The 65,088-nt window shown below is 46.0% G+C and overlaps 1 protein-coding gene across 1 annotated transcript; it reads left to right on the forward strand.

Moving 5' to 3' along the window:
* Positions 1-17,395: 17,395 nt before the first annotated feature.
* On the forward strand, positions 17,396-56,433 carry LOC113126094 (glutamate receptor ionotropic, kainate 5-like). The gene is made up of 19 exons (XM_026299907.1): positions 17,396-17,504; positions 26,247-26,411; positions 26,788-26,885; positions 28,042-28,207; positions 30,321-30,499; positions 32,669-32,722; positions 35,660-35,821; positions 38,139-38,291; positions 39,599-39,703; positions 41,143-41,250; positions 41,343-41,546; positions 45,026-45,139; positions 49,597-49,706; positions 50,045-50,218; positions 51,864-52,029; positions 52,407-52,632; positions 53,309-53,437; positions 54,501-54,622; positions 55,654-56,433. The coding sequence occupies exons 1-19, from the start codon at positions 17,396-17,398 to the stop codon at positions 56,431-56,433; spliced, it is 3,324 nt and encodes a 1,107-aa protein (XP_026155692.1).
* The last annotated feature ends 8,655 nt before the right edge of the window (positions 56,434-65,088 follow it).

A 65,088-nucleotide genomic window follows, 5' to 3' on the forward strand; every position in this document is an offset into this window, starting at 1 on the left:
TTCTTGCCATCCGTCTTGTCTCTCCTACACTCTCTTTATCCCCTTTTCTCCATCTTTATCTTCCTCGTTCTCCGTCATCCTCTGTGATCCCTCCATCTGTGCTCTGTACTTCCACCCACCCTCCGCTCGGTGCCAGCGGTCAGACCAGCTGATACCCCGTCAATCCGCTGATCCTGCCCGCCACGGAGAAGTCCCACCGGGCTGCGACACAAACATAGCTCAGAGTCATATCCCAGAGTCTTATTCACATACCGTCCTTATGTCTTTCCCTCCCTCTGTTTCTGTCACTGCTGCTGAGGGTAAAACTCACATCCTCACAAGTCAGTGTCAGACATCTTCGTGTTGGATTTTCATTCAGTTGAAGGCAGATTATATAGTGTTCTGCACACATACATTAGTTGCTCATTTCAAAGTAAAACCAGGTGTGAATGTTGCTTCAGTATATAATGAGTCCAGATATTGGATGTGAATGGGTTTGCAGGTCTTGTGAGTATTTTCAGTGCAGCACATAGGATGTGACGTTACTGAGTGCAGGTAGAGCAGCTCCTGCTCTGGATGGACTCAATTTAGAGATATGGGGCTGAGCTCAGACCTATGGAGGGAGCTCATGTAGCTGCTCCCACCATGACCTGTCTCTGGGTAAGTGGCAGAAAATGGATGGAAGGATGAATCACTAGTTAAAGGTACTGATCCTATATTTACCAACAACATGGACAATGTTTCAAAGAAAAGCATCAGGTGGAGTTGACACACAAAGAGATGGAGAGAGAAGACACAGTGGAAATATGGCAGGAACTTAAAATGGAGAGAGTGGTAGCAAGAAAGAATGACATGACGGTAAAAAGCCGAGAAGGAGAAATGACAGGAGGAGAATAGAGAAGACCGTGTCTGCCTCTGTGTTCGGGTTTCAGACCTTGTTGTAATCCAGCTTTATGTCTGCCATGCTGTCACTGCACCTGTAATCTGCTTCCTGCACTCCTGTAATCTCACTTTAACTCTGCTTATCTTCTGCGTCACGTCCTGGGAGATGTTGGCTTCCCTCACAAGTGCAGAGGCAGCGATGCCGCTCTCTCCCTCTCTATCGAGTACAGATGGTGTGAAACGTGTTTCTCAGTTGTAACCACGACAGGCGTGGATGAGCTGTGTAAACGTTGAAAACAGGTAATTATGAACTCAATCACGGCGCCAACATCAGAATTTCAAGCTGTGTGATTAAAGGTTTCGTTCACAGTTGTAATTATAGCTTCTCTCCTCTGGTTTTAGTGTCTTTTATCAATCAGCAACATCAGTTTTAAAACAGTTTTTTATCTTTGAGACTGAAGGTTCAGTGCCAAACCAAAACCAGTAGATGTTCTTCACCTCAAATAGTTTCTTTGCATTTTCTTAAGTTTCCGATTCTCACAAAGACCAGGGGGTGAAGTTGGCAGCTCCAGAAAAAAGTGGACTGAGAGTTGAGAGTTTAATCATTAAGTCATTTTATTTTGAATCAGGCTGAAATCACGAGGCTTTGTCAGCAGGTCAGACATGTCTGTTAGGAGAAATAAATGCTGCTATAATCTTCAAATCCAGCCCGTCTCAGGCAGAACATCCAGACATCTGCTTTTATCTTGCCTTTGCATTTTATCTCTGTCTGGCTTCCCTTCGCTCAGTCCAACAGGTCGTTCCTCCTTCACAACCGCAATAAATCTCCCTCCTCTCTCTGTCCTGAACTCTCATCTTCTTTATTCAGATGATTTTTTTCTTTCATTACCTGCTGCTGCTTCTTACGACATGCTGAGGAGCTGCTACATAACTTTTCTCTGTATGAAGAAAAGACAGGAAGACACAGGAGAGGCAAGTTGGTAATTTATGCAGTTTTCTTTCAAGGAGCTCCTTCCTGTTTGTCGAGTCACCAGAAACACAGGAGGAGAAGAAGGAGGATGTTTTTACAAGTGAACATTTTATACAACACTGCAAAAACCCACAGAGAGGTGGGTAGGCGATAAAAATAAATATGAGAGAAGAAGTACAGTATTTTGTGGAAAACAGAGGTCAGCGAAAGGTCTTCAGGTAGTGAAGTAAACCTTATAGCAGCTCTCTGGTAACAACAGTGATATATACCCCGACTCTAACCCAAACCAGTCCTAAAATAAGTATTTGTCCCAGTTAAAGCTGCAGACTGGGAGCAGAAGCACAGGAGTCCTTACTCACACTCTGTGACTTATAGAGACTCTAATTTTATTAAACCAGTGCTGGACCTGGTGAATATGTACGGCGGTTTTCCTCCAGTGAAAGCAGATGTGTGCTGGAATTGCTCCAAAGAGATTCAGTTGAGGGGTTCCTGTACTTTGGCAGTCATAGTCCGGCCAAGGTTTTATTGGTTGTTGGAACAGTGTTTTGCCCAGTGCCACTTCAGTGTTTGAGTGGGAGATGGAGACGCAGCTCTATCTGCTGAAGCTTCCACTTCGCACCGTGGGGAGACTCGTGTTGTTGCTGTGTTGTGTTTGTCAGTCTGTGCGACGACAACAATTGTGCTTTATTAGAAACTGATCCCTGCAGCTGCGTCTTTGTCCACGAGTCCCATCCTGCAGTCAGTGTCCATCGCACTGTGTCATCAGCGTGGTGTTGAAGTGGTGACGCCTCAGGGACCGTCCGCTCCGTCATTATGGCTCTTTGAGTGTTGCGGCACAGTCTCATGTCGTACCTATAATCCCTTTAATGACCGTCCTCGCAGGTGTTACTGCTCGGCTGATGTCTGAGCTGCGTGATGAGGCAAACAGCATCAAGGCAATTGATTCCTGCTAATGGGTCATTTCATAATGGAGGGAAATGGAGTGGGCGAGTCACACTGGAGTGGACAGGGAGAGAGAGAGAGAGAGAGGAAGAGGGAAGAAGAAACCGGGACAGACTGGAAATATGGTGTTTTCTGTGAGGATGAGTCCTTGTAAAGTGGATTTGGTTGTTTTTTGTCACCGCAGGAATGAAAACATTCATGTGCAGCAGTTTGAGCTGAAGGCAGAGAAACAGGGAGGGGATGGAGGGAAGAGAGCGATCTGCAGCCATCATGAGTGATGTGTGTGCATGAGAGATTCATAAAAGAGTTGGCATTTAGTGGTGTGATATCTGACTGCTTTGGATAATTATTTCAGGAGACAAAGCCTTTATTAGCATGTGTGGGAGTCGGAGCATTTGGGGCTTTTATTTCTTTTCCTTCCTTTCATTAAGTCTCTCCACTTAAGTGTTTGCCTGTTCACCTCTAAATTCTTTATTCCGAAGTTATTCACGTGTGAGCTGCAGAGATCAACAGCAGTGAGGAGAGCGGAACAACAGATGCAGATCAGCTTGGAGAGTAAATGTATAGATGGAGAGGAGAACACAATGTGATTGTGAATATGAATAACCAGCGAAATACATGACTCTGCTCAAAGTGTATATTTATTTCCACTGTAAACAAACTAAATATTTGGTTTACGTTAAACTTTAAAATCATAAGGGATTCTCAGACTTTAATACTGTTTAAACTTCTCGTAGTCAGAGTCTCTCCGGCTTCTTTCCACCTGAGCACAGGAAGAAAACCTGTCAGCGTCGCAGGATCCAGGTCCTCCCTGCACAAACACTTTATCCATGAGAGCGAACGTTTACTGGTGTGTCAAAGCTGCATTGCTGTGCACGGTGCATTAAAATAGGACAAGTGTATCAAGCACTGTGAGGAAAGTTTGTAGATCAAATCCCAGGTGTTTTTTTTAAAGCAGAACAGACGTGAGTGATGGTTGAAGAGAATGTCTGGACTTAGCTGAAGTTTGTTTAGGTGCATCAGGTTAGATTTTACTTTCAAATACTCAGAAACATGACTCCCTTCTTAGCAGTGCAGGTTTATGCTGTGTGTGTGTGTGTGTGTGTGTGTATATGTATATATGTATATACACACACACACAGTATATATATGATTTATATAGTTCTGCCTTTGCCGTAGAAAATCAATCCTTGATCCACAGTTTGAGAACCAGAACATGTGCCTACTTGCTGAAAATCAAATGGAGATGAATGGGTTCTGGACTCTGTGAATTGAAATGAAATCAGGAGATCAGCAGGTTTCCATCCCTGCTCCCTCAAAGTTTGACGTCAGTAGCTGACAGTCGCTTTAGCTGCAGCACAGAAAGCTGCAGCTCCACTTTATGGCTCAAAATGCAGATGGTTGACAGTTTTCACAGTGAGCAGTTTCTCCATAGAGAGACTGTCTTGTTTCATCCGCACTGAGTTTAAGGTTCAGCAGCAGTTCAGCAACACAATACTGTTATTTCCACAACTGTCACATCTGGATGAATCATTCCCACTGTTTGTAATTTAAGGTTTTATTCATTAAGACTTAATTAAAGGCCTATTTTGGTAGTAGATAAGAGTTGAACTTTCCATTACCAGGCTCCGAGCGAGTGGCAATCAAACAGAGAACAGTAATCATCATGTTCCCATTGGAGCTGCTGCTTCTGGAGACAATTTACCCACTGCAGTGCAGTCTGGGAAAACAGCGGCTTCTCTCTTTACTGATACATGTGATTAATGGAAGACGCCTCCTGATTGACACGTCTGTTTTTTCTGCTTCTTTCCCGTCTCCGAGCGTTAACGTTAGCTCCACCACGTTTAGCTGACATGTCCCCCCCCTTCCTGCCTCTCATTTTCTCTGCAGATGTGCTGACAGCTCAGGGAATTATAACCGCTGAGCACATAATGACTGTACCCCTGTCTATATGCTACACCCGCTGCACACAGTATATTGCAAAGCTCTTGCTGAAAAGGAGCATAATGGCACCTCTTTTTTCCATGTTTTGGCCCATTGTTCGGGGCTGCACTCTGGCCACTCAGGCCGATCAATGGAAGTAAAAGTGATTCACAATAAGTTCAGAGTGAACAGAGAAGGAAATTTAGAGGCAGAACAATTACTGGATATAAAAAAATCAATGGGATGTTTTTGCAAGTGGATGCAAAAACTAAAAGCAAAGTAATGTCGGCTGGAGTGAAAAACGCTGCGATAGAGAAGATAAATGTGCAGTACTAAGGCTGCAGGAGGAAACATCAGCAGCAGTTTTGATTTACATGCACAACAGTCTGAGCTGTCGTATGTGTCGACATGTCCGACAACCAAAAACTCTTTTCTGCTTTGAACAAAGACGTAAATTTGCTTCCTGCTGAATATTTTCTGTTCTCTGCTGCATCAGAAACCAGGAGGATACGTCAGTGCAAATGTAACCCTGTAATAATTATTACATTAGATCTGTTACATATGCAAATGAGATATATTAATGTCAATTAGACGTGTTGCATATGTAAATGAGATGATTAAATTAGATGTGTTGTGTAAAAGGCTGCTTAATGTTTCTTTGGTATTTCTACATTTTAGGGGAAGGATTTTATTTTATCGTGTCTTTAGATTTGACTCTGCAACATGAAGTAGCTGCTGACAGGAAGTGTGTGTTTTTCTGTCTCTAGTAAATGAAGAGACTTTAATACACTTTGCTATTACTGTGTGTGTGTGAGTAATTAAAAGGATTTTCATCCTCCAAAGGTCGGTACAAAGGAGATGTGTGTGTATATAAAAGCAGAGATTTACACTTGATTGAAGGGCTTCAGTTTTCTTTACATCAGTGTGTGTGTGTGTGTGTGTTTCCTTAAATTAGAGCTGCTTGTAAATATTCTGTGTCAGACAGCGTCACATGGCTCAGTCTGGTCTTTGAACCTTTGTTTTTTTCACCCGTCAGCGTTTGTCTTTAAGGTTTCCAAAGGTTTAAGAAGCAGAATGAGTTTCAGCTCAGCTCAGGCTCCTTCTGCCCGTAGCAGCACTTTGATTTCATTAAGTCCTTTTCATGAAGAGTCGTCTTCATCGAGAGTCATCCTCATCACCACTGATGCATCACTGGACAGTAGCTGATTCTTCACTTCTCATCTTTGATTGGTAAAGAAATCCATCATGCGCGGACACCAGTTACCTGCTGCATCTCAAACAACCGTCATTTGTTTCCAGCTTTGTGTCATTTGTCATTCAGTCAATCTGCATCTTGCTTCTCTCCTTCACTGCTCTTCGCTTCCTGTTCTTCCTCCTCCTTGGATCCACTGCTTTCTGTCTGGCTCCTCCATCTGTCTTCATATTCCTCCACCAGCTGACCGGACAGAAGAGAGCAGCAGGAGGAAGGCGTCTGCTGTTGTGACCACATTTCCTGTGTCTTAATATTAAAGCCTGAACCTTAATGACCTGACGTCTCACTGTATTCAAGCAGTTCACTAAGGTTGGTCTGTGAAGATCCCAGTCATGGCTGCAGCTTGTTAGCAAACCAGAAATCCCTGCGTGTCCCTCGGCGGCGGCCACCGGTCCACACAGCGAGTGTCGATGATGTGTTGCCGTGGAAACCAGAGCTTCCTGAAAGCAGAGTGGAAACTCAAATGAACCATCACACAGTTAAATCTGTGTTCGACATGGAGAAACGTCTTGGTCACCCATGAGCAGATGGACGAAGGAAAGGAGGAGCAGAGCCGACAGCCCGATCGGATCAATGGAAAGAGCATAAAGACGGAAACAAACATGCTCATGGGCAGAGAAACAGAAGCTCAGATTGATGGAGAGCGACAGCGACAGACAGGAAAGAAAGGTTCAGGCCGCTCGGCTCCCCGCCGGCGTTCAACACCTCCCACAGAGACGGGGAAGATCCTGTCATCGGTGGAGTCGGGTTTTAATTTTAGAACAAGTCTGATTAACGCTGTGCCCGGATCGTTGGCCTTTTTTTCTGACTCTGAGCTTCATCCTGGCGACAGGCTGGCAGAGGTCAGACGGGCCGGAGGGCAAAGGAAGGCAAAGTGCCAATCACTTCATCATTTCTGGGTTAAAAAAGGCAGATGGAGGGTGAGGAAGGAGGGATGACGGTGCTGCAGGGGGAGAGTCACAGGGAGGGGTGGATGGAGAGAATACGATGCATGCTGATATAGTGTCGTTTCTAACCTTACTTTAATTCAATATTTATTTGGGGTTTATACATATTTAATAGACAGTAAATCAATATTTATGAGACAGCTAATGAATCTGCTAGGACACAATTAGCATTTTAATGCTACAGAGAGAAAAATCTGAAACACAGACCAAATGATTCCTTCATCCATCTGTTTCCTGCAGTTTGCCAGAGTCCAGGTCACAGTGGCAGCTCACCAAGCCAGGTTAGTCCAGACCTGCTTATTTTCTACAAGCTGCCTCTTCAGACTCGGTCCAGCAGTCGTAACGGTTCAGTAGAACTTTACTCCCCCTCACTGATGTGATGGGGCTGAACAGCACTTTATGGTTTTGTGACGATCACTGTGCCAGATCAGGATATCCTGGAAGTCTAGTTGCTCCTGACAACAGCATGCCTCGTCTGCTGCACCAAGTTTCAGATGTGAGAAGAAGCGTGCTGCGCCCACCCCGACGGGATGAGTCCAGGCTTTAGAGCTGGCTATACCTGCTGCCACCTGAGGGAACTGGTGGATGATCAGGTGGATCCTTGGCAGAGTAGAAACAATCAGTTCGACAGTGCAGCAGTACTTTCCCTCAGTCAGCTGATCCACCACAACAGTGAACAGTGACTCTTATCAGAGTCTTTTAGTTCAAGTGATGAATTTTAAATAATTCATTTGAATCTAAATTAAAATTCAGTGAAACCAGGACTTTAATCATCTGTAGTCCTTCAGCACTGAACCACAGTTCTTTAGACTTATGTCTAATTCTCATGATTAACTGAAACTTCCAAACAGAGACAAATGGTTCTGCTGTACGACGACGTTATTTCATCAAAGCCTCCAAAGACGTAGTGATGAATCTTTTCAGTTTCAGGCGCCGTGACTTGGCGTCGCCAGCGAGTCTGTTGGCAGTCGCATCATCTGCAGGACGAGAAGCCTCGTCGGTTCTTCTGGAACATATGTCCTAACAGCTTCTCTTTCTAATTTCACTCAGTTAACTGACTCATCGCAGTTTATATATTATAGAAAACCTGATGAGAGTGACAGGGTTGTTGGACGTTAGAAGAACTTGAACTCATGTGTTATCTCAGCCTCTTCTCTGATCACGGACCTGCAGGAAATCCTCACATTTTCCAGCCTGAACCAATAAACACAGAAATAAATGTGTGGGTGCGGCACAGAGCAGCCTCGGCAGCGTGAGGCCAGTCAGGGAGTCCCGTGTTTGATCTCTGCTGGTGTTGGCCTGCAGAGGAGCTGAACCTCAGACTGGTGGATGTTCCCACAGGAGACAAACCTTCTGTTCATCACTCGGTTCTTCCTCTTCTCATCTTCCTCCTCTTCGCTCTCTGTCCGTCTGTGCTTCTGTTTCTCTTTCATTGTGTGTGTCCTCAGCCGACTGTGCTCTGCTGCAGTGGTGGAAACGTACCAACTGTATTCATCCAAATCCTGTACCGGCGCCATAATCGGGCCAAATGGTGCTTTTATTTTCAGTCATTTTTCCGTGTGACGTCGTGGTTCTGCTCCTGGTTGTTTGACAACCCGGACAGCTGCAAACATCTCGTCTAGTGTTTCTGCATCTGCCACAGGAAACAATAATTAGTCTTAATCTGATTGGCTGATTGTTTTTTTGAACCTGAGTCTATAAAAACACTGGGTGTGATGTTCAGAGGTCTGTCTCTGAGATGTTTTTCTGATGTTCCATGTAGTTTCCTGTACTAGTCTGTGCACCGCACAGGATGTGACTCTGCAAAGCTGCTCACCTGTTCGCCCGTTAAAGGTGCGACTCTGGAAATACTTTTATATTGAATGAAACCGACAGGGTGGACAGACGGGAAACAGACGGAGACAGAAAGGTGACAAACGTCTTCAGCTGAAAGCAAACACTTTGCACCATCTTTCCCCACAATGAACCTTTTTAGACTTGGACTGTCCCCGTAGAAACAGGTGTGTGGTTCAGTCACGTTTGTCTTAAGACACACAGCTGCCTGATTTCAGTCCAGATGAGTTTCTAACTCAGGTCTTGTCTCCACCAGCTCCTGAGAAAAGGATTTTCCAACACTGTAGATCTTACGCTGTCTCTTCTTACAAACCCCTTCATTTTACTGTTTGTGTTTGCATCTGATGTCTGTGGTGAAACAATTATCTCTTCAATTCAAACCACTCACTTTCTTTCTCTGGTTCACTGAGCGTCTCCGGAGATAAACACACTGCTGTGGCGATAATACGAGTCTTTGTTCGGAGCTCAGTCACTCTGAGCTCCTTTTTCACGTGTTCTGTTGTTTGCGTCGAGAGGATGAAGTCATCGGGCTCCGTCTGCTCAGCTTTGGATAAAGTCTTTTTTTATCTGTTGTCTTTTCTCTTCCCTCCTAATTATCTCTGTCTCTGTGCATCACTCCGTCAGCCTGTCTCCTTACATTGTTTGGTGAAGGTCAGTCTTTGACATTGGAGCATGTGGTTTTTCTCTCTCACACGGCTCGATAAAGACAGAATTATATAAGACTTCCAAACTGAAATCTGCTCAGAATGAGTCTCTGCTGCATGAGAGAGAAGATCTGGTGGTTCTTTGTCAACAAGTCCGACCCCAAACCTGCTCACTGAGCCCTGTTAATGAATACTGTGTGCCTCACATGTCAGCCTATCGGTGTCCACACTGCCGCTCTGTGGGACATGTTGCTCATCCCAGTCCCAATGTGGATTCATCCGCTGCTGAAAATAGTCCCGAACTAGACTGTGTGTTTATGGGACTAGTCAACTAAACAGCAGAACATCAGCCTGGTCCTCTAATGTCTGAAGCTCATGTCTTATTTCATTTAATGCTCACATTCATTCATGTTCTGTCCTTCCCTCCACACGTCTCTCTCCTCTGCCTCTCTAATTTACCCCTCCCCTCCCTGTTCGTCTTCCATCCCCCTCTTCTTCCTCCACTGCATTTGCTGACAGTGGACTTTGTTGTTTTCCCCTCTGGCTCGCCTCTGGAGCGTCCACCCCACCGCTCCCCCTCTCCCGAGTGCAGAGGACCCAGGGGTCAATCTGTCACCTTCACACTGCAGCAGCTGCCCCTCATTCAGCCATTCATCTACGTCTCCATCCACCCTCTGCACTTCCTCCTTTCATTTCACAATTCCCCTTCTCCCTGTGTTTGTGTGCATCATCTGCAGGAAATGACACCGTGTGCCGAAGGATTTTAAATTTGAAGTAACTTTCTTTTTGGCAAACCACAGAAGTTTAACTGGAGTTCTGCAGGAGGACTCAGAGTCTCCAAATGTGTCAAAAATGTGTCAGGCTGACTTTGGGAAAAGGTGCTTAAACTTATGCACAAGACATTTGGAACAATGAAGCCGGTAAAACCACGGAGCCTGAGGAGGCTGATTATCAAAGGAGCTTCATTAGTGACCAGGTATAATATGATAGAAACCACATCAGGCAGTGAGTTCTGGGTTTGGTGACAAACACATAAAGGAAGTAAAGATAAGACCTGAAAGGAATAAACCACTTTAACAATTAATCTTCAGTTAAAGTCTTACAATCATCCCAGTTCATTAGTTTCAATGCTAATCTCAGAATTTCAACATTAATCCCAGTCTGGGAAAGAAAGTGCAGTTCTGCCTGAACATCCAGGTGGTTTGTTGGTTTGTTTGTTAGACAGAGCTCTCAAACATTAGCTGTGACTCTGTAAACCTGAATCAGCTTCAGCTCTGGTCTCAGATCCTAATCCAGATTTTTAAAATGACAGTATCACTCATTTATCATAGCAGTTCAAATAACCAGCCTTTACATGTGTTTGTACATTAGCAGACCTCTGGTGGTCCTGCAAATCCTTATAAAGGCAGAAGTAGGTGATACAGCCCAACATAACCTCAGGGTGGATGGTTGTGTTAATGAAGTGCGATTGTGTCGTTGTTGTTGTTTACTAGTCTCTTCCAAACCAGGAGGTTTTTGTGGCTAAACCTGAGACCCTAGAGCCCCTTCAATGAAACATCTGGCTTCACCTCTGTTTTATAGCCTCCCTGCTTCATTCATCTCTACATCCGTCATCAGCCAGTCAGACTGACTCACAGTCACTGACAGTTTCTCTCTCAACAGTTCTGGACTGCCTGCTGTGGGTCTTTTACCTTCTGAGGACCCTGACTCCGTCCTGGTCCCGGGGACACTTCGGCTGTTTAGTCTGTGTCCTGTCAGTTTTAAGGTGAATCTCTCAGTGTGTTTGTGCAGGTTATTGGATGTGATGCTGGACAGTGGAGGAGCTTTCACTTCAGGTTAATGTGATGACACACTGTACTCTGCATGTACACGACGTTATGAAACGCTGGGAGAACGTGAAGTCAGCGTTTCTCTCCTGTTGGGTTCAAACTGTCGCCCTTGAGTTATTTTTTCCTCTCACAGACAAAACAGCTCAACTAATGGATGAGACCATAGGTGGAACTTGCAGGTGGGATGGTGGGGTAGTAACACCCACCCCCCAAATAATCAAAACCACCAGCGCTAACAAACACATACACAATGAAAACAGCAGCAGTTAGACAGAAATGACGTCTGCTGCAGTCTCTGCCATTCTGGACTGAAATGACTGAATCTCCTCTCTCACTGTGTTAGCTTGTTGTTAGGTTGTTGTTAGCTCACTGTTAGCTCACTGTTAGCTTGTTGTTAGCTGGCTGTTAGCTGGCTCTTATATTGCTGTTAGCTGGCTGTTAGCTTGTTGTTAGCTCGCTGTTAGCCTACTGTTAGCTGGCTCTTATCTCGCTGTTAGCCTGCTGTTAGCTGGCTGTTAGCTCGCTATGCTAATGACTATTGGAGCTGTGAGCCGCATGTCTTCATGTTCCAGGTAAAACCAGACTTTATGTCTAAGTTGTGTCTTTAATCAGCTCCAGGAGGGTGAAGGTTCCAGTCGCCCTGGTTTTAAACCCAAAGTTATTACTTTTATTACATTGGGTTATTTTAGTAAGACGCCATCCTGTTTTAATTTGCTCTTCTTACAAACATTTGACCTGTTTTCACATCTTGTCTTGATAAATGCAGCATCATGTCTGTGTTAAAACAATCTGAGGAATAAACAACAGTAACTGCTAATGGTCATTTAATGAGGTGATATCATTTGAATTGACTTTGTCACAACAACCACGGGGTGACCAGTCCACTGTTGTGCATAACATTTTGTGCAGCTTCCTGCTTGATGGCGTCTTGTTGCATTGCAGTAAAAGTCGAGCCTGCTTCAGTTTGGCTCTGCCGGGCCTCCTGAGATGACCCCCCACTGCCACGGCAGACCGGCTCTGTTGAATGAGAGGGCTGCTTTGTTTTTATTCGGTGCTGGATGTGGCCTTACAAAGTTGTTGTGACCCGGGGAGGAGAAGAAAGAGGAGCTCTGTAGTACACAAACCAACCGGGCGCCTGCTGCGAGCTCCACTGGGTCCAGTTTGAGGACTGACACGGAGGCTGTGAGCTCAGTGTTTGGAACAAATTGAGGATGATGGATGGGGAAATGGATCGTGCTGGAGTGGTTTGAATGAAAGCTATTAAACCTCAGAGCTATTGTGCACAACGTAAACATGGTGGGAGCGACAGATGTTGTTTGGGAAGGACGGGACATTTTAGGTTTTTTGGCATTTCATTCTTTTGTCACCTCTCAGCTCCACAGGGGGTGAGTGCTCCCCAGGGAAAAGTGGAAAACTCAGGTTTCATCAGCCTTTCCTAACTCTAATCTGGCACCAAACTGTGCAATCCACAGCAAGTGTTTCTGGCGTGGTCAATAATCACTCAGTTCGGCTCACATCTCAAGTGAAATAGAGCAATTCATCACAAAGCAAAGATTTAGTCGCAGCTTAGCATTTGGTTTAAATTGCATTTGGAAGCTGTTTGTTTTTCCCTCAGTACTTTTCTACTGAATGACTCCAAAGTGGTGGAAAATGTTTGTTCAGTGAATCAAATTCGTTTTGATCATGAAGGATAAAGGGAAATACACACTTAATGTGCTGAGTGTACTTCAGGACCTTTGATTACTCAGGCTAGGACCAGTGGGCGTCTGTTGAGGAGGAGGAGGTGATAGTCCTGTGAGCTACCAGCAACAGGTTGGTTTAGGTTTACGCAGCAGAACTACAGGGTTGGGGTTCGTCACAGACCAGGTGTGGCTGTCACACACACACACCTACTATGAATCTGCAGCTCACACTCAGCATTTCAACACATGAAGAGCTGTTAAGAAAGTAAAGACGACAAAGCCTCTGCTTTAAAGTCTCTTTTCCTGGGCCGCACATGCTGTTTTTCTCCTTCGTCTCGTCTGTCGATACCTCCCACTGCTCTTTCTAAATGATCTGATGAATGTGAGATGAAACTCTTCAGGTTGTCAATGAGAGTCTCGGTGTCGGCGACACCAAAACAGATTCCTCCTGCTGCTGACTGATGAGTTTGAGATAATGTTTTGTTGTTTCTCCCAGAAAATAGATAAATATTTTCCCATCAGCCCACATCCCCTCCTTTACTTTCCTCTGTTGCTGCTGCATTTCATCCTTTCCTTACCTCCTCATGTTTTCACTCGTCCATGTCTCCTCCCGCTCCATCATCATCATCATCATCATCATCATCGTCCCTCCATCTTTGACTCCTCAGCCGAGCGCAGGGCGATACAGCTCAGTCAGTTATGACTCAGGACATTTGCATACAGCCTCTGTATTTTGTTTTATTCATGAGTGGGAATGAACAGTGAACGTATGGAGGCACACTGAGGAAGTTTAATGCACATGTAATTACGTATGCTCACTGTAGTCTGATCATCAGAATCAGGCTGAATTAGCTCTGCAGACTGAATGCACAGGTACAGTAAATGCTGCCCCAGGTGACCCAGATGTGGACACATTTTGCAAATTCACATCCATCCTGGCACTGTGCCGGAGCAGCAGGCACACTGTGCATTTCTATAACGGGCGGTTAAAGTTAGGAATATGTTACGCTCTCCCATTGCATCCTGGGAAAGCTTTCGAACATGGCACAAAGCACAAGGATCAACAACATGTCTGGAAACAACGAGGCCTCAGACTGTTAGTTTAACCCTCATACCCCGGTGTCTTCAGAACAGGGAAGACAACACGCTGGGCTATAGTTTCCTCACTATATGGACTGTGGACCTTTGTAAACATATTACAATGATTTGAAGTGCAGGGCACAGCAGCAGGATGCTGCTGGGTGAAAACACACTTCACTAAATACTCAGTGTGAGCTGTCAGCTGCATAAAACTAATGAGAATAGTTTATCTTATTTCACCTCTCAGAAAGAAGGTTCGAAGCACCAAACCTTTGAACCGTCGCAGAAATCTATTAGAAATCAAAATATGAAAAACCTGTTTTCTCTATTGTTGTGCAGGAAGAAGGAAGATGATGTGCAGGAATCGAACCTGCCTCCGTTCCGTCTTTGGGGGCAGAAATGTGTCATGTGTCAGCAGCTGAATGAGAGGATTACTGTGTCGTTATAGTGAGTCGAGTCAGCAACACTGGGCTTCGTGATGCTGCTGCTGCAAAACAAAATCTCCTTATCCCCTGAAGGGAGAGAAAACTAATATCCTAAATTTAGGTGAGCATTAAGGCCCATTACCCCACAGACAAAGTGCTTTATCCAGAGCGCTCCGCTTTTGTTGGGCAGTGGCCTTTCTTTCCTCTTTAGTGCACACAACCTTCACAGCACCGTGGTCAACTGAGCCCTTTTGTTGTGCAGTTTTTCCTGCGACTACGGTGATGCTGCTGGAGCGGCTGTTCAAAGACTCAGGACTGTATTTTGACAGTGTTCTGTGACACGTCATTGAAGTACGTCTGAAAGGTGATTGAACCGTAATAAAACATCCTGATATCTGCAGCTGTGATAGAAAAAATGGTTCAAAAGGAAACGTGTTAGTGTTGGGCTGTGTGGAGTGAGGAAGTCCAATCTGCGATGTAACCTTTAAGGCACCGCTGTGCCGACGAAGGGGAGGGACAGTTTGGGGCGGTGCAGATTAAAAGGTGTGTTTTCTAACCTTTTGTGTTGGAAAATGAATTTTGTCGCCCAAAGCAGCAGCTTTTCAGGCCCCTCGTCCTGCAGAGGTAAATCTCTAAATCTGGATGTCGCTGTTTGTTTGTGAGCGTGAACATGAGTTGGGGGATGAGTCCGTCAGAACTGCTGACCCAGGTTTCATTGTTTTGGTAATTCAACCGTTTGAGTGTCATGTTTTCCTTAACAACACCGTGGGTACATGTTGATACTTAGCAGGTTTGATGTCTGTGCCGTCATAGTCATCGTATGTTTCTGTGCCGTGTTTCACTGTAATTGTGAATCTCTTCGTGTCGTGTCATTTTCCGCCTTTGTAGTCATTTTGTATGTGTCTGTACTTTTTGTCTTGTAGAGTCTTTGTGTTGTGTTTTGTGTCTTTGTCGTCATTCTAGTCAGAACTGAACTGAAAATCAATCAGGATCTGCATTTTTTTTTAAAGGAGCTCTGTGACTTTCACTGAGGATGTGAACATGTGGCCCAGGGCCCCCTGACCCCTCGGCCCCTGGCCCCCTGACCCCTCGGCCCCTGGCCCGGCCCTGTTATATATATATATATAGTCATTAATCTGTCCGTGGTCCTTCATTGTGCAGAAAACCCCATTTTTTGAAGTCCATTATAAACAAGTCTTTACCAGCGGAGCCCTGCTGTGACTCCACTCAGTCTTCTGCTTTTCAGTCTCTTGATCATCCCCAAACATGGTCTCACATGTCCTCAGGAATATTTGTTTGGTGTGCTGCTGCTGTCGCTCTGACCCTCAATGTCTTCACTTGTAAAGCTGATGAACCGGGACTTTAAAGCCTCCTGCTCTGCTGCTCTGGCTGTAAGTCGCCGTGAATGAGTGTCAGCTAAATGCCTCCAACGTGAAACGAGATGGGATTGAAAGCAGTTAATAGAGCTGCGGCTGTGATTAGCCTCAGACCTGCTGCAGTGAAGCGCTGTGGCGCTCGGTAACAGCGGGGTCCCCTCGGCTGTTTGCTCATTGACGTGATGGCACTTCCTTCAGGAAAGACCCTAATTAATTGTTATCATTTATTTATTTCTGCCTGCAGCCTTTTCTCATTTTCTGTCTCAACTCACCATCACGTCTCTAATTTTCTGTCGCTCTGATTGTTGCTTTCATATTCCTGAGTCTTTAGCTTCTCATCAGCTTCTTCCAGTTTAATCTTCACGGCCCTGCAGCTTCACTCTGACTGTGACTGGAGGCTGGTAGAGGAAGCACATGTTGGGGGGGGGACTATGTGTTGGAGTCATTTCTGTATGAGGAGAGTGTATTTAACCATCACTGTGTTACAGTCATTTAGTCATCATCATCATCATCATCATCATCATCACTCCAGCAGAACCAGAATCCCTCGTCCCCTCCCTCGTGTCTTCTTTCATTGCTGCCTTTCACGTTTCACTCTTCATCTCTCGGCGTCTGCGCTTTGCCACCGAGCTCATCCTTGTCGACTCGGCCAATTTAAATTCCATTTGGTGATCTAATTTATATTCATGTGGCACGCCTCATTGGGAAGGGCGGAAATATTTAGCGAGATGCAGGTTAAACAAATCAAGAACGTGTTTTTGCTGCGGGAACATAATCGTCCATGCAGACGTGAAAAGATGAAGCAGATGCATGTTGGGATTGTGCAGTGATAGATGTTTGTGAGTCTTTGTGCTTGGTGTGAAGCTGCTTTGAGAAGTTAATTCAAATGTGCACAACACACACACACACACACACACACACACACACACACACACACACACACACACAGATCCTGATGCTAATGAAAAAAATCTCTTTAGTTGCTTTAATCTACTTTGAAGATTTGGACTCATTTCATCATGCTCCCTCACGCAGCCATTTTAAATCTCTCTCTCTCTCTCTGCAACATGTTATAGTCTCTTGATCTCTCTCTCACTTTTGTTCTCTAATATTTTCATTCAAGTTTCATCCTTTCTGGTTCCTGCTGCCTTTCCTCTTCTCCCTACTCTTCTCTCAGACTCTTGAGCTAATTTAGAAACATACAGCTCCTGTTCAGACAGATAACAGCATGAAACCTGGTTAAACCTTTACTATAACCTGCTGTGTTTTAGAGCAAACAAACTCGTGATGACATGTGTTTTGTTTTCTCGTGTGTGTGAAAAAAGTCTAAAACCCCGACAGGTTTCCAGGTGTCCTGGCAGCTCGTCAGCTTGTATAAGAAGGTGATTAAACACTGAGGGGAGCAGAGGTGACAACAGACAAAAAGCAGAGTTTCTATCGTTACATCTATCGTGACAAATCTAAACTTTCTATTTTTCTGTTGTTGTGCCAGGTTGTGTATCTATAGAGCGGCTTCTGTGTGTGTCGACACTGTGTCGTGTGCCACAGGCCTCGGCAGTAATGTGTCCTCCTGTCCTGCAGGTGGCGGTACTGGCAGCCAGCAGACCATTCTCCATGAGGAGCAGTGGAAGATGCCGGCTCTGCCAGCACTGCTGCTGTCGATTTACGTCGTCGTTCTGCTGCTGACCATGGCACCGCTCTCCTTCAGTCAGGCCAACCCCCTCTCTGCTCTCCGGATGGGTGAGTACCGTCAGCGTCTGCAAACTGCACCGAACATTTCAGACTGGTTTGTCTTTCTGAGAACACTGCAACTAATTCCAGGTCGAGGGTCTTGGTTAAGAGCCGTTGGTCTTGACTTGTGACTAAACTCTTTTTAGCTTGGCACAGGACTGAACTGATGCAGAACTAGAACTTAGGGCCTTTGCACTTGACATGTGACCGGACTCTGGACTCTGGACTTCCCACAGTTGACTCAGAACTAAACGTAATAAAACTAAACATAATAGAGGTTTTAACTCTGGTTGTGTCTCATCTCCACACACCTAAACAGTCACTGTGCAGTGAGTATGATCGTTCATAAATTACATCCACGTTTCCATCATTTGTCTTCTCCTTGAGTCTTAGTCCACCCTCATAAAAAGGAGGAGACAGGAGACGTCTTTTCGTCCGATCCTTAATGTGCAGCGTCCACTCACAAACTGATTCTCCATAAAGGGGCCTGTGAATCTGTAACAGATTTCCATGAAGGATGCAGTCCTGTATCCTGGGTTAGAGCAGCTCCTTGGAGCAGAGATCACAGCTATGGGACATCCCTCATCATGGCAGACTGGGACAACTTCCAGGTCGACTGAGGAACAGTCGCATAAGGAAACTGGGAAATACCTTAAATGTTGCTGGAAATGGAAGTGGGTTCAGGGGTTTCGGACGCCGTTAGATGATCTGACAACCACGTCATTTGAGGTAAACAGATACTTTGCAGCTCCTGCTGCAAAGTATCTGTTTACCCAGAATCCTGCTGGGACACATTCATTGTATTAATCCTGTTAACAGATAAAACATCACCTCTGTTTTTAAAACTCCTCCTCCTCCTCTGTTTTGTCGTGTTTTTGCCTCCGTCTCCTCTTGTCTTGTCTCCCCGCCCACCTCCTCTCTCCTGATTCTTCATGTGCCTTTTTCCTTTGTTTGTCTTTTTACAAGCCCCTCAGAATTTCTCTTCGCTCATTCACTCACTCAGGGTTTCCATTTCTGCTCCTTCCCTGCTGGTTCTGTTTCTGTTCCTGGCCTGATCATTTATACGCACAAATAAACTCCAGTGAAAAATAGATCAGGGAGTTTCTGTCTGACTTTTCTTCATCGTTCAAAGCGAGGCCGAGAGCTGCTTTGCTATCAGCTCCTCTTACTCCCCGTCCTCGTCACACCCCGCAGAGGAAGATTAACTCCAATAAAAGCAGAGACTTAGCACTGGGAGTAAAAGTTCAGCTCCCTCCATTCAGCAGCAGATCAAGGTTTTCTCCCTGTTCGTGTCTGAGCCCCGATGGCCCCACAGCTCAGACCCCTGTTGCTTTTATCATGCGAGGCCTGGACAAAGCCGGCGGGCCCCTGAGAATGCGCTGCCATGGCAACCACACACACACACACACACGTACACACACACACCTTTATATACAGTGAAGCATATACACGTTTCTTGTATGTCAATAGGTAAAAATATCACCTTCACACAACAATTAGCAAGAATACAGGGATCAGACTCACAGTTTGTTTCTGCAGTTCATCTTTAAAGAGTTTGAAATATTTCACCATCACATTAACTGTTTCATCGTTTTCCCTTCTGGTAGTGAATCTGACGGCTGTCAGCTCCAAGCTCGTTGGGTCCCACCTCACAGATGTGTGGTTTCACTTTAAAAAGCAGCTGACTCCCATGTTACATAGCGTCATAGATGTAAATGTTTATGATCTGCCTGTTTGGGGTGTTAATAATCTGTCGTAGGAAAGTTGCTGCTCTCAAACAAGGAAATCGCTTGTTTTTTCACAGTTGGCGAAAGCAACAGTGAGATCGTCTTAAAATTCAGCAGTTTGACTGTTTTCAGGTGCATCCATGTTTCCTGTAGCTGCGTTTCTCTCTTCAGGTGCTTGGAAATTGAATTTAGTTCCACTCCAACACACTTGGCTATAACCAGATTTTCAAGGTTCCTGAATCAGTGGCTGAGAAATAAAACTGCCTGTGTCAAAGCGGTCCAGTCCTTCAGGGACCTTGGTTGTGCTGGAGGACTGTCAGCTGTCTGCTGTGGCAGGTAGTTAAAAAGTCAGATATCTGTTTCCTGTCCTTTAATTCCTAAGACTCCAGTATATATATACTACAGATTTAAACATCCCCCTGTGGACTGGTTTGAATAGCCTTCCAACTATCCTCTTAATGGAGAATGAGTAGATTCCAGGAGACTCTACAGAAATGCCTTCAATTCCTCATTTAACCCTCCTGGGCTCAAAGTGCCCAGTTTTAAAATCCTGAATCTGTTCTTCTTAAGAAAGAGCCATTTCTGCCTTGTTTAACCAGATATTTAGTGTCTACGAGCAGTAACTTTAACCACAGTCATTCTCTCCGCTTCGCTCTGACTCAGTCATGGTCCATCATGTCCACCCTGTGCCTTCACGTAATGAGGCCCCGACAGACCAGCTGTAATGGACGACTACTGGGTTTTCTGCTGATCCTCGTGGTGTCCAGGTTGGAGTTTTTTCCAGTGGCTGAAAATGGGAGCCGGATGATTTTGTCACTCCTGGGGATGATCTGATTTAAATCTGTGTAAATATTAAAAAAAGTAAATAGAGAAATCTTTTGTGTCTTTTCTAGTTTTTGACTAAGTTAATAGGTGATGAGTTTTTTATGTCTAGATCGTTTGTCTCCAGTTTGCCTGATCAATAATGATACCAACCAGTGTCTCTGTTTGCACAGCACAGTGAGCATCTGTGGAACAAAGGAACAAACCAGTGAATCGTCGGTTTATGAACAACAATCAAATCACAGAACAAAACGACTCGGCTCTAATTATCAAACACGCACGAACAGCTTCATCACTGTCACGCTGACAGACGACCCAGATGAGACGCGATGACAGTAATTAGAGGAACTTTGTGTTTGTGTTGCAGGTCTCCAGCTGAGCCACCACATCAGCTCGTAGGTCAATAAATCCCAGTTCCACAGCCAATTAGTGTTCAGAAGGAAGCTGATACCAGAGCAGACATGAGCTGTGGAGCTGGTCTGTGTCTCAGTCGGCTGCTGAAGAAGTTGTCACTGCAGAGAAGCAGGCGGCAGCAACTTACACAAAGATGAAAGTTCGCCACTGACTGGGCAGTGTTGCAGTGAGGTCCCCTAAAATTAACTCAGTTCCAACAGGATTCAGTCTACAGCCGTGCTGGTGGCTCTGAAAAGAAGAACTAATCTGTACGTTCACACATACAGATGCAGAAAGTTGGGGCAGCTGTTCACTGTGAATGAGACCCTGCTTCCCCCGCTGAGCTCCACAGATCCACAAAGTGCCCAGCTACACTACAGGGGAAGTTGAGAAAGGCTCGACTTTATGTAATTATTGTCCGACACAGGTGGAAGCGGAAACCGAAGCACAGAGTCTTTCACCGCTTCACTACATGAAGGAATTTTTAAAGAAAAGTGACGGTCACAGTCTCCACCAACAACTTCCTGGGACATAAAGATGAAGAACAAAATGTGGGAACAAATCACAGACGTTGTGTCTGGCAGACTCAACGACGAGAGCCAGACACTGAGAACCAGAGAAACGCAGCCCCCTTCAGCCCCATCGAGGGCTTTTGTCGGACGTGACGGGTTTCCTCATTCAGCTCCACAGAACTCGTGAAGTCAACCAGACGAGGACACAGCTGGGGACGACGTCACGATGCATTTCAACAAGTTGAACCAGATTAATCTTTGTGCTGCATCATTTTGCCACAGAGCCTGTGGTGCAGTGGACACAGTCCCCCGTAGGAACGAATGAGGTCTGTGGGTTTCACGCCTCACGAGCTCAGTCTGATCAAGGCCATAATATCCACTTCCTGCTGAGTAGCACATGATGTATCCTGGAGCCTGGAGTTCTTTCTAACCCAAACACTGTTTAACCTTTTTAATCTTGTAGTCCCCACATGTCCCTGTGTTCTCCAGCACCTGGGACACAATAGACTGTGTGACATTACACAGCTGTCCATGTTATTGCATCCAGCATGAATAATGCTGTAAAATGGAGACGTACAGGGCCTAAAACCAAAGCAGCGTGAAGAAAATCTTTAAATGACATCATCATGCAGATACTTTCTCCTCCGGCAGGAATAAAAATCAAGTTCATAAATATTGTAGTGAAGGATTTTTATTCAGCAGCATCAGTGTCCTTCAGCTGCAGCTAAAAGCCTTCATGAATTATTGCAGCCTGTGCTATCAGTCACTCTGACGGAGTCATTAACTTATGTTCATCATTAAATATCTCTAAACTACAGAGGAGTCACTGCTTAAAAGGTAGTTTGTCACCGCAGGACGGCAGCTAGAGTTATCCTTTAAACCCAAACCCCATGTCCCAGGTCAGACACACCAAAACAGTACTGCTCGATAAAAAGAGCGAAAGAGAAAATTCAGCAGAGAAATAAAAAGTACACAGACCCTTCGTTGGCCCGGAGCTTTAATCTGAACAAATTTGCCGTTTGAGAAAAGAACCAAAGATGTGCAAACAGCCCTGAAGCTCCAGTTTAACAAAGCAGAGCTGCTAAATTTCCTCTCAAGCTACAGCTGTGTGGTTTCTCTCACACATCTGCAGATCGTTAGAATATATATTCACGTTGTCATGACCTGTTTAACTGCTGTGTTTCAGTTAGCAGCTGGTTAGCTTAGCTTAGAAAGCAGATGAAAGCAGCCTGCCTCTGTTGGTGTTGCTGAAGCTCCCTGATTGACACAGTATGTCTCACATCAGGTGGCAGGACTCTGACCCAGAAACACGACGATGACTAAATAAATAACAACAGATCCCACGTGTCTCAGTTAAACAGCACCTGAATTCTGCAGGGCCCTTCTTTTCCCGCCAACTTGCACCCGGATAACAAAATTGTATATCATCAGGGAGTCCTGCTCAGGAAAACATCAATAGGTCCGGTGAAAACACGGACACCGGTTTACACCCGAGGACGTGTGCACGGAGGCGTCTTGTTTGCCTTTGAAAGCGCAGCAGCCACCAGAGGATTGCAGTGCTGTGATTCCACCCACCAGTCAACAGACTGATTCGCTGTTTTCATTCTGCTTTTTGTCTTGTCTTGTTGAATCTGTCGACCTACCGGCAGCCCCCAGAGTCCAGGCTTCCACACTCATATCAAAGAATGTCAGCTGCATGAAGCTCAGCGGTGGGAAGCGACAAGAAAACCTGTTAGTTGATTGTTAGTGAAGTTACACCACCTCCAGGGGTAGAATAAAATCACTACCTCTGCTTCGATTAAAGGAGTTTTATTGTTGTGTCTCTGGATGAATCCGGAGCAGAACGCACGGCGGCAGCGGTTCGACTCCATCTACAACCTGTTTATAGAAACACAGGATGACGTTTCTGCACCGGCGGGCGGGAAGACGGGAGCAAATGCGTTTTCACCACCGGGGTAAAAAGTGCAGTTGAAAGAACATAATTTTTTATTAAATTTGAGTGCAGCCTTTTTCACTGCTCTGACATGGTAAACAGGCTGTCAGCAGGCAATTCACAGGTAACACAGGGAACAGAGCGAGAAACGATTCATCACAAACTGCGACAAATGAGGTCAGAGCAGGTTCCTCTCATACAGTGGAGGTTCTACCCAAAAAGGCAAAATAGACCAAATAAATCAAAGCTGAGTGCTGTGACTCTCCTACTCAATAAAAACCTTTTCTTCATTGAATTCATTGCATAAAACCTGAAACATGTTCCCGTCCGTAAATGAGCTCATGATTCCAGAAGGGCCAGATTACAGGACAGTGGGCACAGACATGGAGAGAACAGGGGCCTCTGCAGAACCACAACAGGCTCAAACTGACTCCGAGCAGATGTTTAGGTGTCTCTGCAGCCGTTCTGTGTTGCATCTCTTTTCTGTTGTGTCTCTGTGTTTTCAGTCATTCTGCATCCCAGTGGCTCTTTTGGATCATTTTCTGTCGTGGTCTTCTTGCAGTTGCTAGTTAGCAATGCATGTACTGCCTCAGTGTGTGTGTGTGTGTGTGTGTGTGTGTGTGTGTGCGTGCGTGCGTGCGTGTGTGTGTTGTTCATTTTACTTCTGTCCTCTTATATTCATGAACTGGAAGCATGAAGCATAAAAAAATAAGCAGATTTTCTGTTCAGGTTGAAAATTGCAGCCCCATGTGCCGACTTCACTTCCTTTCCCGACATCGTCGTCACATTTAGCCTGAAACCAACACAAATAATGGACGTCAGTCCTGTTGATGTGAAAAAGAAAATGATATTTGAATGTGAGCAGCTTCATTTTTTTGGATTATTTTGGGTTATTTTCACGCTTCAGAATCAGGATTCATCAGGATGCTTTTCTTTTATCTTCTTTTCAAATGGGACCTTTTGTCCCTGCACGACAAAAACACCAACAACAGTTCGGTGTCATCATGCCAACGTTACCGTGCTCCCACTGGGCTTTGGGAAATAACGAGAAAAGATGATCATGTTCAGAGAAATCTTATTCTCAGAGCGATCTCAGTCGCTGTCCTGCTTCATTTCCAGAGGATGTCGATGATTGAAGACGATTCTTGCTTCTGTCTGCTGATTGTGAGACGCTGCTCTACAGAAAACACCAAGAGACGAGTGGCTCCGCTCCAAAAACCTCCAGGACAGAGTTCAGGTGTTTGACCCTGTGTGATTATTTCTCTTCATCTTAGTCTGCTCCTCTGCTGTAGTGTTAGAGTGTGTGTGTGTGTGTGTGCCTGCGTGCGTGCGTGTGTGTGTGTGTGGTCTCTGTGACCCAGAAAGCAGATATCGTGCAAACAGAGATAGTCTCTGAGCACTGCTGAAGAAGAGTCTTTATCTCCTGCCTCATCTTCATCCCCCCACCCCCCCGTCCCTCTGAGCACCGGGCATTCTGGGAAGCTATAGGTTTCTTCGTTTTTTTTGGCACTGACAAACATCATCTGTGTGAAGGAAACTAATTCCACCTGCAGAGGACAAAGAGACGATGAACACAGGAGAAGGCCTGTCCTCAGCAGAGGGTACAAATTAAACTGTGTCCAATTACACAGAGCTAGAAAATACAACAGTGACCTCAAACCAACAGTGAGCGATTGCACACCTGTGTGGAGGGAACCAATCACGCCGAACTTCATCTGTAGTTTCCAAATGGAGGTGGGGAGAGGACAAGAAGAACCAGAGGTTATCAGAGGTGCACAGTAATCATCACAGCAAAGTGTGTTAGTGCGAGTATTGTTACCTGCTGAGCAGGTGTGTGGAATATATCAAACTGGTCTGAGCCAGTTACTTCTCACCAGTGCTTTGGAAAATGGTAAATGTTAGATCCTAAGACCCGGGAGGAGGCAGCGGGGTCAGTCTGTTCTGTCAGTAAACCTGACTGTTGTTTTCATTCATGCAAAGTTTTCAGATAATTACACAGAAGCATTTTAGATTCAGTCACCTGTCGGTCACCTGTCGGTCACCAGCTGCAGACCCTTGTAACCTTGTAGCTGCAGGTCAAGTCTGGCCGCAGGTCTTCACTCCTGTCCATGTTACCTGAGTAAAAGTCCTCGCAGACTGTGGAGTTTACTTACTGCTCCGCATCAGGAAGGATTTCGACACATAAACTCTTCTTCTTCCCAGAACAATGATTCTATAAATGCTCATAACTCGACGGTACCAGTTCTTTGTATTCCAGAGGAGCTTAGCCACCACAGCGATTCATAGAGCATCAGATAACGCAACACCGACCATCTGGCTCCCTTTGTCTTCTCCTAAACTGAAAAAACCCAGAACAGTCTTTTTGAGGGAGGACGCGAGAAATTGCCTCCTCGTGGCCCCGTGAGGCGTTAATTATTTAAGAAACACAAATCAAATCCAGAACAAACCCGGCAGCAGCAGCAACGGCAGCTTTCCGCTCGTTACTGAGTCTCAGCAGCACGTTCTCCTTGATTTCCAGCCTTGTTGTGTGGAGTCTTTGCTCTGTCACTGCAGCTCAGTGCAGTTTCCCCTGCAACAGGGAAAAAAGGAACAATTATCCACCTCCAAACTCTGATCAAGTCCAGAGATTAGTTCTGTGTCTCAACAAGAGGAAAGATGATGCTCTCATGTGCCGTCTCCTCTGATGTCCCCATGTAATGATCACTCCTGTCATCATTTATCTGTGTTGTCTTTGTTTGTAGTCAGCTCAGGCTTCGATCACACCGTCAGATTTTCCAGAGTCAGCAGGGATGGGGCAACGAAAACGCAGGTAGTGGGTGTTGGTGTGCACAGCCAGTGGGTCCTCTTTCTTTACGGTTCCTGGAAATACAAACCAGGGCAGATTTGTGTCGACAGCATTTACAAAGACAAATCAAACCAGGGGTTCATGCAGTTTTCTCTCTGCAGGTGATATAATAAAGAAGAGCAGAGTCTGAGGTGAGACACAGACATTAGTGTAAAACCTTGCTAAGGACTGTGGCACTGAAATGGCTGATGTGCAGCCAGTTCCACAGTATTTAAGCAGGTGTATGAATCTGCACACAGGGCTCAGGGCTGAGGCTGTGAATCTGCAGCCACGTGTGTTTTCACCTAAAACCCTTTAAGTCCCACATTTACAGCATGTGTGTAAATACAAGGCCACTCCTTTCACTTTAACTAATTTTCTGTCCTCAGAAAGCCCTTGGTCCAAAAACCAACAGAGCTGCTGTCGATGCATAAGTCAGTTTGTAAAACCTGAGGACAAATAAGTGTTGCAGCTGCAGGACAATCAAGAACACATCTTTTCTCACCCTCCTTTCTTTTTTCCTCCCACTTCCTCCCCCAGCGGCCATCTTGGACGACCAGTCGGCGTGTGGTCGTGGTGAGCGTCTGGCGCTGGCTCTGGCGAGGGAGAACATCAACAGTCTGATGGAGGGCTCCTCCCAGGCAAGAGTTGAGGTGGACGTCTATGAGCTGCTGAAGGACTCCCAGTATGACACCACTGACACCAGTAAGTGGTCTCGATCTGCCGGGACAGCTCCAGGCTAGAAACCTCACCAGCAGCATCTGTTATTTAACAGCAGCAGCTGCAAATGCTCGTTCCACATTCAGTGACCCTGGTCAGCAGAGCCAGACGCCAGGGAGCAAACAAGTTTATACACTGAGCCAGACCTGATCACAGACCAGTCATAGCAGGAAATGCCGACTCCACCGGATGACTCTTTACTTTCTGTTCCAACCACAGATTAAATCATAGTTTGTAAAGTTCATGGCTTGTATACGTTGTTGTTTTGTTTGCCTGTTCCATAAAATCCATCCAGACACAAACCTGTTGGATCCACTTCAACTTTGACCTCAAACCGTCGTTTCTCTCTTGTTTCCCTCAGTGTGTCAGATCCTGCCGAAGGGCGTGGTCTCCGTGATCGGCCCCGCCTCCAGCCCCGCCTCCGGGTCCACCATCAGTCACATCTGTGGGGAGAAAGAGGTAACGCTGTAAAATGTGCCGTAAATACATCGAACGTGCAGTTTCAGTCACAGCTGCTGTGTTTGCAGATTTTTAAAGGGTTTAACTTGTGTTTGACCATTTTCCTGCTCGAGTGAATCGACATGCCTTTAAGCCTCTAACTGTCCTCATATCCTTTTCCTTTTGCCCGGCAGCTCATATTATTGGATTCAGCTCGGATTTAACATAGACTGTGCAGATCAGAGTGAAGCCCAGCTGAGCTAATTACCGTTTAACCCTCTACAGGTGTGAGCTGAGGTTAGACCACTAAGCGCTCAAACACACACAGGACTTTTGGCCTCTGACCTGATTCCTCATTCGTCTCTAAGTGATTCATTTTTCAATTTGTCATTAATTTCCAGTGACAGTCCTTTTCGTTTCAAGTGAAATAGCTTCTACTCTCAAAGTCTCTGAGATTAAAGATCAGACATTTTTTCTTACCCACCAGTTTGTTGGAACATGTTTAAAACAAATAGCACTAAGGAGCCACAGAAACGAATCTGGAGGGGCTGCCCCCGGTGGCTGCTGGGACGTCAGAGGGTGCTGGCTCTGCATTAGGGACCTTTGGGTGCCACATTTAGAACCAGGTGTTTTAAACCAGCATGTTTCTGTCTTTCCTCACTCCACACAGTCCAGGCCGGTGGTTGTTGTATTCATTCATTCAAAGCTGCACATATTTAAAGAAGCAACCTGGACCCTGTGGTCCAGAAAGACCCTGACGGACGAACAGCTGAGAAATGTCCTGAGCTCTGATTTCCCTTTAGACACTTCTCTCTTTTTAAAGTGATATTTACATTTTCTCTTCCTTTCTCTTTTCCTCCGACAGAAAGAAGCGTATCCGTAAGTCCTTTGACATTAGAGCTGAACACAAACTCACTGATTTTCTCTCCATCTTTCAGATTTTCTGTTTGAAAGTGAACAAAGACTTGATCACACTGAGCATCCGTCTGATTGGAGCGTTCATCTCTGTTATCTCTGTTGTCTCTGTGAAGCCTGGTTTGATGATTTCTTTAAAAACGGCTCCCTGGATGTTATCAGATTTAATTTCGTCATTTATTTTTCTTTCTTCTCTATATTTTCTCTTGACTCCAGACAGTTTAAATAATTTCATATTTCTCCTCGTCCCTTCTTCCCTCAGATCCCTCATGTGAAGATCGGCCCTGAAGAAACCCCAAAGCTGCCGTACCTTCGCTTCGCCTCGGTGACTCTGTATCCGAGTAACGAGGACCTGAGTCTGGCCATCGGGTCCATGCTGCACTCCTTCGGCTACCCGACGACCAGCCTCATCTGTGCCAAAGCAGAGTGTGAGTCTGTGAACTGTGTGTTTGTGTTTCCTTCCTCGGCCCGGTGGTGACAGCTCCGTCCTCTTCCAGGCTGGAAAGGTTGGACGTGGAGCAGCTTTTCTGGTGTCTGGCTACTTTCTGAGTGAAACCCCAGATCCACTATAGTCAGGTCCTCTGGCTGCAAAGTCACAGTCAACAACTAATCTAATGCAGGGAGTTTTTTTTAGAGTAGAGCAGATTTACAACTGTTCTCTGAAATGGAGCAACAGGCTGCAAACAGCCGCTGTTATAAATTAGTAATGTGGACGTTCCATGTGTTTGGTTTAACACAGCTCTCAGAGGTGTTGTCCTGACATTTAAACTCACAGTTTCATATGTAAAACTATACTTTTTATCACTATGTCCTGTTCAAAACCAAGGCTGTGTCTCAATTTATAGACGAACCGTCAGCCGCAGTTAAACCAGTTATGAGCTTCGGTCATAATGTGCATCAGTCTGTCAGTTTGAGGATTAGTTCTCACTGGATTAAAGTCTCTGATGACCTGGATCATTGAGTCAGTGGTTTATTGACGCTCTGATTTATGTTAGTGTTCCTCAATACTCCACGTTTCCTCCTTTCTCTCCACTTCTCCTCGCACTCCCTCTCCCTCCTCGGCCTGTTAACGGCGGCGTTTAATGGGCCTCTGTTGTTGTGAACCAGTTTAACCCAGCAGGGCCGTCCTGACGCTTTATGACAGCGATTAGTCGAGACACGCCTGCTGCCTCTGCCAGGGACGAGGAAACGAGACGAAGGCCGACCGTCTCCGAATGTTAAAACCGAGATGATGCAAGCGCAGGAGCCTTTTCTCAAAGTTTCTCAGGAGAGATTTTAATATTGAAACTTTCTCACCACACTGAGCCTTTTGTTTGTCCTTCCTGTAGATGCGTTAAACACATGGCTGCTGGCTGTGGTGCAGAAATAGTCAAGTGATGCGGCACGACAGGAAAAACCGGACTGACTCTATGACATGTGTCGACTCGTCTTGTTATTACATGAATTAATTCTGGGACAAATTCTATTGAGCTGTCAGGCCCAACAAAAGCATGATGTCTGTTTTGCTAAGGGCCAAATTAATGCTGCCAGAGTTGTTTTTCATTATTGGTTATTAGATAATAGTTTATTTCAACTAATTCTCTTTTTATTATTCATTACTTTTTTGATTCATATCAAGAATAAAGAGAAAATGACCTTCACCAGTTCCCAGAGCCTGATGGAAATTATCTTAATGTCCAAATAAACAAAGACATTTACTTTGTGAAAAACTGTCACATCTGAGAAGCTGCAACCAAACAATGTTTCAAATTCAGGCTTGAAAAATGACTTTGGCCGAAGATCATGTCACGCCCATAAGTGGGGACCAGTAGGGATGAACTGCACCGACCAGGCCCATGTGATCACAGCCTACTGAGCCAACTAGGAGGCAGTGTAGGGAACCGATAACATCCATTCAATGGTGTGATAACTTTAAGAGCAGGATCTTGATTTGTTCCCATGAAACCCAGTTGTGTCAGGGACGAAAACCAGTACCAGCACCAGACTCCTGATCAGTGCCTGAGTAAACTGGATGTGATTTCTGGGTCGTCTGTTTCAGAAGGTTAGAAAAGTCTGGTCTTTAGACTTTCAGTGATCGGGTTGGAGACAATACAGCAGCTACAGAGAGAAGATTAAAACACTGGTTGGATATAATGGACTGATGGATGACTGAAGGTGTAAATGTGCTTAAAATAATCATCTGTTGAAGGAAGTCCAGTCTTGTCTTTATGGACACGTGGGTCCAAATTTATCCTCTGAGGGGAAAATTAATGGACTTTCAGCGTAATCACCTTTATCCCTGTCTGTGTTTATTGCCTTTTTTCAGGCCTTGAAGTTTTTAGAGCCTTGAAAGTTATTCGTCTCTCTAATGAGTCCCATCAATTTCTGGAGCCTTTTTCCCAAGTCAAAGTAAAAACACTGAGGTGGGCATCATTAATGAGCAGACCCACAGTCGGTTCCTACCCCAACCATAAGTCCAGGCTCAGGGACACTGGACGTGTTCACTGACGTAAATAAAGAGGTGGGGACTTCATTAACTCTCACTACTTTCCCGCCCCTTAGGTCTGCTGCGATTGGAGGAGCTGGTCCGTCGCTTCCTCATCTCCAGGGAGACGCTGTCGGTGCGGATGCTGGACGACAGTCTGGACCCGACCCCCCTGCTGAAAGAGATCCGGGACGACAAAGTGGCCACGATCATCATCGACGCCAACGCCTCCATCTCCTACCACATCCTCAGGAAGGTCGGGCCTCAGCTTGGTTCAATCTGATTGGCTTAGTCCGTTTTAACTGCGTCATGTGACAGCACTCAGGCTCACCATCATGGCTCTTATATACCTGAAGCGCCCTTCATCCTTCTCTCCTGTAACGTATTCTAGTGAAGGCCTGGCCTGACATAAAGGGCGTCCCCGCTAATGTCAGAAGAAATGAATGAGCTCATGAAATATGATGCTGGGCTCATTATTCATACAGCAAAGTCATTAACGTGTGAGCTGAGAGTTTAACCCGTGTCCTGCATGAGGGGCAGCGCTCTGTCAGCTTCAGTTTAGCAGGCGGCATTGATCGAATGATTGATTGATCCGACTGTGTGTTTATGGTTTGACGGATCAGACGAAGAGTTAAATGGTCACAGTGAATGTGTGAGGAAAACAAGCTACAGGGTTGAGAGGTCAAAGCTTGTTCCTGTACAGGTTCGGTCTAATCACCGAGCGGCTGCAGCAGCTGTTCCAGAAGGTGTCAGTCTGCAGCGCTTGTGTTTTCTTTGGGGTCTGATGAATGTCCCAGCACTGACGCCTCCTGATTGCTCAGAGCTGAAGGAGCTGTAAACAACCAAAACAGTCCTGCTCCTCTGCCTGTTTCTAACATCTTTATTTCCTCCTTTGTTTGTGTGTTTCTTCCTCTGTGGTGTTCACAAAGACACAGGTTTGTTTCCTGCCAAAGGGGCCGGGCAGGTCCACAGACTTTACTGGCCCAGACTAAATCTAGCAGCTTGTGGCAGGTTGTAATTTCACTCTCTGCTCAGGAACCTTGGTGGGTTTTGAATACAAAATAAAACCGCTCAGTAAGTCTGCCACGCTGGTCTTTTTTAAAGCTCCGTTCCTGCAGGCGGCCTGAACCGTGTGTGTGTGTGTTTGAAGGTGGACTAATGAACGGAGTAATGAGGGGCAGTCTGAAGGCTCTTCCCAGGGAGGTTGCCAGTTTAAATTGGCCGGGGCTGGATTTGTAGCAGCAGGTTAAAGAAGAACGTTTGGTGTTTCCAGAGTTTTCTCAGCAGGTTTAGGAGCCAATGGGAGAGAGATGCTGATCCCAACGGGTCAAGTGCAGCACGAGCAACAGTGGGAATAGGAGTATTGATGTTTATCCACCATAAACACGGAGGATCAGCACAGAGTTTAGTGTGTTCTAACTTCTTAGAGTTTAATATTTAAAAGGTTTGATTATGGATAAAACACGCCAACATGGAGTCTGGGTATGTGGAGTTGGAAATAAAACTTTCTCTGCTTCAGTATATTCCAAAGCTGAAGCTGTACATGACACAAGCTGTATTTCCTGCAGCATGTTGTGCACTTCCTGCAGGACGCGGCTGTGTCGTGTTGTGTTTATGTGCAGATTATCTGATTTAGTGTTGTTATATAGTGAGTGTTTCCCTCTGGGGCCATAAAGTTAATCATCTTCTTCAGCAGTCTGCAGGTGCAGGAGGTGTCGGGGCAGCGAGTGGGTTCGAGTCCAGAGTTTGTGCCTCTGTTGTGGGCTGTAATGCTGTCAGTCAGTGTGGAGATATATGAAGGCTGAGTAGGTGGAAGAAGACGAAAGCTGTTTTCAGTGGCTGTAGCCTGGAGGCTGTGCCACTAAAGAGCTGGTACAAATCAAACTAACAAAAGGATCGTTGCAACACATTTGTTCAATACTTGGGTCTAATATCAGCAGATATGGACAAAAACACATCAAACCACCATGAAAATGCTGAAATCTAAACTAAATGAAGGAACAGTGTCAAACTCAGTATATGACGACGGCTGCAGAGAACCCCTCCTCCTGCACAGCGTGCTGTGGGAGCTGCGGTAGAACATAAAAGAACATGAAAAGTGTCGACACATTGGTCCAAATAGAAAAGCTTTAAATGTCTGTGTCTCCAACCATCAACCAACTTCAGTTTCTAGATGTTTTCACCTACAAATGGCCTAATTAGAACAGACAGAGCTTGGTTCAGACAGTGTTCTCCCTCTCATTATTCCCTCCTGAACAGACACTGAGATGTTTTATAAGACTGAGGAAGCAGGAACAGCCCTGACACAGTGAAACTTTGGAACAAACTCTGGAGTGCAATACAGAGCAGATAGTTCCTTTTCTAATAGACTGCGATGAGGTTCTCCAGAGAACGTCTGAGAATGTGTTTCTTCTCTCACCTGCAGGCGAACGAGCTGGGGATGACATCAACCTTCTACAAGTACATCCTCACCACCATGGTAAGAGCTTCACCAGCCTCCAGGAGCCACCCAGCTGGGTTCTCCTAGGTTCTTCTGGGTTCTACAAAAGCCTCTGTCTCACACTCACGTGCCATAAAATTCACTCCTTTTCTTCTCACCCCAGTCATGATGATGGTCATCTGGTTCTGTACGTATCAACCTTGATTCTTTGCCTCCACATTCTTCTTCTTTCCATTTCTGTTTCCTAAACATCTTCTTCTTCTCCTGATTTAATTTTTACTTTACACCTCATTTTCTCTTTAATCTCTTTTTCCTTTACACCCTCTTCTTTCTTTTTGCCTTTCCTTTTCCTCTCATTTATTCTTCTTTTCAAATTATCCTAACTTGTTCTCCTCTCCTGTTCTGTTTCTTTCTTCAGTCTTTTTCCAAACCCTGTACTGGTTTCTCGTACCCCCCTGGTCTGTGTCACCCTTCATGTCTTGCTGCTTCGTCATCCTTTGACCATTCAGGTCACAGATATTGAAACTCACCAGGAATCATTGTCTCACCCGTTCTTCTCCTTCCTCCCATCCCTCACCTCACCCCCGTCTTTACCCATAACTCCCCTCTCCTCCTCTCTCGGTCCTCATCAGAGATGCATGCTGGTCCTGCTGCCGTTTGTCATCATTATAGTTTCGCTGTCCGGTGTCGCGCCCTTGTGCGGAGACGCTCTGCGTGGCTAATAACTCGTCTCGATCTCCAGCTCGTCTCTAAACACCGTCGTGTTAGAGACTTTAACAGAGAGAGCACGTCACGCCACGTGCACAAAGCCAAGGGCGAAACTGCTGTTCTCCCCCTGCACCAGGACACTGGATAGAAACCAAGAGCAAAATTACTCCCCCACTCCAACACACACTCATACCCTGCAGCTCGGTGTCTGCCCGACCTTCAGCTTTGTGTCAACACAATGTGCTGACGTCTGCGTGTTCACCGGTCGGCTGTGAGACTTCTGAGTTTAGAAAGGATGGGCCGACTCAATCCGGCCTCTAATCGTGTTAATGTAGTGATCAATATCCTTTATTTGTAAAGCAGCTTTCATGCAGGGTAATGCACTTTGAAGGGTTTTATATTTGACTGACAAGCTGCTCTTGAATAACGTGAAAACGACAGTTTAAGAATAATGCAGGTGAGCGCTAAAGAGAAGTCTTCATATAGGATGCTGTGTATAAAGAGGCCAAGCATTAAGGTTCATTAAAGTTCAGCTCCTCGACTGCAGGGTCTCACCTGTTGCTAATGAGTCTATCAACACTTGTTGATCACAAGGTTAAAGAACTCAACCATGAAACTGAAAGACTGATGAAGACAAACTAAATGTCTGTATTCTCCCTCTAAACAACAGAAAACGTGACCGTCTTTGAACATCTCATTCACTGGTGGCACAAATCTTTCTCCTGTATGCAACACCAGGCATCGTCACGCTGCCGTGAGTGCAGCTTCCTGTACAAACACATCCCAGCGTCACAGTAAATCCTGACCCCCGTTAGAGAGCAGTGTTTTATGTTTTATCACGTCGCGTCTCGCTGATGTGGCCAAGGTGAGCAGAAATGAAGTCAACAGAACTTTGACGAGATACTTGAGTGATTCATCTGTTGTGGTGAAGGGGTGGGAGGGGGTCGGTGTCCCAGAAGCCAGAAAGTGAGTTTCAAAAGCCAGAACTGTCCAGTCTGAGTGCAGTGAGTCACGAGTACTGATCAATAACCTTACCAAACCTCTGCAGATATATGATGCTCATGTTCTCCTGAAGTGCATAGGATGAAGTCTAAATCTCACTTATTGCTCTGAAATCTGACCCGTGTTGAGACAGTCACATCTTTTCTTCAGGGTGCCCTGACCTTGCACTGCCCTCGTCTGCTGCTGAAACCTGCTGCTGTCTAACCGGAGTCCTGAGTCCTGAGTAAAAGGTGTCGCAGTCCCAGCATCGCTGGCTGTCGCAGTGTTTCCTCCCTCAGCAGCGCTGGCCCGGCTGCTCACGCTCCTCCAGCCAACTGCTCTTTGTCTCGGCTGGCAGGCCCACAGTCCGACAGTGGACTTGGCTGTAGCTGAAATTGATTTGGCAACTGGCAACAACACGAGCAACAACAACAGTAACAGCAGCAGTAGCTTCCCGACAGGCTGGGACGTGGTGAATACATGTCGAGATCAGTGGGACAGAATGAACCTCACACACAGGTTAGCAGCTGGCCGGCAAACGTTTAGTCTTCAAATGAAATTCTGGGTTTTCACCCTTGATGGTGCAGGAGGAACCAGGTCACACCTGTACAGGCTCAGTTTCTGCAGGCCGGAGAGATTCTGTGCCAGATTATTTTTATCCTCTTGCAGTGATGACAGTCCAGACCGACAACTGCAGGCCAAACTTCTGACTTCTGTTTCTACATTTGATGATTAGACCATTAAAGAGTAGAAACGATGTCTGGAGGAAGCAGCGGAGCCTAATGAATAAACTCAGTGTCGGGGGTAAAACCAGCAGGTGAAGTGTTTGTCAGTCTTCACTGTGTATCTGAAGGTTGTTTCATCTTTTTCTCTCCACACTTCACAGCGGAAGCTAAATGTTTTGTCGTCAGCGTTTGCAGAGCAAACACCAGCCCTCCGAGGGCTGAGCAGCAGTTTGACTCTGCTTTATTTCGGCACTGCAGCTCAGCGTGACACCGACTCACCTTCAAGGACTATTTGAAGTTCTTTGAAATTCCCAAGCATTTGATGTCCATCTTTTCTTCCATTACCTTTTTTTCTCCTGGTTACCCTGCCCTGAATTTAAAAACGTTGTGCAGCCTGTAAAAGAAAAGCCCAATCAAGTCCTTCGTTTTGGTCCCTTTAGCTTTTCTTTCATCCACCCATTTAGGATTTTCTCCACGGTGTGATCTGCTGCTGCATCTCCCAGCTCCTTCAGCAGGTTGGTAACACATCACTAATTTCTCATCCTCTGCTCTGTGTCTCCAGGACTTCCCTCTGCTGCGGCTGGATGACGTGGTGGACAGTCAGTCCAACATCGTGGGCTTCTCCATGCTGAACAGCAGCCATCCCTTCTACCTGGAGTTCATCAGGAGCCTCAACCTGTCCTGGAGGGAGGGCTGCGATATCAGCCCGTACCCAGGGCCAGCGGTAAGGGGGCACTGTGGCACTAATGCTGAGCCTGAGGTCAGACGGTGTTTAGGTTTATTATGTTGAGATGACCCTGTTGAGATTATTATCCTGATCCAAAGTTCCCCTTTGTGAAAACTGCTAACCACACAGATCGGCTGTAATCAGGAGACCATGTTGGCCTAACTAGGTCATCATCTCCACAGTCTGGTCTGAATATGAGCAGATCTTATCCTGAGATATAGGAACCAGCTTCTATAGAAAAAGGTGTAAAGTCACAGATGCTGAACAGACAGTTGTTGTGTTTTCTTCCTTCTTCCCTCTTCTCGCTGCCTCTCCTCCTCCTCTGTAATGAACAGAGACTAATCAGTCTCATCTGCAGCTGTGATATCAACAGATTAATAACACCTGACTAAAGATAATCACAATGACATCACCACTGCACATATAAACACCCTCAGAGGGTTTATTACTCTGATTGTTGTCATGAATATACTTGTTTTCATTAGAATTAACTAATTATGATTAAGATTTTCAGTCAGATATGACAAAACATTTGAACTGAAGTTTCCTTTAAAGCGGACTTGGTCTTATTTAATGTTTTCTATCAATATAAAAGATTAAAACAATGATCCTGGGGTGTCAAGTCTTCACACACTGCATCTTAAATCATAACAAGTCAATCCCATCCCACAGAGTTAGGGAGTGTGAGGGACTGTGTACAGGACTGTCCCCCCCCGAGACCTGTTGTGAGGTTTACGTCAACACAGCTCATGAGTGAAAACATGAAATGTTTTTTTAAATGGCTCTTTCTTGAAATATGAATCAATTATTAATGTACTGTTGCTTTTTACTTCATGATACTACTACACCAGCCTGCTGAGTGAGTACTCAGATATCACAGCTTCTTTTTGGACCTGTCCTGAGAGTTTTTCTGTTCTTCCAACCCTCCTGCCCTCAGATCGTTTCACGTCCTCAGATATTTTATGCCTCTTTGCACACACAGCACATTTAAAATCCACCGATCAGCGTAAAACTGCGTTAACTGTTGTGACGTGTTGGAGCTACATCGACCCCTGGGTTCAGTTTTGACACAGTGATTTTTAGTGTTTAGTTGGAAAAGAGTATTTTCTTTTCTTTTCCAGAGAAAATCCACTAATTCCCAAGTGTGGAAAAAACATATGATGCAGCCTGGAGCTTCACACCTCAACAGTGTGTGATCAGACCTTAACTTAATCCACGGGCAGGTCGTCGACCCTAAAGCCAAAATGTGAATATCATCATATCCAGGTCATGATCTTAAAGTGAATCTGCAGGACCAGACAGGACAGAGCTGTTGGCTCTTCACGCTCTCCATCTTTATCTTCCTTCTTCCATCGTTCACTCCATAATTACGCGTCATCATCCAGTCCTGAAACTATCAGCTCTGAGAGAGCTGCAGTCGGCCCCAGTCATACATCCATCTTTTTTTATCAGCTGTCGACAGACTGTGCTGCTCTGCCTCCATACAATTTGTCTGATTCCCTCAGTGTCGGTTTGACTGACAACTGACCAATCAGACGAGACGGCTACACTCCGATAGGATCCCTGAGCTGAAGGAGGCTGCTGCACTAACAAACACATTTTGCTATTGTCTGTGCTGCTCTAAGTGTCTGTGTGGGAAATATTAAACCAAGTGGCAGCTCCATGAAGCTTTTTAGCCTCTTTTAGCTCCCAGTTTTAGCTGCAGGCTTTTCTGCCTGGTTCAGTCTCAGTGTTTCCAGCTGAACGAGCTGTAAAGAGCCACAGTCCAACGCCTCCTCAGCACCACGTGAAACAGTGACACGGTTAGAAACAAGATGGTGAACAACACAACCCACTGACACTCCAGCTCCAGTTGGACAGTCATTTGTTCTGTAGCAGGAGGCAGCTGCACTGGTTCTTGTGCTTCTGTCTGTTTGGATGTTTTCTGCCCCCTAGTGGTCAAAAAGCAACTCACGTCCCTTTAAAGGGTGAACTGGAATAAATATGACTTGGACAATCTCTCTGCTGAATGAAAGGTGAAACTGAGGGTGTTTTTATTAGTCATGTCTTAACTGTGGTCACACTCAGATGTAAGCGGAGCGAGAAAACTGTTTTTGAGTCGTTTTTGGTTCATAATTCATAATTCATAATTCATAATTCTGTCTTTCTAAACTAAACTGAGTATAATCCCCCAAAAACACATAAATCTTTCCTGTACTGTCTGTGATGTGAGATCCATTTATACTGAACTGTAAACTCCGTTAAATCAGGTCTTACATTCTGTGAAATGGATGCACGGGTCGGGATTTTAATGCCTTCTTGTGTTTGTGCTCAGCTGTCGTCGGCGCTGATGTTCGATGCCGTTCACGTGGTGGTGAGCGCCGTGCGGGAACTCAACCGCAGTCAAGAGATCGGAGTGAAACCTCTGAGCTGCACCTCCCCGCTCATCTGGCAGCATGGAACCAGCCTCATGAACTACCTGCGCATGGTACACACACCTGCCGACACCGACACCTTCTGGTTCTGTCTTCCTCATGGACAAAAGGGCACAGTGTGGTTTGTCTGTGCTGTTTAAACAGAACATTATAAAATTATCGTCAGGCAATATTTCATAACATGATTGTTTTTGAATTTCAGTTATTACTTTGCAGTTAGGGGCCTAGTTTTCTGCAAGAAAACCACAAGACAAGAAAACAACTTGGGTAGGCAGTCCAGTACTCAGATGGATCCCAGTTTCACACCCATGTCTAGACAGAGAAAGGTCTGGGACACGTTTAGACAAGTCGGTAGCCCAGCTCCATCAGCTGTTTTGTCCCCAGACCAGACCAGCATTAGTCATCTAGATAGATCTGTTTCCTGAGGATTTTGGAAGACTTTGACAAACACTGATGTTCACGTACGAAAACCAATGCAGTGTATTTAGCAGTGTCAGCTGGAGCACTTGGTCATTTTTGGCATGGTGAATTGAAGTGGACCCGACTCTCTGCAGAGCTGATCTGGTCCTGGACAGACACAGACCTGGAGGCTCTGTCTTTCTCTGGCATCCTCCTTTTTCTGCCTCTTTCATTCCCATGTTCATTTAATTTATTCCCGTGCTGTTGTGTCTGCCACTTCTTGTTTCTGCCGTCCGCTGAGGACTCCTCCCTCTCTCCTCCTCTCTCCTCATATTGTTTTTGTTGCTCTCAGTGCATCACTTCATCATCTCGCTGCCATTTTTGGCAGCAGCCACAGACCTGCCTCCCTCCCCTTTCTCTCTCTGTCTGTCTTGCCACTGAGTTTTTGCAGTGTAATTCATCCTGAGTCTCTCACACACACACACACACACACACACACACACACACTCAGTCAGTCAGTCAGTCAGTCATACTGTATGTGAACTCAATAACACATTACTCACAGAAACTCAGACATGCCTGATTGCAGACGTATCACACTCAGTCACACTCATTTGCACATTCCTGAAAACACAAACACATTTGTAAGGCTATGGTTGTGAGGACACTCATTCAAATATTGTGACCCATAACCCTGCAACTAAATGTCTGAAGCTGAACCCTGTGAAACCAGGTCTGGACCCTTGAACAGGCCTGTTAGGATCTGCCATCATGGTCTGATGAATCGAGTTTTTCTTTTTTCTTTTTTTTCTCCTCCTGTTCTTTCTGAATCAATAATTGTGTTTTTCTTTTTTTTTTTGTGTCACTTGACCGTTTCTGATTCTTAACCTACTGGTTAACCTTCCTAACAGCCCTAAACCGTCTCCTAACCATATATTTCGGTCTCTGCTCGGCTCCTCAGGTGGAGTACGATGGTCTAACGGGTCACATTGAGTTCAACAGCAAAGGCCAGAGGACCAATTACACTCTGAAGATCCTGGAGAAGCACCCTGGGGGCCATAAAGAGGTCAGAGCTCAAATGGGGACAGGTGGGAGACAGACAGGCCTGAGGTCAAGATTAAACTCAGCTCCAGCATCTGAACATGTGACTGGTTTGAGTAAATATGGTCTTTTCCTTAATATTTGGGTTTAGGTGCATCGTTCTGTCCTGGGACCATCAATATAATCAATAGGAACAGGCTTCGTCTGTGGGGGCTGGGTGTTTATGACCCCTGCTGAACATTCAAAGGTCAGAGATTAACTGAGACCACCTGAAAAATGCTGCAGTGCAGGTGATTCTTCATATTGACTCTGACACAAACAACTGTCCTGAATTAACCTGCAGGAAGTCAGGAAGGCTAGCTGTTTCCCTCCATTTCTAGTCTTTATGCTAAGCTAAGCTAACCAGTTGCTGCAGCTTTTTACCATACAGACTGAAAGTGACTTGTTTTTTAAGCATGTAATTTGTTGTGATCTACTATGATGATCAAAACTGACAGGAAGTGTCATCAAACGATGAGCAGAGTCAGAGAAAATGAAATGACCTTTCTGTTCAAGGGCCTGGAGGGAAGTTAGATATTTAGCTAAACACGTAGACAGGAAGGTGATCAGACACATGGGAAATGGTGGAGATGATTTATGATTTACATGAGCAGAGGATGATGGGATGCCAGAAACCTTCCCAGCACAGGTGAGTTCTGTAAAGCGGTTGTGGGGGGCGGCTCCTGGTCTGGGTGGAGGCTCAGCAAACCCCAGCAGCAGTTCAGGTAGGGGCAGGAGGTCAGGGATGTGAGGGGGTTGGTGTTAGGTCAGCAAATGGGTGTCAGTGTGTGGGGGTTTGTATTTATGACCTTATTTACGGTGCTGAATGAGCCAGGAGGAGCGAGATCCTCCCTCATTGATTTTAGCATCGATTCTGCAGAGACAATGATCCGCTTTCTCTGCATGTCTTTCTGGTTTTTTTTCACTTCCCTCTCATTATTTTTTGGATGCAGGAAGATGTAAAATCATTTAGTACATTTTAAATCATAAAAGACCTGCTGTACTCGCTGGGTCCAACTGCTGGGTGTGTCTACTTCCAAGGGCTCTGAAGAACCCAACACTTTTAGGTTCAAGTTAGGTTCCTTTGTCTTTTCCTGTCACAAGCCTCACAAAGCCCAGAAGTAACGGGGTCTCTGGAGTTCTCCTCATCAATCCAATACTCACAAATGGTATCAGGAGGTCTCCCAAGGTTCTGTTGTTTCCACTGCTACCTGTCAGGTTTGGAGACCAGTAGCTGGCACTAACTTTGGGCACTGCTCAGTAGGTGATGACCTTCAAAACAGTAGATGAAAGAAAAACAACTCACATTTAAAGCTGCTCTGGTGTTTGTGCCTTAAATCCCCCTCTGCTTCATCCCAGCCTCCTCTTCTTCCTCTTCTTCCTTTCCAAAATATTATTGTGTTCTTCCTCCTCCTGGTTGGACAGATTGGTACCTGGTACTCTAACAACACATTAGCAATGAACTCCACTTCTCTGGACCTCAACGCATCAGAGACTCTGGCTAACAAGACGCTGATCGTCACCACAATACTGGTAACAACCAAACAAATCTGTCATTCATGTGTAAGGCAGCATGAAATATTCGTTCGTTCCTTCTTCTTTGACCCACCTCCTTGGTTTGTCAGGAAAACCCGTACGTGATGCGAAAGTCCAACTACCAGGACTTCCAGGGAAACGACCAGTACGAGGGTTTCTGTGTGGACATGCTGCGGGAGCTCGCCGACATCCTGAAGTTCTCCTTCAAAATCAAGCTGGTGGACGACGGGCTGTACGGTGCCCCCGAGCCCAACGGCAGCTGGACCGGCATGGTGGGAGAGCTGATCAACAGGGTGAGTGAAGGACGGTTCTGAACAAGGTGTTGAGACCTCACCTTAAAGTGCTGTTAGGCCCTGACTGGTTGATTGGAGTAGCTGCACAATCACAGTTATCGTGTCTCACTTTGACAAGTCAGGTGTAAAAAACAAATCGATCCATATTCCAAACTGCTAAATGTGCACAGTTGCCAAAGAAAATACAACGAGCCTTAAAACTGACTGTGGGTGGGTTTAGTCTGAGAGAAGAAAGTTAAAGATGTAGTTTTAAACATTGGTACATGTGTATTTGTGAGGATGTCTAAACAAATCCTAACATAAACCCTGAGGCCCAGTGTCAGCCTGAAGATTTAACCTCTGAACATGTAAAATCTCCTCATTTTCCAAAAATATCCGTCACTTTCAACTTTCAAACAAAAGGTGCTTCCTTTCTAGAAAATGTGGTCATGCTGCCGAAATAGTTTCACTTTAAAACCCGTCCTCACTTTCCAGTTCCAGCACAAGTCAGGACCCTGAACTGGACTGAACTGGACGACAGGTCGTCAGGTCTGAAACTCAAATCTCTTCTCACAAAATAGACTGAGAGGGCGCACACACCCACGCAGACACACACATGCCAACGCTCCTCCTCGCAGTCTTTGCCTTCTCTCGCAGCTCTGTCGCAGGCAGTTCAGTGCGCGGCTTTAATTAGACTCAACTCGACTCAAAATGAGCCACTTTCCCTGAGAAAACAACTAAATTGGGCTTCAGCTGAGCCACTTAATACGTCCTCAGCATCCCCGTGTCTGCAGCCCACGGCCGAGCGGCTTTCTGACGCTGCACCACTTCTATAATTGGCTGAGTCTTGTGTTGTAGTTAAGGGTGCCATCGCTGTCAGAGTCCACGTCTCGCACCCCTCGCGCCCGCCCACCGCCGCCTGTTGCCATAACAACCAGCACAGAGCCAGTGTTGGTGCAGATGCACTCGTTGAAGAGTGTGTGTGTGGGTGTGTGTGTATACTGTACTGTATGTGTGTGTGTTCGCCCAATATGCTGCTTCAGATTTTGTCTGGTCGCACCTGAAGCTGATGCTGTGAAGCAACAAGTGATGAAATCTGTTGTTTCTGGTGAAGCCCAGTCTGAACTTTAACCTCGTCCCTCATTGTCCACAGGTAGTTATAACTCTGAAGTATTTGTACTTAGTATTTCCATGTCGTGCTACTTCATCCTTTGACTTCACTACATGTCAGAGACAAACATTTGTACTGCACCACATTTATCTGACAGCTTTGGTTCAAACTAAATACTTTTACTTTGAGCAGAGGATTGTTACTCTGTGGTACTTCTACTGTTACTGCAGTACAGGCTAATGGTAAAACTACTTAATACTGCAGTTTCTTATGGAATCTGTTGAAGTGTTGCAGTAGTTGCACTGAAATGCAGCCACGATCTGTTTCACCTGTAGTTTAAAAAAAACATCTAATCCACCGGACTTTCAAAATAAAGGACACTTCCTCAGGTCCTCTGCTCTTCACACCCATAATGCACTGCTGCTTGTCACGTGGTGGCTCCTGTCTAATGCTGCTAATAACACACACACACTAACACATAATGGTGATGATAATGATGATGGTGGCTGATGAGTGTGTGTGTGTGTGTGTGTGTGTGTGTGTGTGTGTGTGTGTGTGTGTGTGTGTGTGTGTGTGTGAGAAAGAGGAAATGGGAAACACAAACAGGCCATTAAGGGCTAATCAACTGTCTTTTTTCTTACTAATTATCTAGAGCTGTTTCATTTACACTGCACACACACACACACACACACTTTATCTGTAGCCAGAGACTCTTTATGCGTTTTATGTAAATGTGTTAAAAATCACAGTCACCTCTGTCTGTGTTTCGGCCTCGCTCTCTCTCTTCATTGCTCCGTAACACTCACCATCTGAGGCTGGAGGCTTTAAAACAAACACACACTCACAGGCTTCGCTCCGTATGAGGCCCAGGAGTCTGATGAAAGTGGATGAAATTCGTTTAACAAGTGTCTGCTCGTTAATCAATTAAGTGTTAATTAAGGAACAGAGAGGTGTCTGGGGTCCAGGGAAAGGCTCCACTATGGATCCACTCCGTGTCTCTCTGTTGACTTAACCTTAATGAGATTATCTTTCAGCTTTAATTCTGCTCTGCCCTTTTTACCCTGCAAGGTTAAATCCCCGCTCCGATGGGAAACATATTCACATGCATCTGCTGGAAAAAACAGGGATGATTTTGTTTTTTTCTTCTTTCTTTACAAAATCACTTTTTATTTTTGTTGGTTAATAGGGAAAAGTTCAAGTGGACGAGTATAAAAATCTTTTTAACGTGTCCTCAGGTGCAGATATTCCAAACTCAGATAGTGATGCTTTGGTTTGAATCAACTGTAGTCACTTTATACAGACGCCATGACAGTTACAGCTCAACAGTCTGGTGTTCAGGTCCCTGCTGTTCCTGCATCAGGACAAACCTGGACCCCCCCTGTACCGCCACACCTCTGTGCTGGACCAGCTCCAGGACAAAGAGCCACTTTCTGTTGTGTTTTCAAGGTTAATGGAGTCTCTGCTGCAGCATTAGTGCAGAAGACGATTACTGTCCCCTCTGAGTGATATTCTGACGGCGTGAAGCGAACAGGCGACTCCGATTAAACAGCCATCTCTGATTACAAGGCTGACCTCCTGCTGTTAAAGCCAGCACCTTCGTTTAAATGTTCAAACCCTCTTTCCAGAGATTCTGGAGCTTTTAATGAAATATTGATTTTTATTGTACAGAAGTCAGTGTCGAGGGCTTGGCTGCTGCTGAATGAATTATGAGTTAGCGGTGAATTGTTAGTGTGGAGCTCCCCGGGGACAGTGCGGCACTAAAACGGCCTGATAAAAGCTTTTGTTCCTGGTGAGACTCAAACTGGGATACGGTTTAATTTACACTGTGCACTCCATGTTTCTGTGACCATGTTTTCTTATCTTTGCTCAGGGCATGTTAAAGAGCTGGACTCGTACTGTTCAGGTATTGATTCAATAAAATCCCAAATGCAGGAAGTTTGTGCAGGGACCTTCTTTTCCACAGGATATTGAAGTCCCTATCTACGGACTGGATTTCTGCATGTGAAGAAGCAGATCTGTTACAGATACATGGCTTGATTTTGCTGCAGCCGCAAATATCCTGCTCACCTGAGCTCGTTCTAATATCTGATCAAATCCAGTTTAGTGGAAGGGAAATGGAAAATTATTTTTCCAAAGATCCAAAATCACCTTGTTTGCAGTTCAATCACAAATAAAATCACTTTCCCCAATAACTGGAGTTCAAGTTAAAGTTTCATATTATTCTGCATTTTTAATCAAATATTTGAGGAGAAAGTCAAAAATGGAAAAAGGTTATTGATGCTGAAATATTTATTTCTCCCATTTTTGACTTGTAGGTGAAAGTAAAAGGTTTGCTGCAGTAAAACCTTCTCTTCTGTGTGTGTGTGTGTGTGTGTGTGTGTGTGGGCAGAAAGCAGACCTGGCCGTGGCCGGCTTCACCATCACCTCGGAGAGAGAGAAGGTGATCGATTTCTCCAAACCCTTCATGACTCTTGGGATCAGCATCCTGTACCGAGTCCACCTGGTAAACTCACCTTTACGGCTCCTGTTTCCTGCTTTAATTCCTTGGTATTGATTTGATGAGAGTCCAGACTGTTGTCAGTACTGTCTGGTCTGTGAAGGACACATGTTGTGCACAGTCGTCTGTGGAGCTGGAGCAGTGTTTAGTTTACTAATGAAAATGTAGAAATGTGCTGTGGCATCGTTAGAAAGGTGCAGAGCTCTGAGAGCTGGAACTACATTATGGACTAAACTTAAACTGTCCCTGGGCCCTTAGTTTTAATTAATGCTGAAATGTTTGACTGTGCTTTTAAAACATACAGCAGGTTTTTCCTTCAGAAATGTTTTTGTCTTTTAGTACTTTCAGCTCTAAAACCATCAGATCTTTACAACCACCTCCAAAAAATTTTAATTTCCCTAAACAGCTGCTCTCTGTAGTTTTTAGGAGACAGATCAGTAGTTGGGGACTATTTTTAGTGGCGGATGAGTAGTAGTGGCAGCAGGATGGTGTGTGTGTGCGACTGGGTCACAATAAACCAGAGACCAGAGACCACGTAGGGTGAGAGGAGCTGGGGGGCCACATGAAAGCAGAGTCCAGGCACAGACTACTTCTTCTGCCTTTTTGAGAGAAGAGGGGATATGATGCAGCTGGGGAGAAGGTGACAGGAGCTTGAAAAATGAAAGTTTTTCAGCCTCTGGGGGAGGATCGGTGACTCTGCCTCCATGACTGGAATCTAAAGCACGACATGCTCCTGTGCTTCCGGGCGGGTCCTTTATAATATGTGCACAGTGTCGGAGCCAGAACGAGGACGGCATGTTCTCTGTGGAAACAGGCAGAAATGTCTTCAGTGTGGAGGAGTGTAACAACAGCTGAGCGTGATGGACAAATATCAGGAACGAACACCTGAGAATATGATGCAACACTAAACAACTGCCCTGCAAGAAGCTTTGTGCAGCTGCTCAGAGTCTCCTTAGCCTCAGACTCAAACCCAGGATTTGTCAGGAAAATCAGAAACCGCACAACTTAAAATTTAAAAAAATAATAATAATTTCTCACCCTCAGATATACAGATGTGTGCTGCGTTTAAGGACAGGAATAAAGCTGGGGATGTTCAGCTCAGACTAAATTGCCTGTTTCCCCTTGAATGGACTTTATAAAAATATGAACTTTAACCTTGAATATTGCAAAATTAACTCACCAGCGTCGCTGTGTTAAGGTTAATGAAACACACACTGTGATCGGCTGGTGTGTGATTGTCACCTTGGTAACGATGCTTTAGCAGGCGTTACAGAAATGGCTGGTGATCCTGTGTAAACGGCTCCTCACAGCTTAGACAGGAGCCGTCAGAGCAGCTGGAATCGTTGGTGAGTCTTTAAACGAGCAGCTCGACTCTGAGTCTTTGCCAGCGACAATAAATGTTAATAGAACATTTATTTATTTGTGGTTATCGTTAAAACATAATGATGCGTCTCGTGTGTGGGCAGTTGATGCTGTGCGGCGTCTCCGCCTGCAGACACTGTACATCTGCAGCTCTTCCATCTGTCCTGCGTGCGTGATCCGGTCCACAGGCAGAGGCTCGGAGTATCGACTCAGCTGTTTAATGTGTGCAGAGCCGGGGCCGTCCTCTCACGGCTTCATTTCCTTAAGTGTTTATTAAAGGATTAAGGAGACCGAGAGGACGTTTGAGCTCTCAGTTACGGCCTGCAGCAGCTGCTGATGCTCTGCTGAGCTGATCCGGGGCCCGATCCGGAGCAGAACTTCCTGCTTCCTGATCCAGTCTGTCAGGATTTGAAACGAGGCGTCATAAATTCACTCCACTAAACACCAGGCTGCTGTTATCAAGTGCAGCACTGGTGACCATTATGCACAGCAGATAGACTCACTAACAGGTCCTGGTGATGCACAGAAGACCAGCTGGATGAATCTGGACCCCCCCAAGGCAATAAGGACCTGCTGGGCCCCCGTAGACCCTCTTGCTCCCTGACGTGTGCACTTTATCTTTGCTAATACATGATCAAGCCCTCATCATCATCATCAATAACATTAAATGGAGGATCAGCAGTTTCTGGTAATAAAAGAGGATCATGTTGATCATCTGGAGAATTGATCACTTTTACACTTTTCCCTCCCATCACAAACTAAAAAATGAATTTTCCAACATAGAGCAGAACCTTTTGATTTGACCTTTGAAGATTTTGATGTTTAATTAATCAAACATTTTAAAAATGATAAAGAAATAGGCGTGTTCTGTGTTCATAGCATTACCAACAAACCCCATCCAGAGACTGGCAGCACCAACGAACCTGGTTCAGCTTATGGGTCTGTGCCGTAGACCTCCATTGTTGTCCAAAAACTATTAAAAACCCAGCAGGGAGCCACACCGCTGACCTGGCTCACATGGTTCTTCCTCACCAGCAATAGGAGGCCCGTCTGTTTCCAAAAACCAGCTCCAGAACCTGAGAACGGCCGTCACCGTTTACAGGCTCTGAAGGAAGAAAGTTGACTGTGCATGTGAGATGATGTTTGCATGTTAACATTTTCAACCTGTGCGGACGCATCTTTCCATAGTTTGTATCAGCTCACAGGATCAACCCTGATTAGCAGAACCTCAGGTCCCAAAGCCCCAGTTTCTCAGGATGAATCAGTGACCTGTTCCATGTGTGTAAAAACATATTTCCCTTCTTTGTTCAATTGAACTGACAAATTCCCAGCTCACACATTTCTTCATTTCATAAAGAGGAAACCGATCCAGCTGAAGCATCATGGACCCAAACAGACCAGGACACACTCGGCATGAGTGATACAAACACACATGTAGTGTTGAAGCCTTTAAACACATCACACAACCCAGCACTTCGTATTTCCAGCCCGTGTGTGGACAATAGTCGTGTCTGGATTATTTACAGGATAAAAGCCACATTGTGTTTTCAAGCACATTTCAAGATGATAATCCAGTTTATTGCTCAAGCTGTTGACTCCTGCTCACATATTAGTGAAGTGCCATCCTGTTTATCAGAGTTCCTGCCCTACGGTGCCGAACACTGGAAATTTATGTGCTGCTGCTCCCAGTTCATTAGTGCTCGATAGATTATCCGTGTGCACGTGAGGCTCAACGCTTGGACGCGGCGTGTACAAGGCGCCGTGACGTCACCTGAGAGCAGACACCAGCTGTTCAGGAGGGAAATGGTCTTAGTCACAAAAATGTGCGAAGCTGAACGAACAAATTAAAAGACAAATAAAAGAATATCACAGATGTGACGTTCTTCGTTGTGCAGATTGAAAAGAACCTTTCCTGTGTTTTAGTGTAGCTACATGTCCTAGAACGAGGGTTGAGCCCTGGGCTGCAGCGTGAGGCAGGAGGTTTGTTGGGTTGTCCTTCGTGCTCATGCTGATTTTAGAAGTTTCCTTTAGATGAATGTCTCATTAAGTTAAGCTGAAAGTTAATGAAAGACAAAAAACATCTGACGTCCTGGAGTCGATTAGCTCTACCTGCTGTCACCTGAACTTGTCTTACTTCATCTTGTGATCAAGGTTTTCAGTCCTGGTGTTCGGTTTCTGGAGCCAACATGGACAGACCACAGAATCCGAGCTGATTACCTCCATTACAGCTGCAGTCATCTGCTTTAATTGGGTCCAATCTGGGAGCTCCTCCACTTTCTGTGTTGCCAAATCCTTTTTCCAGCTGACGCAGGGCCGGGGGGGCCGGAGGCATCGTAAGCAGCAGGGAGGGGAAGTGATGAAATGGGTCGATGGGAAGCGGCTCCACGGGGAACATCAACCGACGCTCATTAACACTTAAAGAGCTTGTAACAGCAATTTGCTGGTTTATCTTGTGTTTGTTGTGTTGCTGGAACTGCAGGTTTACGTGACAGACAGAAAAGGAAAAGCATCTAATTTTGGGGACTGCGTGGCTGTCAGGGTGATGAGAGGGTTGTGTTTCTGAGCCTCAGATTGTTGACAGTTTTCTGTGTGCTGTGACTGGCAGATGGTCATTATCACAATTCAGTGCTGCCAGCTGGAGACATTAGCACTTCCACTGGTGTTAAACTTCATGTGTCCGTGAATTTAAAAGTTCATGCTTAGATGTGTGGAAGGGTTCGGTCCACATATGAACCATCCTTTCCATGAATGTGCAGAACAGGCAACATGGGCCAAAAAGCCACAGTCGTGATGTACAATATGGAATAAAATAGTCCTGCTCAGTGATTCACATGTGGCACGACATCCTAAACAGCCCGAGATCCTAAAGCTCATCAGCCCCTGCAGGTCTTGTTTCTTGCTGCCCTCCAGTGGTTGAACTTCTCATCACACTGCAGTGACTCAGTGTTTTATTGTTAGTTCTGGTGCCAGACTCTCTACAAAATATCACAGGCTGAATAAATAATCAGAGACGTCAGCTGATAAAACAGCACAGAAGAGATTTGGGATTTTTCTGTATGTGATACTGTCACATGATGTGTGTGTGTGTGTGTGTGTTTCAGGGTCGTAAACCAGGTTACTTCTCCTTCCTGGACCCCTTCTCTCCGGCGGTCTGGCTCTTCATGCTGCTGGCCTACCTCGCCGTCAGCTGCGTCCTCTTCCTCGCCGCCAGGTGACACACCTGTTTAGTTTTGTCCTGAGGGTGAAGGTCACGGGTCCATTAAAGCTGTTGAGATGTGTCTCTATAAAAGTCAGAATAAAGTGGATGTCAGCTGCTCCGTCACTGGTATTAAACCCCAGTTCGTTGATTTACTGGAGTGGAGGCAACTGACCAGTGTAGAAAACATTTTCATTTTCCTGGAGGCTGCAGGTGAAACAGGATGGACAGGTGTCACTGGGCCGTGCTTCTCTTATAACACAGCATCTTTTAGTCTTTGCATAAACCAAAGTGTCTGACAAATTTCAGATTTTCTCATCATGTTTATTTTTTTCTACCCCCCTCCTCTCCAGGCTGAGTCCATACGAGTGGTACAACCCTCACCCGTGCCTGCGGGAGCGGCGGGACGTCCTGGAGAACCAGTACACGCTGGGGAACAGTCTGTGGTTCCCAGTGGGCGGCTTCATGCAGCAGGGCTCAGAGATCATGCCCCGGGCGCTGTCCACCCGCTGCGTCAGCGGAGTCTGGTTCGTACTGGGGGTTGGGGGCAGTTCCATCCTTCCACACCGTCCCACAGCTGTAGATCATGCACACACACACTAACCTGAAGCAACTTGCTGTGTCTTTATAGGAGGTCATTTGTCTTCATGTCTCCAGCTCTGAGGCTGAAGGTTGTTAGTCTGAACTAATGTCAGACTGAAGCTGCTGCTGTTAATCACAGTCTCTCAGATATTACAGTGTCTGCTCCTTCTGTCCCACATGTCAGCCTGGAAAGAACCAGTATACATGTCTGAAATCCTGGACTGGAGGGTGAACCATGATGTTTGCATGTCATTGGTCCCTCCTCCTCCCTCAGTGCATCCACCCTCCTCAGCTGAAGGAGGACAGATGGTGAAATCTCTTCTCTGCTCCTCTAACCTAGACCTCCCTCTGCTCTCACCTCCACAAACCAGCGTCTGACTCTCGCTTTCGTCTAAACTCCAGTTTCACAGCAGCTAAAACGTCTCATGTCAGTCGTGTTGTGCAGAGACGCATTGTGGTTCAGGTATTTTAGCTTTTTGTCTTTTTTCCTTTGCTATTATTTTCCGTTTACGTTAATGTCTGAGCAGAAACAAACTGGTTTTCTCCGACCTCGTCTGTCGTCCTGCTGGTTGTGGAGATAAAAATAACAACTACTCCACAAAATGTGTCCTCTCATTCCTCGTCTATTTTCTCTTCCTTCTCCTCATGTTCTGCAGTCAGACAGATGGTGGAGTGATACTGGGGGGACTGGAGAGGCCGTCAGCAGCTTTTCTCTGACAGTTCTCCGGCTCACTTGGCACTTGGCCCAATAAAATCTCCTGATGGCTGTGGCCCAGACTGCAGCAGACTGACGTGAGTCTGTTCATGGCTCTGCCAGTCTGGTAGGTCCAGGCAAAAGAGAAGGAAACAGTAGAAATTAGGTTGCAGCCATATTGACCTGGGTAAAGCAAAGAACCATGGACTCCAGTCTCACAAACTGGGCCACATGTCATTTCACTTAACTGATGGCTCCCCACTTGATCTGTAAGCTGTTCTGGTCCGTCATGTTGAAGACCAAAGGAGGACTTTAACTGGTTTGTAGTGGATCCAGTGACAACAGATGTACAGCCGATCACGTCACACCAGCAGGACTGAAGGTGTGTTTGTCAGTTTGGACATGAGTTCCTGCTTACAAACCACATTTCACGCCAAACCTGGCAACCTCACTGTGAGGCTCAACAAAGATGTTACAGGCGCTAATCTGTGAACGTCAGAGGTGTCAGGTGCGAATCCTGGACCCAGCCTGGTTCCACCTGGTTCCAGTGTTGATGCTAAGCTAGGCTAACCACAACATGGTGCAGTTCATGTCCTGAACTGTTCTGTCTCTAACCACAGTATGAAAATGTGTTTTAATATCAGGGACGGTGCAGATCACCTCCACCTCCCTCTCCTCCGGTCTTAATTCCCTTGCTCATCACTTCTCTTTCATTTCCTCTGAGTTCAGCTGCAGGTTGATGTCTTCTACCCAAAACTGCTGACGTTTCCTGCAGAGCCTCCATCTGTCTCTCTCCCTCTTTCTGCTCACAGCTCCTTCTCCACAGAAAGGGAAAGACGTGTGAGGGTAAATAAAGGTCAAAGCTCTTCTTCTTCTCTCCTTCTCCATCCCGTCAGGTGGGCGTTCACCCTCATCATCATCTCGTCCTACACGGCCAACCTGGCAGCCTTTCTCACCGTCCAGAGGATGGAGGTTCCCATCGAGTCTCCGGATGACCTAGCCGACCAAACCAACATCCAGTACGGGACCATCCACGGAGGGTCCACCATGACCTTCTTCATGGTGAGACTGGGAGACACTTCAGATTGTCCAAATAAACCTTTGCTATTACTCTTTTCATATGAATATTAACAATGTTTATAAACCATGACCCTTCACAGTCAAAACTAGAAGTAACTGTAATATTGTCAGTTGAATATTTGGATATTTGGAGACGTCCCCCCTGAGGTTTTCATAGGTAAATGTGTACTAAACATGGATATGCAGTATAATTAATAGAAAGATAATCAATACTGAACCAAATGCTGGACACAAAAAAGTGTCTAGTTTATTTTTCTTCTTGTCTAAAAACTACATTATTTTATTTGGGTGGAGTCTCAAATGCATCTTAAAGGGTTGTGGCAAACTGTGACTGTATCTGTCTCGTCCTCATCCTCCAGAACTCGCGGTACCAGACGTACCAGCGCATGTGGAACTACATGTACTCCAAACAGCCCAGTGTGTTCGTGAAGAGCACCGAGGAAGGCATCGCCCGCGTCCTCAACTCCAAGTACGCCTTCCTGATGGAGAGCACCATGAACGAGTATTACCGCAGCCTCAACTGCAACCTCACACAGATCGGCGGACTGCTGGACACCAAGGGATACGGCATCGGCATGCCGCTGGGTGAGTGCACTGTTTTAGTCACAGAGCCAGTGAAAATTAGCAGCATTTAATACTCGTGCTTAGACTGCTGCAGGGTGTTTTCTCCTCTTGGAGCAGAGGGGATGGAATTTAAATGGGGGTGCTGGATGTCCACAGCTCGGGCAGGCGGACTATGATACAGTCAGAGCTGCACCAACAGAGAACAGCGTCTGACAGCATGGAGGTCAGTTAGTGCGTATGATTGAGCCCAGCTGATCTTCTACCAGTGGTTCTTGTCACTGGTCTTTGCAGCTTTACGTTTCCATCTGACAGTCAGAGTGAAACGGTCCAAATGTTCAAGTGACCGATAAAAATGAGAAGTGGCTGCTTTTATTTTGGCGTCTTTACTCTGAGAGCTGAAAGTTCAGTTGATGAGAGGATCCAGATGTTCCCAAAAGTGCTTCCTCCAGCTCATCCTGCTGGATCCACACCAGCGGAGAGATGTCCTTCCTCCGTCCTGCCTCAAGGTTTCCTCTGAGTCATGTCCAGACCACATCCGACGAGAAAACATCCAGGAGGTGTCCTGGGGATTTTGAATCAGAGGCAGATTTAGATCTATAATGATGTGAAGCATATTTTCTTCACTGAAACATACGAAGTGGTCACTGCTATGTAAATCAACATATGAGGTTTTACAGTAACTGTCCCCCCCCCCCAGGCTCTCCGTACAGAGACGAGATCACTCTGGGGATTTTACAGATGCAGGAAAGTAACAGGCTGGAGATCCTGAAGAGACGCTGGTGGGAGGGAGGACAGTGTCCCAAAGAGGAGGACCACCGAGCCAAAGGTGGGTGTCACAGGCCTCTTCATCTTGCACAGACACATTTATTGAAGCTGGGTACCAGTAAAGCCAGTCCAGTAGAGATCAGGCTGGTTTGAGTGGCATTAGTTTTGCAGGTATTGGACTAACTGCAGCTTAGATGTGACTGTGGCTGTTGGTGCCAAAGTTCAAACAGTTGTTGACAGTTTTCAGTCTGAGCTCTAGCGGCTGAGAACAACCTGCGAATCCTCACGAGGTGTAAAACTGACAGAACCTGGATTATTTTATCATTTTCTCAGCCACCGTGTCCAGTTTTCCTGTCTCTGTCTCTTTTGTCTGCATCCACCGCCTCCTGAATTTATTACGGCTGAATGTTTTGATTATTGACCTGCAGTGTTTTTCTCCCGATGTCTCACTGGAACAGAGACAGTTTCTCTTCATCGACTTTCTCATTCACATCAGGGTTTTAGCAGTGGACAGGAATGGGAATTGATTGGCTGCTCATCTGTTCATAGCGCTTTGTTCACTCCAGTGTGTGTGTGTGTGTGTGTGTGTGTGTGTGTGTGTGTGTGTGTTACTACCACTCTGACCCATATGTCCTCACAGAGATATGAAGATGCTCCAAAGGAAATCCTCCAAATTAAAAGTCTTTCTCTGAATAAATGTACGTCAATGTTTTACAGACTTTATTAGAAATGAACTGTGGAGGATAGAAACAGTTTTGCCTCTGACCGATTCCACAGCCAGTGAAATGTGTGAGAAGGCTTCAGTTGTTGGAGGGAACGTGTGAAGGTAGAAAACGTTTCCTGTGTTTCGAAATAAAGCAGCTGCTGTGAAGTTGCAGGTGAATCTGTACGTGAGAGTCGTCTTTGCATTTCAGGCCTTTTCTTATTAACAACACGTCGCCTGAACAGGACCCAGGTTCCCAGTGAGTCAGAGTTATCGATCAGACTTTCTGTAAACCTGCCTTCCACTTCATTTAGGTTTCAGTCATCTCCTGCATTTCCCAGAATGCCTTTCAGCACTAGAACATGTAAAGTGAAAAGACTGAAGGAAAGTCCTGATTGTTCACTCTGTCCGTGCGCTTCAGGTCTGGGCATGGAGAACATCGGCGGGATCTTTGTGGTCCTGATCTGCGGCCTCATCATCGCCGTCTTCGTGGCCATCATGGAGTTTGTGTGGTCGACCCGCCGCACTGCAGAGACGGACGAGGTAAACCTTCATCCTCCTCCTCTTCCTCACTCGTCCTCCTCCTCCCGTCCCGCCCCCGGCCGCAACCTCAGCCCAGATACCTCAGTAGGTCGCCCGCCGGCGTGTCTTTCCATTTGATGCTTTGTTATCAGAATGTGCTTCGTTTGTCAGACTGTGCTGCTGCTCCAGCATCAAACCCACATTGGTGTCTGTCTGTGTCTGTCTGTGTCTGTCTGTCTGTCTGTCTGTGTCTGTCTGTCTGTGTCTGTGTCTGTCTGTGTCTGTCTGTGTCTGTCTGTGTCTGTCTGTGTCTGTCTGTCTGTCTGTGTCTGTCTGTGTCTGTCTGTGTCTGTGTCTGTCTGTGTCTGTCTGTGTCTGTGTCTGTCTGTGTCTGTCTGTGTCTGTCTGTGTCTGTCTGTCTGTCTGTGTCTGTCTGTGTCTGTCTGTGTCTGTCTGTGTCTGTGTCTGTGTCTGTCTGTCTGTGTCTGTGTCTGTCTGTGTCTGTCTGTGTCTGTCTGTGTCTGTCTGTGTCTGTCTGTCTGTCTGTGTCTGTGTCTGTGTCTGTGTCTGTGTCTGCCTCTGTCTGTCTGTGTCTGTCTGTCTGTGTCTGTCTGTCTGTCTGTGTCTGTCTGTCTGTCTGTCTGTGTCTGTCTGTCTGTCTGTCTGTCTGTCTGTGTCTGTCTGTCTGTCTGTCTGTCTGTCTGTCTGTCTGTCTGTCTGTCTGTCTGTCTGTCTGTCTGTCTGTCTGTGTCTGTCTGTCTGTCTGTGTCTGTCTGTCTGTCTGTCTGTCTGTGTTTGTCTGTCTGTGTGTGTGTGTCTGTCTGTGTCTGTGTCTGTCTGTGTCTGTCTGTCTGTGTCTGTGTCATCTGAGACACACAGACACAGACAACAGCGGTTTGAGGTTGGAAGCTGCAGAACATGAACACAGTGACTGAAACTAAGACAATGAACAGGTGTAAACAGTAAATATCCATAGAAATGTTGTTCTCCAGCACCATCAGTGAACATGTTGCCGCCTGCTGTGGATCAGCCTGTTTCTGTCTGTCTCTCAGGTGTCTGTTTGTCAGGAGATGCTGACAGAGTTTCGAAACGCCGTCTCCTGTAAGAAGAGTTCCCGTTCTCGTCGCCGTCGGACTCTGAGCAGCGCTGGGGGCGGAGTCCTGCGTCATCCCTCCCGCCTGGCTCTGGCAGCGCCTCGCCCCATCCGTCTGGTCCGCGAGATGCGTCTGAGCAACGGCAAGCTGTACAGCGGCGCCGGCCCTCTGACAGGAGGGTTGGCTGGGATGGGGGGAGGTTTGGGAGGGGGCCCTGACTTGGGCCCAGGGCCTCAGAGGCTCCTGGAGGATCCACTGGGAACCAACACCACCACCAGCACGCCTCCCCCTCCTCCGTCAGCATCCATCATGGTGGCTCCTCCTGCCCCGCCCCGCAGCTTCCTGCAGAGCTGCAGCCACGTGCGGATCTGCCAGGAGTGTCGGCGAATCCAGAGCCTGCGACCAGCCACGCTCACGCCACCACCCCCGCCTCCTCCCCCATCCTCATCCTCCTCCACCTCCTCATGCTCCAGGATCCCGCCTTTTGTGGCTACACCTGGTCACCACCACCGCCACAACCCCCACCACCACCTACACTACCACCATGGCTCCATGTCGCTGCCTCGCCTCCCGCCCCCGCCTCCCCCAATCCCGACAGACAGAGCTGACAGTGACGGGGGTGGGGGGACTGTGAGCCCACAGCGGGCCAAAACCAAACCAGCACCACCACCTAGACCAATTCCCCCCGCCAAGACGCCGTCACACCCGCCGACAGACTTATTTGGGGGGCACGACTGAGCGGATGGACACTGTCAGAGGGTCAGTGAACTTTAACCTTTGGCCCGGCTAAATCAGCCCCAACCTGCCAATCAGCAGGGGTGGGGGGGGACCATTCTGACCCATTTGCAGGGTCTTTCATTAAATCAACATCACTGGCTCAAACTAGTAACGCTTCCAGGGGATGGACAGATTAAACCACCTGGATAAACAAACAGGAAGTGGCTGCCAAATGGACGCCACCCGGGGGCTCATTTGTTGTGCCCACATGCAGTCCTCCACCTCTTGCCTCGATACGCTCAGTCCGGACCCAGAGACGGACTCTGGTGTTTTACTGTTTGAACACTGAGGCAGGTGTTTGTACAGACGGAGACACACACAGTAGCAGCTGTACAGTTTTCATGGTCAATCATTCGGGCGTCCGTGTAGCTCTCAAATCGCCGTTTGTGTTTAAACAGACTCCTGCTGACCGGTGCTGTGATCCACAAAGCAGAAAAACAGACCCACCAAGACTCCAGTGTACGAAGCTGTGCTGGGGTAGTTCTCACTTCACGCGTCACGTCCAATTCACCAAATAAAGGGAGGTGCACAATGAGGCGTCCTGAGGTATAAGACTAATGGACGGGAAGAGGCCGGACTGGACGTTTCCTCGTGAAGTTTGTTATTTTCATGTACAAAGGTTGAAGTGTTGACACCAGCCAGCCAATCAGAAGTGTCCATGGTTATGGCTTAAACCATTTAGCTCCTCTTGAAGGGATATTTCAACATTTTGTGAAAACCAGTCTCTCACTTTCCATCAATTAGACCTTCAGATGGAGCTGAGCCGGCCTCATGACGTGGTTAGCCTAGCTTAGCGTAAAGATGGGTCCTAGATAATAGGAACCCTGGCAGGCTCAGCTCAGACCTGAGACCAGACAAAGAATGACAGCACAAAAGTCCCCTAAAACCACAAACTGCCATTTTTACTTTACTCTTCCCTGATTGGACAATATCTAAACTGAAGCACTTTAGAAATGTTGAGCGTTATGCTAAGCTATGCTAGGCTAACCACTTCCTGGCGTGGCATCCATCTAATCCCCCAGCAACAAAGAAAACAGGCAGATTTTACAAAATGTTGAACTGTTCTATTAAGGGTTGGACCGTCTAAACCGTACACTGCCGCCACGAGCCGCCAAAGAACAAGGAAGTATCTACTTTACTTTTCAAAGTAAAAGTCCTAAGAATCCTGCAGAACAGTGTTGACAAAAGTCCAGCTGTGCTGAGTGGAAGTTCTAGTCTAGTTCTGTCTGCAGGCCCAAAAGCCCCTTGTTCTAACTGGGCTTACCCCATATCCAGTCCACCCTGGCCAAAGTCCGGGTCCATGTGGAAATACTCCAACTGAACAGCTGAGTGGTCAGGTTTGAGAAGTCTGAGCTAAAACTGTCCCGGACCCGGACTGTAAGAGGCTTTCTGAACATTAGGGGCAGTTCTGACTGGCTGGGGTCTTTTGTTTTTTGTTTCTGCAAGAGAAGGGGGGATGGTTTTTATTTTCTCATAGCAGATTCATATTTTATTTCAGCCTTTTTGCAGTATTTCTTCTCTGATATCCTACTTTTTTCTCTTGTGACGTGTGAAATGGTGGCTGCTGTACCAATTTAAAACAGGAGTTCCCCCCTTTTTAAGGAGGCTGCAGCAAAATATTTGCTATGGACCAGTAACGGGTGCTGCATCTATAATGTGGATCTCTAATGTGAAGACAATACAAATATAGTACAAGACGTTCAGTCTGCTTGGTGAGGAAGAGGTGAGCGCTGAGAGCCACAGCAGCCAAAGTTCTGCTTCGACTTCAGTCCAGAAACATGAGACAGAACGATGCAGATGTGGTCAGGGTTTCCCTGTGGTTCTGGTGCATGAGGTGACGGTTGAGGAACAAAGGGGTCACCTCTTCCGGCTCCTCAGGGGTCCACACTGTATGAACAGCAGCTGTTACTGATTTGATCCTCTCACTGTCTTTCTTGCTGCAACTTGCTGGTTTTGTCTGTTTCTTCATTTTATTCCCATTTGGCGTCACAGGTGTAACTACCTGCTTTGCACTGAACCTGCTGAGTCCTGTTGGTTTTGCAGTAGCATTAACTCACTGTCTTCAGTGTAAACTGCAGCTAATTACAACCCCCCTGGTGGGTTAACAAGAACCAGTCCGTGGCCGGGGGTTGGGAACCTCTGGTTTAAAGTGAAGGGCACCAATCACAAGTTTGTTTGTTTTGGTTTGTTTGTGTTTTCACGGTGAATCGAGCCTCAGCAGTTTCCACACTGTTGTTTCAGTTTCAGACTGTGGTGTTGGTTTTTCAGAGGTGCAGCCATGACATTCATTTCAGGTGAGTATTAAAGTGCAGGTGGGAAGTGTTCTCAATCCGTGGAGCTCACACACACACACACACACACACACACAGGTAAACAAGCTGGAAAAAATGTGATTGTAATCTCCTTCCTGTCCAGCCTGAGTGTTGTTTATTCTTTTATTTCGTCTCTTTCCTGGTGAAGTCTTTACAGGACCAGGCTGCTGATTTTGTGTGTTTCTGTTATTTTCCACAAATCCCATCCATCTCCAGACGTCACTGTGAGAAGCTGCAGTGGAACCAGAGCCTGTAAACAGTGACGGCTGTTCTCAGAGTCTGAACCAGGTTCTGGATTCACACACATTACGCTGAGGACACCACATTGATTGGTGCTGTCAGTCTCTGGATGGGATCTGGACTCAGTAACACACACACTGAATCAGCGGCTTTAAGTTTTTTAAATTGATGTCCTGATAATTCAGTCACCACACTGGGATGTCAGGGGTCAAAGGTCACCTGTCAGCTGCAGGTGTCACCTGATCCACGTCATAGGTGCTGATCGCTGCTCTCAGCTCCACGTGTAGCTGCTTTGCAGTCGCTGCAAACCAGAAGGAGCCACATTAAAGTCAACTCTTTCATTTTGACCCAGAGGTTTTCTTAGAGAGCAGCGTCGGGACTTTCTTTATGTCTGATTCATGTTTCAAAGCTATTTCTGAAAATGACAAACTCACACAGGAATGTTGGTGTGACGTCAGTGTGTGTGTGTGTGTGTGTGACAGAGAGAAGTGAATCCTGCTGCGTCGTATTGTCAGCTGGTGTTTTCCTGCCTCCCTCAGATTTGTACCAGCAGCTGATCCGTACCACAGATGATATTATTCTGATGATTCTGTTGTTATTATTATTGATATTGACGTGCGGGGTGACTGTAGGACACCGGCCCCCTGATGTTCAGTATATAGACACACATTTGGAATAAAAAAAGAAAAACAGTCGATGTACCAAAAACTGCTGTTGCTGAGGTTTTTCTTTCTTCCTTTTTTTATTTATTTCCCAGATAGTTTGTAGATTGTTCTTCACTCACAAACCAGCGTCTGTCTTGGTGTTTTCTTTGTGCTGGTTCACTGAGCTGCTCGTCATGCAGGAGGTGACCGCGGCCCGCAGCCAGCAGAGGGCGCTGCAGGCCAGACACAGAACTGAGGTTTCTCCATGTCAACAGACAGACACAAAGTAAAACGATATCACACATGACCTGCTGCTTTTAAACACTGCATATTAAATCTGTTCCTGCGGGGAAACTCTCACATTACTCACGTTTCATTTCATACATCAAGTCCAGCCACAGGCTCTGACTTGGCTGATTGGATTCACGTCTCAAATACAAAAGCTAATCCTGAGAATAACTTAGGAGTCATTGTTTTCTCTCGACTCTCTGACTGAGAACAGACAGTTTCTCATCTGCACATGAAGTGATGTGTTCAGGGACGAAGCGTTTCTGTAAGAGATAAACGTGTCAGCAGAGTCTTTATCTAATCCTGAGTCTCCAGTGAAGGCTGGAATAACCAAAATAATGTCTCAACAAGTGAAGAACGAAAAATTGGATTTCTAAAAACAAAAGCATGTGTGGGCATATAATATTTGGGGAAAACAGCAGGGATGAATGTGTCCATGTTTTCTTTCAGCTGTAAATCGTGAAGCTGGCTGAGCATCTGATGGTAAAAAAGCAGCAATGAAAGGAAACACAATTTTGTATAATTAGCTTCACAAAGACACAATGAGCTGTTTGATTGGATCACATTAGTCAGTGGGCGTACTCAGTCTGCAAATGCTGCTCTGCTCTCCGGCACGTTCACCTGCTCAAATGCTGCTTTCCACTTCTCTGCTTCCAGGTGTGCGACACAGGAAGTCCGAGGACCGCGGCCCCCGGATGACGTGATGGTCAGTAATTCTTGTGTGAATGTCAGAGCTCTGTGAAAAGAGGTGATAGAACCACAAAGACCCAAAAAAAGACAAAGCAGACACAAGATATCAACAACCACAATGAGCAAGTGTAAAAGATGCAAACACCTGAAGACACATCCTCATGTGCCCAGTTTGTGCTGGATAAAGCAGCAGTCTGGACTCAGTGTCTGTCAGTGTGTCTCAGTGTTTTCACAGGGCAAACAGATCCAGTCAGTCCAGTCCTCCAGCCTGTGTGTCTTTATGTGTGTGTTAATAACGTGTATGTAAATAAGAGACTGATGCAAATGCTCAGTGGCTCCTCTCTGTCTCAGTTTAAACAGAGCGAAGCTACAGAGACGACACAGTCAGTGCCGACCTGAGGCCCAGAATCAGGGGTTTGCAGGGTTCGAGTCCGTCAGTGAGCCTGAGAAGGAAATATCAGAAGGCATAATGAGAAGATATGTGGTCAATATCTGCAGGTGTTTCCAGCTGTTTTGATTAGTGCTCAGGAGGGAGGGGGTGGAGCCAGCAGACTGCAGGAAGACTGGCAGAGGCGGATCCTTTCCTGCCATAACAGCAGGACCATCCCAACACATTTTATTATACACACTTGTGACGCTTTTGCCTTCTCGGTTCTGTTGTTGATCTAGTGCCAAAGTTCAGTGTAACTGCAGGAAAAGGTCTTTCCTGGGGGGAGGCAGATTTTAGACTTAAAGACAGTGTATTCAACAGGTCCTCCGTTCTCAGGGCCACTCTTGTGGGGTGTGAGGAAACAAGGTTGACATTAGGTTTATTTCATACATCAGGGACACATGCAAACATTAGCAAAGCAGGGACTTTGGCCCGGGGTGGACCAGGGACAGACCAGACCTGAACTGTTTCAGCCCTGAAAGTCATCTCAGCTTTTAAAACTGTCACATGAATTTCATTATACGTGGAAATTAGTTTAAAAAAAAATAAAACATTACTGGATGCATGCCTTCACTGACCACCAGGGGGCCGAGGACCACTGGTTGAAACCCTCTTAGTTAAGAGGTTACAGCGTCAGAGGGTAAACCTTTACTTTCAGAGAGAAACTTAAAAATCAACTCAGAAAGAACCAAAGCCTCAGTGAGGAAAACTGGTCTGTTCCTGTTGATTCCTTCAGATGCATGTGCACGTTTGGCTGAATCTCGTGCACGTTTGGCTGAATCTCGTGCACGTTTGGAATATAGACACACACACACACACACACACACACACACACACAGAGCTGAACCTGATTGTCTGATTTCTTGGCCTTTGTTTGCAGAGGATGGAAACGTTTATCTGAAGAGTTTTCTCCTGAACTTTCCAAGCTGTGGTTAAAACTAAATCTAGTCTCGGTTTAATGAAGCAGTGAATAATAACAAACATTCAAACCATCAGATTCCCGAGGACACGTCCCGGCCCTGAGAGAGGACGTGTGTCCGGTTCGGAGGGTACTGTTTCCTCTGTGTGTCCCCGCCCCCATAAAGCGTTGACCACAGGTGAAACCATCGATATGTGCGAAGCTGCTCGAGTGATCCTGCTGTTGCTGTTCACTCCCGTCAGCCGCAGGATGTCATGTCCGGACAGACTGTTCAGTCTCACACACCGAGGAGATTAAACACATTCCTGGGATTTTTGATTTCTCTGCTTTTTTATTTACTGATTACACATTGGGTTTGTTGAAACCTGCAGAGGCTCACGCCAACTTTTCTGGAAATCCCAAAGCTTCCGAAGATAAACGCTTCCCTGGAAAAATGACAACACGCACAATGTTCCAAACGCAGTTAGTGCTTCTGACTTTTCTGTGGAAACTTGTGTTCCAGGGTGAAGGATGCTACCTGAGCCAACGGTGAAAACCCCGTCCAGCTAAACGACACAGGAGTGCAAGATTAAAGTTCGCCAAAGGGGATGAAGAGGATGATGCATGTTGGCAGCATCTGTGATCGGATGGAACCAGGATAAATGATTCTGGATCCGATGGGAAGATTCACACACAGGGACTGTGTGGATTGTCACAGAACCACAAACCGAAAGTCACAGACAGGAGTCACAGACACTAGTGATCCCAGCTCGCTGTGGGCGGGGCTGTGCAGCTGCAGACAGCTGTCCGTCACTGAAAGCTGCTGTCTGATGAATCATGTTTTCCCAGTGTGTGTTTCTCATTTACCTGAGGAAGAAACGCTGGAAAAACAAGTCAGATCCCCCCTTAGCTCTTATCAGTGTGTGTGTGTGTGTCATTTTTATCCACATGCTCTGTTTTGTCCTCTGTGAGCTTCCGTTCCTGTTAAACAGAAAGAAAAAATGTGCTTTTGTTTTTTAGCTGTGAGTTATGATTGTGGCATTCCACACAACAAGGCTGTTATTACTCGACCTTGTAATCACACACTCACACACACACACACACACACACACACACACACACACTCACACTCACACTCACACAGGCAGTGTGTGACCTGCTGGTACAGGCCCACAGGCTGCTCATCCACACTGTGATGTAGATGCTGTTTAACCAGCTTCATTCAAACTGTGACTGTAGCAGCAGCTTCACCACAGACGAGCAAACATCCTGTTTACAATCATCTGTCAAAGGGGCAGCCGAACAGTCGCTTTGACGGATGATTGATTGATTGATTGATTGATTGGCTGATTTATTAGACAGATAAATGTGTCTTTGTCTTTCATATTTGCCTGTCTTACTGTCAATTAAAATAAAACTTGATTTACTGCAGTTTGTACTTTGTGTTAGGTCCAGTCTATCAAGCAACCACAGGGCAGTACAGGTATGTACCCTGGTACTTTGGGCTGAGGGTCTAAACCTCTTTGAGTTGCTTTTGTGCATGAAAACCTTTTTCTGAAAATCCTGTCGACATCCAGCATCGTTGGACTTTTAGCATCAGCCCCATATTTAAGATAAGATCACCTCTATTCACTTTATTATTGCTGTTTAGCCTGAGATCATCACCAAAGATAAAACCTTCCAGAGTCGGACCTGACGATACCAACACACACTCACGCGCACGCACGCACACACACACACACGCGCACACACACACACACAGCCTCCCATGTTGTTTTAGTGCAGCACGAATGTCAGTGTGAGTCCAGGCTGACACACATTCCTGACTAAAAGCTGCAGGCGTGTTCAGTCCTGTCTGCACTACCTGGTTTACAACACACACTCATACAAGCTCTGTGTGTGTGTGTGTGTGTGTCTGCAGAAAAACGCTCCTGATTGGACGAGCAGGATTCTCACTGTGTCCTCATTGGTCCATGCTACTGACTTTTGAACTTGAACACAACGTGCTGTGGTAAAGTTTCCTTCTGCAAAAAGCTCAGAGCAGTTTGTTGTTTTCATGATTAAAAAAAGCAATGTTAGAAAACATCTGGCTCCTTCACAGAAAACTCAAAAGGAAAAACCTTCTTAATGGTGGATGTTAACTACATCTCCCATGGTGCATTTTGGCCAGAAACATCCAATCATAGAGCAGGTGACAAAAGAATAAAATATTTTTGAGTGAGACTCGTGGGTATTGTAGTATTTTGAGCCCAGACATGATGTAAAGGGGGACGGAGTCGGCCCCAACCAGAGCTGAACTTCAGCCTGATGGAAAAACGTCTGCTGTCTCGTTGACTCTGCAGAGAAATGTCAGACGTCAGGAAAAAGATCCAGTTAATCCGCAGATTTGCTCATTCGCCTGTCGGAGAGATTCGTCAAGCAGGTCGAGGGTCTGGTTTCAGCAAGGTGTTGGTGCATGTGTGGATTTTTGGGTTTCAGTTCAGTTGACGTGTGTTGCCAAAGCAGAGTAATCGCCTTAAAAAAAGACAATGTGGGTTTTTAAATAACACAGTAATTTATAGGGTAAATCTCCTCCAGGCTCTACCACAGGCCCAGAATCTTCTTTCAGGGCTCGGCCTCAAGAGCACAAACCCAGAGATGAGTCTGGGTTCAGACCTCTGAGAGCAAACATTGTGACATGAGCTGTCTTCATCAGGCTGACGACAGGATATAAAACAACACAGGAACGAAGTTGCTTAAACTTTATCTGTGAATCTTCCCACAATTGCACCATGTTGGTGAAAAGGTGCTGCTGTAAGTGGCAGAAAGTAAGTAGACCAGACTCCGCAGCCTTCAACACCCGAGTCATTTAAAGAAGCCAGGTCATGTTTCATGGTTGGTCACTGAGGACCAAGTGAGTTCAGGAAGGGAACAGTCACTTGCAGCAGTTTATGTCAAAAAGCATTTCCCTGAAATTCAGGTAGACCAACAAAGTCTGTGCCGCTGCAGTGCAGGAGCAGAACATCTGCAGAGGGAACTACCCTGATTTGTTATCGGCCAAGCAAAAGGCTGCACAGGAAGAGGTTTATCAGCCCCGGGATTATTCTCCGAGAGTTTTAGAGAATATTGTTGTAA

The sequence above is a fragment of the Mastacembelus armatus genome, chromosome 11 (genome assembly GCF_900324485.2).
Source record: "Mastacembelus armatus chromosome 11, fMasArm1.2, whole genome shotgun sequence".
In the NCBI taxonomy this organism is placed as follows: domain Eukaryota; kingdom Metazoa; phylum Chordata; class Actinopteri; order Synbranchiformes; family Mastacembelidae; genus Mastacembelus; species Mastacembelus armatus.

Coding starts and splice junctions, on each gene's coding strand:
- LOC113126094 (XM_026299907.1), top strand. CDS start 17,396: ATGCCGGCTCTGCCAGCACTGCTGCTGTCGATTTACGTCGTCGTTCTG. Junction 38,292..39,598: donor TCATGAACTACCTGCGCATG/GTACACACACCT, acceptor TCGGCTCCTCAG/GTGGAGTACGATGGTCTAAC. Junction 39,704..41,142: donor ACCCTGGGGGCCATAAAGAG/GTCAGAGCTCAA, acceptor CTGGTTGGACAG/ATTGGTACCTGGTACTCTAA.